Source organism: Aptenodytes patagonicus, chromosome Z, assembly GCF_965638725.1.
Source record: "Aptenodytes patagonicus chromosome Z, bAptPat1.pri.cur, whole genome shotgun sequence".
NCBI classification, from domain to species: Eukaryota; Metazoa; Chordata; class Aves; order Sphenisciformes; family Spheniscidae; genus Aptenodytes; species Aptenodytes patagonicus.
In genome coordinates this window covers 41,525,948-41,584,560 of record NC_134982.1, presented here as the reverse complement: position 1 = coordinate 41,584,560, position 58,613 = coordinate 41,525,948, and the positions used below count along the sequence as shown (strand labels likewise).

The following is a 58,613-nucleotide window of genomic DNA, read 5'->3' as shown; positions in this document are numbered from 1 at the left end:
CACAATCAGATCAGTAAGTTTTTAAGAAGGAACTGCCATTCAGATTAATTGCATGTTCCTATGCTGTGTCAGTTACAAAATAGGAACAATGCAAAAATGATAACCTTTGCAACACACCAGCTCTTTTAAGAAAACAGAACATCACTTCCCTGTTGTCTCCTCAAACACTGTCATTTAATTTTAGATAAACAATGAAGGGGAAAAAAAACAGGAAAAATACCTAATAAAGTCTATAACATGCTTAAGGCAAGATAGTGTTCTCAGTGCAAGCTTGCCATTCTTCATACACTTAAGGCTAGATACCACTAGATGAGTAAAGTTCTTTTCTGCTGACCTCTTAATTTTCCTTCAAGTTCTCTTACTACCAACCTATTGTTTCTTTCTTGCTTTTTGGTTCCACTCCCTTTCCCTATTGCCTATTTTATTGCAGTAGAAGCACATTTACTAAGCAAGCCAGATGTACATGTTGGACTGACACCAACATTTTATAGTTAAGTCCTACCTCCACAAAATTCCATGGAGCAAGCTGCATGGAGCAAAAGGACAAAAAAAAAAAAAAAAGACTACAGCTGGGAACATACTTTATGTTTGTACATAATGCGTCCAAAACTCAGACAGCAAACATTTCTTAGACAACGATTTCTCAGCTGAAACTTCAAGCTGAGCATACAGATAGCGTAATATCTGTCAAAGCGATTTTCTCCATGTCTGAATTAGACAGAGCACAGACTTTATGGAGATTAAAAACTTAGCTGTAATTTAAGCCAAGCCCTGGGAAAAACAATGGAGGTCTACAAAAAACCCCACACAACCAAGCCTTTAGAGAATCAGAGGTAATGACTGCACAGGAACAGACACTGAACAGAAAAGATCCTGGTGGCTTTAGGTATCACACAGCCTGTTTACAAGACTTGTTTGGTCAATGTTTTCCACTAAGCATGGTGCTTCCTACCATAGTTTATATTGTTTACAAGCATAAGGAATCACCAATGGTGCTGAGCTAATACAATGATTAGACCTTTCCATGGGTTCAGACTAAAACTCAGGCGAGGCCTAAGCAATGCAGCAGGTTCTCATTGGCCTCTGCTGCAGGGATGAGCTTCATGCAGGCTTTGGACTAAACCTCCACCTGTAGATGAACCAGATTCATGCTCTAATCCTAAGGAATTAAGAACAAAGGAGTCAAGAGTTGAACTTGGTAAACAAATACCTAAATGCATATGATGACAGCTACTTACATGTTCAGAAAAGGAGGTGTTCTTGAGCAGGACTGGTCAGAACAAGAAGCTGTCTGAGACTGGGAAAATTTGTGTCCTCTCCGTGAAGTGCTCAGCAATTGTAACATAAACCCTTAGACATCCACAGTCCTGCTAACCAAAAAGGCAAAGAGTGGGATACTTTTTTTTCCCAAAGCTACGGATGCTTTTAGGTCAAATCTCTTGCTATGCACAAAGGATTGTTTATTACACAGTGTCCTGGTTTCGGCAGGGATAGAGTTAATTTCCTTTCTAGTAGCTGGTACAGTGTTTTGGATTTAGGATGAGAACAAAGCTGATAACGCACCGATGTCTTAGTTGTTGCTGGGTAATGCTTACACTAGCCAAGGACTTTTTAGTTTTCCATGCTCCACCGACTGAGAAGGCTGGAGGTGCACAAGAAGCTGGGAGGGGGCACAGCCAAACTGGCCAAAGGGACATTCCATACCATGTGACGTCATGCTCAGTACATAAACTGGGGAAAGCTGGCCGGGGGAGCCGCTGCTCGGGGACTGGCTGGGCATCGGTCGGTGGGTGGTGAGCAATTGTACTGTGCATCACTTGCTTCGTGTATTATTATTATTATCATATTATTATTATAATTTTATTTCAATTATTAAACTGTTTTTATCTCAACCCACAAGTTTTTCTCACTTGTGCTCTTCCAATTCTCTTCCCCATCCCACCGGGGGGGGTGGCGAGTGAGCGAGCAGCTGCGTGGTGCTTAGTTGCCGACTGAGGTTAAACCACGACACACAGTTACAGAGATTATCAGGAATTTTTTTATGCTGAGGGTGGTGAAACACTGGCACAGGTTGCCCAGAGAGGTGGTGGATGCCCCATCCCAGGAAACATTCAAGGTCAGGTTGGATGGGGCTCTGAGCAACCTGGTCTACTTGAAGATGTCCCTGCCCACGGCAGGGGGGTTGGACTAGATGACCTTTAGAGGTCCCTTCAACCCAAACCATTCTATGATTCTGTGATCAGGACGTTTGTTATTTTACTTCATTTCAGTTATCTAATGTCTAACACTTTTGACATTACTGTTTCAACTCATACACCTTTCAGGAGATAAAAAATAAATTCTACATTTAAATTATTGTATTGGGTTTGCATGGCAAGGTTTTGGCAGCCCGGGGGCTCCAGGGGTGGCTTCTGTGAGAAGATGCCAGAAGCTTCCCCTGTGTCCGATAGAGCCAGTGCCAGCCAGCTCCAGGATGGACCCACCACTGGCCAAAGCTGAGCCCATCAGTGACAGTGGTAGAGCCTCTGTGATAACGTATTTAAGAAGGGGAAAATAGTGCTGTACAACAGCAGCTGGAGGAGAGGAGTGAGTATACGTGAGAGAAACAGCCCTGCAGACACCCAGGTCAGTGAAGAAGGAGGGGGAGGAGGTGCTTCAGGCGCCGGAGCAGAGATTCCCCTGCAGCCCATGGTGAAGGCCATGGTGAAGCAGGCTGTCCCCCTGCAGCCCATGGAGGTTAATGGTGGAGCAGATATCCACCTGCAGCCCGTGGAGGACCCCACGCCAGAGCAGGTCGATGTGCCCTGAAGGAAGCTGTGACCCCATGGAGAGCCTGCGCTGGAGCAGGCTCCTGGCAGGACCTTGGACCCGATGGAGAGAGCAGCCCACGCTGGAGCAGATTTTCTGGCAGGATTTGTGACCCCATGGGGGACCCATGCTGGAGCAGTCTCTTCCTGAAGGACTGCACCCCGCAGAAAGGACCCACGCTGGAGCAGTTTGTGAAAAACTGCAGCCCATGGGAAGGACCCACACTGGAGAATTTTGTGGAGGACTGTCTCCCATGGGAGGGACCCCACACTGGAGCAGGGGAAGAGTGTGAGGAGGAAGGAGCGGTAGAGACAATGTGTGATGAACGCACCACAACCCCCATTGCCTGTTCCGCTGCGCCGCTCGGGGGAAGGAGGTAGAGAAGCCAGCAGTGAAGCCGGGGAAGAAGGGAGGGGTGAGGGAATGGTTGTTTAAGATTTGGTTTTATTTCTTGTTATCCTACTCTGATTTGATTGGTAATAAATCAAATTAATTTCCCCAAGCTGAGTCTGTTTTGGCCATGACGGTAACTGCTGAGTGATATCCCTGTCCTTACCTCAACCCATGAGCCTTTCACTGTATTTTCTCCCCATCCTGTTAAGGAGGGGGAGTGAGAGAGTGGCTGGGTGGGCCAGCCAAGGTCAACCCACCACAATTATATAGTAGCTTCATCTTTGTGGCATGTCATTTTAATTGAAAGAATTTTAAAAAGGCTTTTCTCTGTTTATTTTGCATTTTTGATAACAGCTTACCTCTAGTCTGCTTCACAATTTGTATTGTCTGTCACAAGTAACCAGGGAAAGAAAACACTTTTTCAGAATCAGAGAAATGTGACAATAAATCATAAATTATCTGAAAGCCAGACAATACAGAAATCACTTTCACTTTTAAAACATCCTCCTCAATGAAAAATGTTGACTTGATGTAGAGATAATGAATTAAAATAAGATAATGGACACAAATGTCTTTGCATATTGTTATTTCAGATCTCTTCTTAGAATATCATTAAATTTGAAGCAGTACTACCTGATCCATCTATCCTGTATAGCAAATACTCAGTGATGTGATGCTAGATACAAGTCTAAAGGATTATTCACTGGTAATGACCTCTTTTTTTAAAAAAATGTATGACTTTATTTGGTCTCCAAAGTTTAAGCTTTGGTTTACCACTCCTCTCTCATCCCCTGAAAAAGTGATGCCATTTTATCTGATGTATTTACAATTCAGTGTCTTTAAGTTTCTTGTGAGATACTATACAAATATATTCAGGCAGTCTTAATATCTGCCTTGGAAAGCCTGCAGATCTACAATTAAATTTCAAAATATGGACTGCATATCAGCTTAATGAGAGATAACTGGTACAACAAAAGGCATGAGATGTGAATGGCTCCTGTATGTCTCATGGGTACTAATCCTGAAGCTCAGTAATCACATTTTAAAGGGAAATATTAGTAATTACTATACTCCTGATTGGAAAAATAAAGTTAGTATGGCTGATACCTCTGCATCACTGTTGGTTAGTGCCATATCCGAATCCAAACCTGGAGTGGAACAGATACTTGCTATCTGGAATTGCTTGCCTGGAGAATGAGGTTTCTTCCTCCCTTTAAAAGAATTTCACTTCTATCGTGGTATACACGATGTCCCTTTCACTAGCCAAATTTTCAAATGTTTCCTCAATGAGGAAGGCAGACAGCTATAAGCTTTCTCTTCTTACTTTGTCAATAAAATGCTGACTTTCTCATATGCAGTTGACAACACCTGAAAATTCACAGGAGGCCTGTTCCTTTCTTTGGCGTACTCTTGAGCTAGAACTTAAGTTAGAGAAGTATTTAAGATCTGAACAGAACTGTCAGGTGAAGGCCATTTTTGTTTCCCTTGGACTAGAACATGGCCAAGGAATAAGAGAGCCCTGGAAAAGATGATGATTCCTAGACTTCGCACAGGAACTTGAAGGAACAGAAGCTTAGGACGAAGTTCCTCATGGCTTAAGGCTCTTCTAAACATTCAGATAGCATGTTACTGCATCTTACTGTGGACCAGGCAAATCTAAAGCATGAGACCGCTACATCTGATGTCTGGCTGACACTTAGGAACATATTTGATCTTCCAGTTGCAGCACTGAAATCTCTGGATTACAAATGGTCTAAACTCAGAGAAGTTGTGGAATTACAGAGGCCAAAGCTGTGATCTCCACTGTCACATATCCCAAGGTACCCATCAGTTACGACCTCAGGCACCTGTCCTTGACTCCTCAAGCCCCAGCATGCAGAATCTCCGAACTGGTCCTGCAAGTAGCAGCACATAAGGAAAAGTGCAAACTCAAGCACATTTAGTGTTGTCAGCTCCCATGCCTCTTTCATTAGCTTGAAGTTTAATTAAATGTTTGCCTTATAGTCTCTAGACTCTCTATTCTCTCTAGAATGCTATGGTTACATCAGAATCTAAGTTTTCTTTTAAAGATGAAGTATTTTTAGCTTCTGTTTTGAATCTGGAGCTTGGCAATATAACTTGTGTGTCCTTTGCAGGTTCAAAACGCAGGAGGTAAATCAAAAGGACCAGGCTTGGGTTAGTTTGTCTTGCGGGAGAGGGATAAACTCAGGACTTTTTGTGGTCCAACATATGTTTTTAATATACCGGATTGGGCTGGGCTTGAGTTCACTAGTTCTTCCTTGTTGAAAAGACTCATAAACATCCCCAGGGAAACAGATCTCTTATAAAACTTTATAGAATGCATTCTATTTGGAACTAAATTCCAGACATACTATCTACACACAACTCTATAGGAAACTTTTTTTTTTTAAAATTATCTCATTGATAATAATCATTTCTATTTCACAATGCAGTATTGTCTTCCTATCATTCTGCCAGTATTGTCTCAAACAGTACAGTCATTAAATACTACTTAAAGGGTAGCAGACAGCTAACAGGATACAGACCCTTTTATCTTTGAGTCAACTTCAACCAGTACTCCAGCAGATGAAAAGAATGATGGATTTGTGTTTATAAAGTGAGTTAAAAACTAAGCGCAGAGGAATTGCCTGGTGCCACTGTGGGGAAGCATACTGAAGACAAGCAATCTTCTCAGTCCAATTCTATGCAAACCAATGTCTGTTTTGTAACAATTACTGTCTTATGTGATACTCTCAGCAGAAAGTTCAAGCCCAGGAAGATTAAAGACATCTTTTGGGATCTACCCATTCTGGTCCTTAAGTCATTAACAAGGACAGTCAATACCATTGATGGACTCTTTCAAGAAAACATGTAAAATGACAGCACGTCAGAAAAAAACACTAAACTGCAAGTACATATTTGAAACATAAGTATAAATTCATCTAAAGAGGGTAATATCATTTGCCAATTTTTGTGCTGGCATAACTTCCTACATTCCTACAGCACTCAAACCCAGAGCCTTTCCATTGAACTGAAGACTGTATCAGCTAATCTGCCTGTAACAAAGATTCTTCAGCCTAGCATGTTAACTGCATTTATGTCTGGTAATTCAGGTATATGTCAGCAGAGGGCATAAAGAAAGTTAGAAAGCTTTCAGTTGTATTCTAATCTAAAAATACCTTTAAATAATCCATTGTTTTAGCATACTTTTGTTTCACTAACAATATCTGCCTTTTGTTACTGCTTGAAATTGCTGCTTCTAGGCATAAGAAAATGGATTTTATAAACATTAAATGTAAATGTTGTTAAACAGAAATGAAGAAATATTCTTTAAATAGAAGCCTATGCTTATCTTCTTAAAGCTGTTACCTTCCCATAACCCTTGCTATATGAATTTCCACAGGAACGTACATGGGAAGATGACAAAACGAAGGCAGGTGTTTGCAGACTTAACCTCCTCAAGAAAGCCCAGTATGATTTATTACTGAGATTTTGAATATCACATTAATGTGTTACGTTAAATACACTGAAAAATTAAGAGTCAACACATGTAAATCAAATCATCCCTGAAGCAGTCAGTCTAATCTTATCTGTGCAACTGAAAGCATGACTGCAGGTCTAGTTCAAAGGACTTGCACAACTCACTTTAATTTACTGATCCTACTTTGCAAAGAATCTTAGAAAAATATAAAAGACTTTAAATAGAATAAAATTCTCGATGTCTTTAGCAAACACTTTTAGGTCTAATTTGGTTGTAGCAGGACTAGAAACTTCTAAAGTCATGGCCACTGCCTTCAGTAAGACATGCATATTTTTTGAAAACTGTAATTTTTGTCCTTGTAGCTGGTAAAAATAAGATGACAAGAACCTAGAAAATTCAAGTGTGGTCAGACTGATCATATATATGATTTTGACTCTCCTAAGTAGCTATATCAGGATCTGTTCCTGCACAGTACTGGAAACACTTAGATACCACTGCCACGAAGAGCTGAGACAGCTCTGCACCTTCTGATATCACCAAGGCCATCAGAAATGTCAGCAATAGCTTTGGAGAGAGCTCATCACGAAGCTTTAGACATTGCATTAGGGTCTAGCCCAGTGGCCTCCAGAGTGTGTGTGTGTTTGGTGGCGGGGGAGTACACCCCAGGATGTGTGCAAGACATTCCACTGGGGTGCAGGAATATGTGGTTTTTACCATTAATAAAAAAAATAAAATATTTTTAAAAGTGTTTGTTTCATCTGTATCTCATCCTTTTTTTTAATTTCTATTTTTGCATGTTTTATAATATACATGAGTACAATAGTACATGTATATAATTTCTAAATAAATAAAGATACATCTATTAGGGGTACATGCTCAAAAATGTTTTACTGATAGAGGTGTGTGATCAAAAACATTTGGAAACCACTGGTCTAGCCCTAGTACAGTAACAGTATCAATGAATAAAAGTAGAGGATGTGCCACTGTTACACTTAAATTCTTTTATCAGAATAAACTGATTCTCCAAGGACATAAGACAAAACACAGGAATTGGAAAAAATAAGTAAATTTGTAGGGTGTTTCCCCCCCTCCTCTCTTTTCTGCTTTCTTTTATTTTTCCATTTTCCTTCTTCCCCTCTGTTTTTCATTATATTTGGCACTTCTCCATCTATTAATTTCTCCACTCCCATTTGGATTAGTTACATTTTTCTTTCAAAAATGATTTATTTTATAAAGCCAAAAGCTCTTAGCTCCTTTTGACTTTTTCTTCTCACTTTTCTTTTTTCTTATTTTGCCTAGTTCTGTCATAATCTCTCCATACTCCCAGCATCTCCCCTTTTTCTGTCTCATTCTACTTTTTTTGCCCTCCCATACCTAACAATAAGCCCCTTTTATCTGATTTGCAGACCCATTTTTGGGCCTTCCCATCACCTATTTCCTCCCACCCCCCACAACCTTAACCTTTTTTCTTTTCCCCAGTGGGACTTTGTATTTTCCACATCCTCTCTTTCCTGTTATTTTCTATTCCCATAACAAGATGGAAGAGAAATGCTTGGGAGTAGAGACATGCCTTTGTAGTGTTCCGTTTCCTCTAGCCTTCCGGCTACCCTTTCCCCTGGCAACAAATCTCCCCTTATGAAAGCAGGAATAGCTGCCCATTCGCTGCAACAAGTCCCTTCCTGCCTGAGGTCCTCCAGCCACTGAAACGCAGAACACGGCATGCAGCCAGTGGAGCCTCATCCACTTCTGGCAGCAGGCTGGAAGACTTCTGGGAGGATGTACTGGCTTGTGAAGCACCGGGACTAGCGTAGGGACAGCTAGACAGAGTGCAAGAGTGAAAAAAGAGAGCAGGTAAGAATCTGCAGGAAGAAACAGGTGTGTGTGCATCTGAGAGCTGTAGCTAAAGAGCAGGACAACCTAAACCCAAGGGAGGACATCCTATATTCGCAGGTGGCAATTACATGCCAGAGCCCATTACTTTAATTCGAGTATTGTTACAGCAGCAATCAATACAATAAACAGTCTGAAAACATGCGACTGAGTGATCAAAAGCCTTTGAAGTCTGAGATTATTTATTTAGTTGTTTCCCTGCTGCTGCAATTTTCAAAAAGTCATCACCCTAGGTGTTTCAACATACACAATGGCATAAAAAGTTGTAAGTTACCGTGAAGTGTAAGCCAAAAATTATTAATGTAGATTCTAAGGCACTTGATATATTTTCTTTTCTTACACAAATTCCTAGAGTTAAAAGAAAGGGCCACTACAGGAATTATCAATGTATATGCACACCTTCAGTCAAAAATATCACATCAAAGTATTATAGTACATATCAGATAACTTTACTAACAAGTTAGATATGAATATTTAAATTAGTCCTCAAAATACATGCTGATACATGGTTTTACTGCTTTAACTGTGTTAAAAAAAAAAAATCTAAATACTTTGGAGACAATGTTTTCCTTTTTTTATATACTTCCTGCTAACAATGTTTTTTCTGAATGATTCCATTGCAGAAACAGTATCAGCATCCACATTCCATAAATGTCATCGTTTCTACGCTAATGATCCCAAAAGTCAATAAAAATGTCTATAGAAGTATTGATCCATGACGTATAACAAGTGCTAAATTCTGTATTTATACACTTCGGGACTTCTCTATCAGATCATTTGAAAGCATGTGCACATTTTCAGTAATGCAGTTTCTTTGTGCACTCTAGTTACTGCTTCTCAAACAGGACATACCAGAGGACAACTAAAATGATTAAGGAGAGGGAGCACTTGCTTTACAAAGAAAAACAGAGTGAAATCTGCCAGTTGTAAGATGGGTAAGATGGTGGCAGAACTATTCACCAAATCCTGCAAACACGAAATGGAGGACACTCATTTAGGAGTGAAATTTTTAGGAGAAGGATTTAGAACAGAGAAAAGAAAGTACTTCTTTTAGAGTGAGTAATGAAATTCTTGGGATTTGTAGCCATGGATCTACAGTATCAAGTTCAAAAAGGGGACAAACAAATTCACATTCAAAAGATAAACAGATATTAAAGGGCATAGGTTTGGATGTACCCTTTAACTTTTCTAGTTCTGTAATTTAGAATGCCAGTGGAGTACGAGAAGATCTAATGACAGAGAGTACCCAGGTCTGCAAGCTCTTCCAAAATAGCATCCCCGATTATAACTGTTGCAGACAGAATACTGGGACAGATGGACAACTTATCTGACACACTAGGGCACTTTTTAAGAGAATTTACTGCAAGGAAATCATTTACTGTGCATTAGTTACTAATCTGTTTGCGTGTTCTGACCCATGTGTAAGTGTGATACAATTAAAGGAAAGAAGCATAAGTAATCCTGCATTTATTGCAGGTAAGGTCACACGGTTATTGCAGAAAAACTGACATATAAGAAATTCATACGTTTGCTTAAGTAAAAACTTTATTGTGCACCCATATCCTGTTGCTCTACATTCAGTCTACATAGTGCAGAAAGCTGCAATAATACAAAATTTATATGTGGAAACAGATGTCTGTGTGTTTCATGGAAGCCTAACAGAGTGGATCAGCTCCCATCTTCAAAAACAAAGTGCTTCTTGAATTAGACCTATGTAACAGGAAGAAAAACCCTATGAACCGTAAAAAGGAAGCACAGAAAAGCACTGCAGCCAGTTAAATCATTCACTATGAGTAAGAACCAAATCCTTGGCTATCATGAATGATCACGCGATTGACTCCAATGAAACTATACAATTATACAACAGCTATGTGTCTAACAGAGTCTTCTGTGCACTGACAGTGATATATGGAAATGTGTACATTTAAAAAATATTAATGAAATACTTAAACAAACACACACCTATACCTTCGTGATTCCTGGTTACTTATAAAATCCCATTGTTTACCGAAGTCATACAGTACTAATAACAATTCAGAACAAGTGATGAAGTTTGAATAGAACAACAACAAAATTACTATGAAACACATACATTCCATGGGTGGCCAAGTCCTCACATACCACACACAGAAAGAGACAACTCTGCCCAGAAGAGCTGTTGAACACTGACGAAGCAATGATCAGAAATGAGTCATAATACTTTGTTCACACATAAACATTCTTGTTCATATGATTGTTTTTTAGAGTGGTTATTCCCCAAACATCCATGTAAACAAACCTGTTCATGCAAATGTCTGTAGAAAGCAAGCACAAATGTCACAGATCAGAGAGTCATGGACAAATACAATGTGATTTTGTTATTCATGAACAATGCCTTACATAAAATGCAGCTCCTTGCATTCTAGCATGACAATAACACATTGTAACAGCATGGTCTGAAATGATCATGGCTTAGATTTAACATTTACCTTATCTGCATTGTTCTGGAGGGCGCTTCCAGGACTGCATATTCAGATTTGCCAGTCCTCATGGTTTTATCACACGTTATGATATCTCATGTCTCCGAAGAGCTCTAGCTACTGAAAAGTGAATCTCAATTTTTCCTTAAAACAGAACCCTCTAGCCTTTATGACTACAGAGAAACACATAAAATACAGCCACGTATCATCCTAACTTTCAGAATGACTCCAATTCTTTTTGTTTAGGAATCATAAGTGACAGAATGACAGGTTATCTATTACACATTTGCTATGATGGACAAACTGAGAGTGAGCTTGGTTCTACGACTACAGCAGAACAAGAACTCATACGCTTTTTCAAGACTGCATTTTTCGTCTATCCCCCTGTTCTGGCTCCAAGCACATGGTCTGTGTTACACCACTTGAGTGGCCACAAAACCTCTGACAGGTAGTAGCTTTTGTTCAAGCTTGTTGCTAACTATAAATAATACTACAACACAAAGAATTCTGTAAGTAAACCATGCAATACTTTGCCCTTCTCTGTACAGCATGCTACAAAAGAGTTGGCCAAATACTAAACAAAGAAGTAAACTGTATATTTAGCACCATCACATGACATTTTGGGTAGCAGAAAGCTGAAAACCACAATGCCTCTTCTCAGCACTTAGGTTTTATTACTCAAATCTTTAGTGAATGTGCTTTTAATGAATTAAAACATTGCCATTGACATAACAAAATAGGACCACCCTGGGAGGCCATTTCAAACCAGTGACCAGCACAGTTCTGCTCCTGTTCTGAATAGTGTGCAGCATCTACCAAATGGAGCTAGCAAACCTATTTTAATCAAGATTTGGGGCAAAATCACAATGCATCACATATGCCTCCAAATCAATAACGCTCTGACAAAGCTGCTGGTGATTTTGAGTCCACACTCTCCTTGCTCTCCTTAGGATGGCTTACAACCCGTTTACATTTAAAGTGTACTCAGACTGTATGATCTTTAAAGACAGATGACTTGCCCAACCAAGGACCTTTGCAATGCGTAAGATGCTTGGTAAAGACTTGCACTGCCATTATATGTCTTCAAGGTACTAGACGAGTTACTGATCAAATGACTTAAAATGCTGTTCTAGCTTAAGACTCAGTCCAATCTTTGGTATAATTCTGTTTTAGAACAACATAGTACATCCACTATTTACCTGACTCCAGAAGAAAACTTCGGGCAAAAACATTTGTGGCTTTATGGTTTTGGAAGAAAAAAAAAAGTCCCAATATGAGAGCCTGATTCCATTCATATGGACATACCCTATGCTCTAGGAGGAGACAGGGCACAACTACCTACTTGACATGCATATAGCTTCTAGCATAATAGGAAGGTAAATTGACTGTCTCATCTTCAATAATCTCTCTTCCATGTCTTCTCTTCAGTGCTGAAGGTTAGAAAACTATTTGCCCTCTGTAAGCAAAAAAAATTTGAAAATGAAATGTTAAAATTACAACCATTTGTATGATGCTTCATTTACCAACCACAAAGCCTCTTCTAGGCAACAAAACCCTTTTGAGGTTTTTCTAATTATTTTGAAATAGATTATTAGACTAAGATACCTTACTAATACCTCTAGGAAAAAGCTGATGCTGAGATACTTTTTTTTTGGTTTGGTTTTTTTTCCCCCCCCCCAAAGGCTGGCCCCTTCCTTGCTGGCAGACTAATCAGTTTTTAAGAACATTTCTTTTACACGATCCTCTTTCTTAAAGCATTTTCCTTGCCATTTTACTAGAAATATGGTAGAATTTCACTTCCTTTCACAGAAAGGAGCAAGAAATCTTACCTGAGAAATCAAAAAAACTTAAAAAAAAAAAAGGGGGAAGAGAAGAAGGTATAGTGTACAATTTATTACTATCATCATACAATGGACTTTCTTCACAGGGAAACATTGTTTCTTTCTATGACTGTTTTACAATTAATATTCTCTCAATGCAAACTGGTTAAGAAGTTCCATATGTTAAGAGTTCTAAGGCTATTTCATGCTGAAATTTCAATCTGGTGCTACTTAAGTTCAACGGGTTTTCACACAAACTTTTAACGATCGGAAAGAGGCTAATGTTATCTGAACTGTTTAAGTGAAGGGGAGCAAGCCGGATGCACAGTTAGTAGCTCATGAAAAACTTCCCCCCCCCCCCCCCGAGAATATAAACTTTTCATTTTTGTTTTACAAACACTATTCAAGTGAAGTAGAAAAAGCTTTATTAACTGATTTTCTTAAAACAACCCTATCTCCATTCAGTTTCCTCTGCTGCTTGCCAAGCACATAGGATAATAGTAGTTGTGAATGCAACATTCCCACCTTTGAGAATGCCTAAGACATCTTTCAAGCACTTTTTCTCTTTTCAGGATAGCATACCTATACTTTACATCTAGCTTTTCAATCCTCCTTTTGTAGTAGGGTAGCAATGTGATCTCTGATGACACTGTCTGTGGTATAAATTTTGGTATTAGAATCAGTCTCAGCAACAGCACATCAAGCAGTGATGGTCTCAGGATTAAGAGATAAACGGCTTTTTCCATAGCAGTCTTTGTTGCTTTCTGTTGCTGAAAAATAAACCATCAAAAGTAGGAAGCACTAAACGAAGATATATCTTGTAACTCAACAGTCTCCACTTCTGAGCTGGTGTACGGTGATGGCACACAAATGTGTAGCGCCAATCATCTAAAGGATTTGCATGCCATTCACAAAACCACAGAATGGCTGAGGTTGAAAGGGACCCCTTGAGATCATCTAGTCCAATTTGTGTGCTCAGAGCAGCGTCAGCTACAGCAGGTTCCCCAGGGCTGTGCTCAGCTGGGTTCTGAATATCTGTAAAGATGGGACCTCCACAGTCAGTTCCAGTGTTTGACTACCCTCACAGAAAAAAGTTGTTTCCTGGTATTCAGGTCGGATTTCCTGTTTTCCAGTGTGTGCTTATTGCCTCTTGTCCTTTCAGTGGGCAGTACTGGGGAAAGTCTAGCTCTCTCCACTCATTCCCTCCATCAGATATTCACACACACGGTTAAGATCCTCCCGAACCTTTTCTTCTCCAGGCTGAACAGCCCCAGCTCTCTCAGCCTCTCTTCCTGTGACAGATGCTCCAGTCCTTCAGTTGTAGCTGTGGCCCTGCACTGGACTTGCTCCAGTACATCCTTGTCTTCCTTACACTGGAGAGCCCAGAACTGGACCCAGCACTCCAGATGTGCCTCCGCTCACAGTGCTGAGTGGAGGGGAAGGACCACCTCCCTTGACCTGCTAGCAAGTCTCTGCCTAATGCAGCCCAGGATGCTGTTGGTCGTCTTCGCTGTAAGGGTGCATTGCTGGCTTATGGTCAGCTTGTTGTCCACCAGGGTCCTCAGCTCCCTTTCTGCAAAACTGCTTTCAAGTGATCAGCCCCCTACTTACATAGGATGCTTTTTCCTCTGGTTCTCAAACACCGTTTTCCTTATTTTTGTCTTTAAGATATTAACAATGCCTACTGCATAGCGAGAAAAATTTGTATCTATAGGACCTGGAATATTCCATAGTGAGAGGTACCAAGTAGCTAGCCCTGCTGCACAATGTCATCCAATTTAAAGAGCCCAAAAGTAAACTTGCATTTTTTTTTCACTAACAAAAAGCTTGAAAAGGAAAGCAAGTTTGAAATCAGTCAGTAAGAGTAGCTATCTGAACATACACTAGAATTCTTTGCTGCCGCAAGCAGACAGTAAAGAGAGGGGAGGTTTTTTATCTTTTTTAATGTGTAGCTGGGAATGTGAGACAGCAAAACATGTCCCAAAAGACCCCACCTCTAGAAGGTAATCTTATATTTTACATAAATGAAGTCATTTTTAAAGTTGATTTGCCAAGGTTTCCAGAACTGAAAAAGACAGTTCACTGTCAAATGTTTGTCTCTCAAAAGAAAAAAAAGGAATGAGACCACGTGGTTCACAAAATGCTCTTCTCTTTTTCCCTAAAATACAGACATTGTCTTGTTAATGAATGCTGAATCAACTCTTATTTATCATGAGACAATTGCATTTATAGCATAAAACAACAGCCCATTGTCAATTTCACCAAAACGATCGTTTAAAGGACAAGACAACCACCATGTCAAATAGCTCAGAATTGCTTTATGTTAGTAACAAGTTTGTTGCCGTAATACGATTCTCAATACAATCTAGGCTGTGCCTAAAACCAATTTTAAGTCCTTCAGTAAACAACTCGTCTGAAAAATCTAGGTGTAAAATACAAGTTAGAACAAACCGGCAATAATTAACCATGCATACATAAATGGTCCCAAAGAGACCAGAACCTTTACTCGCCAGTGTAATCCAGCACAGCTGCATCTACTGAAGACAGAACAGTGTTAGTCAGGCCTTTTGTTCTGCTTCAACAAAACACAGAAACAAAAGCAGCAGAACTGCTATGCCACCTTTTCTGTCTTTTCAATTACAGGGTGCCGCAATATTCCCTAGCACCACCAGATAGTTCTTGTGATGACACTTGATCTTTTGCCTGCAATTTGCAGTACTATCACCCAATCTGCATCACTTATCATTGGAGTTCTACATTGTTTGTGAATTTCTGAAGAGGACTCTCAAAACGTACTTCATTCATCACAAAAAAAAGCATTTAAACACTTAATGGTAACAATTTCCATCTAAATCAGAGACAGTGGCTGGAAGGTACTTAAGAAAATGAAATCAAACTGTGTATACAGTATGATGTAATAAAGCTGAGTTACATATCTACTTAAGCACACTTCCAATTGCAAAAACTTAGACTTAAAGATTTTCATCCTAATCCAATATTATTGTGCCTGAATACTAATCTGAAGTTCAGAACACATTGAAGCATACTTGATCAAAAAGACAAACAAGAACCCAGTTGCTTGAGAACAAATTCAAATTTCTTTCTATTCAATTAACAAACCAAAGAGCACAAGACAAGAAGTCACCGATGATTTCAAAGAAAGATAAATTTGAACTCATTACAGAAGAACGTTTATAAGTAGCTCTGCAGCAGAAAACCTGTATGCTGAACAGCAGAAAGAAGTAAGATGAGGCATGGGGGTAGGAGGGTGATCAGAACAGTAGCTGCTGATAAAGAAATGTGCTGACAATTCATAACAATGGGTTACTGCTTCAGTTCTCAGATTTCCTAGAGTAAATGGGCAGTTGCTTATTATTTTGACATCACAAGCAGCTGTTGCTATTTCTTTTTAAAAAAAAGGAAGAACAGCAAGTGTGTGGAATATTGTTTACTGTTAATCAAGACATCTTAACCAAAGTTTTCACAATACTTGAAGCTACATTTAATTATACAATAGTCTCAATCACAAAAACCAAGCAGAACAATAAAACTACATAAGGCCTTGAGATTAGAAGCACAGTGTGTATTGTTGGAATATTACTTTGTTTACAAATAGGCTACATATAATTAAGTTTATTTTTCATAGTTTTATTCAAGCAAAATGCATTCAAAGAAAAGGCAACTTACAAAGTTTATTTTACTATGAGTTAATAGAAAAATGTCAACATTCTCTTCTTGCCCCTCCCCCCACCCCATCCAGGCACGATTAGTAAAATTTCCATACAATACTCAAAAAACAATAAGCTTTTACACTAAATATTCAAAAGTAAGCCTGATCAGATAACTGCAAACTTGCAAATTGTTTATTACAAAGTTGGATAAACTTCCAGGTTCCTTCTAATGAAATACTGCATCTCTACGCAATCAACGTTTGAAACTACATTGTCCACAAAGCCTTCTAGGTTCTAAAAGTCTTACTGGTTTCAATGAAGTACTTAGTGGCCTCGGTAGCAATCATGTGAATGATATTTACATTACAAGAATGGTAACTTGCAGCATTATTTTGGCAAGATTAGGACTGCTGAGAAGATGAATGGGTAAATTTGTTTAACCTGAAAGGTAAGGGACAACACAAGAACAAAACAACTAAAGTGAAACTAAGCACAAAAGATATGAAAAATATGGGAAAAGATATCTATTTTGACCCTCTCCCCCTATAACAGGGCATGGGTCATTTCCAGTGACTGTCTATTCTTATTACATACATTAGTATTTGCTCAAATTTCATGGCTATTACATTTTTACAGAACAGCTGCTTAGAAGTCTGGTTTTTAATTTACACCTGTGCAACAGAGTAAGTCACAGTACATTTTGAGATGTTTAAAAAATATTTATAAACTTGTTTTTCATATGCTAAAGCATTTGGCAACACTTTTACAGCATTTGATTTTATATAATTAAAATTTCATACAGTACTCCTTGTGATTTTTTTTTTTTTAACATCTAAGAAGAAAAAAACCTCACACAAAGTAATATGAACTGCCAAGCTTGACTGCATGATCATGTAATTCCAGTTTATAATACTGGCATTAAAACCTTCATTAATTATGTTGACAAATCATTACCTGTACATTTAATGAAGGCAACCAAGGTGATTTGAAAACACAACCTTCAGGTTTTATGTTATGTATTATCAAGACGTGCAGTTCTGCAGTGAAATGAAAAAGCATGTAAATATACAAAGAAAATTACAAGTTCACCAGTTCCTGTGACACAAACTGTTTTAATCTTTCAAGGTACTGTCCATAGAGTTCCACATCATTATGGCCCGCTCCTTCTACCCACAGTGGTTCTACAGGTCTCTGGCAACGCTCAAATAACGCTAGACCATGTGAAAAGTCAATTACTTCATCTTCAGTCCCATGGATTATTAACACAGGAGATGTTATTTTAGAAATTTTGTCAATGCTGTAAGAAAAAGATTGTATCTGTGAACACAGTGAGCTTTATTAAATCTTTTTGAAGGACCAGACTGTTAATTTCACTTTTTAATTACACATTGTAGTTTTAACCATTTAATTCTGAAGTTGTTTAAATCATTAGAAAATTACATCTGGAAGCCATTACAGTAGCACATGTAAAGCCACACAGAAAGGAAAAACACTACTGGAAACTATTAGGATCGAACAACAGAATGATCCATCTGGTTTCATTATCATGTTCACTTCAAAAAAAAATCTAAGTCACTGGACTAATGAAAATATTAATTCAGAGTTTTTCAGTAAAAAAGTGCTTGTCAGAAGTGAAAGAATTTTAGCACTTAAAGTATGACCATCTATTGGGGAAAAACATCTTTGAAGTTAGATGCTCAAAATACAAGTAATTCTTTGAGACGAGTGTACCAGTTTGTAATGGCCAACTAGTGGCATAGTTCTGAAATACATGACAGGAATTTTCTTCAGTTAAGGTCTACTTAGTTTTCTAGTCTTTGCTACTTACAGAAACATATGGAAAAGACTTTGTTCACAGTTACCCCCATTAACAACTCACTGGACTAGAACTGCTTGTTAGAATTAGTGGTATTAGGGGTTTCATATAGGAAAACTAATCACTTCTTTAACAGATACCCACTGAAATGATTAGAGATGTGAAAACCTGGAAGATTTATAAAGTTCTGTAAACTCCTTCAAATCAAATGTTCCTCGTTGTTATTCGCTCTGATTTTTCTCCAACTGTTTTTTTAAACCTTTGAAAGAAATTTCAGAGAATTTGCCGTATTACTTGTTTCCCTAGTCTAAAACTCCTGTAACAGAGAAAAATGCATGCAGAATAAAAAATCCTACAACTTACTTTGGGAATGCGTCAAAGCAATAGGTCTTCTTCGTATCAGGAAAAGCTACTCGCATTCCTGAGGTCAGTGGAGAATGAAGAATTACAGCAGCACTTTCATACCTAGCAGCAAGATCCACAGATGGTACTGTTCCTATACTCTGGCCATATATAATCACATTTTCAGGGCGGATTCCATACCTAGAAAATTTAAAATGTTAACAGAAGTGGCATATAAAGTGAAACAGACAAAACCGCAACTACACAGCAAGGCAAAAAAAACATTCCTGAAGACAAATATTTCCTGAAGAGGATAAACGATGAAACAGGAGCTGGTAGAAGAACAAGCAAGTATATTCCATAACATTCCTGACTTAAAGGGACAATTATTTACTCTGTATTTGCAGTAATTGGGGTTTTTTTGCCTTATGCCTGAATGATACTGAAATATGGGTTTATTTTTTTAAATACAGATTTGTGAATGCAGTTGTGACTTCTATACTAGTTGAAAGCCTTTACTGGTAACTCTAGTGGACCTACAACAGAAAACTGGTTAGAGCCTTACACTAGCTCTATGGTTATCATCAAGGGGAGCATAGTCAAATCTGCAAAAATTTAGTTGGCTTTACTCTTCTGATACCTGATAAAAACTGCAAGCCGGTAACATTGCTCAGCAATTTAGTGGGACCTAAAGCATGCCCATACAGACAGTGGTCAGAATATCATGCATCCTATGTAATAGCTGAGATGCTTCTTTCTTATCACAGTTGGTTTCACATGCAAGCTAGCAAGAGGAATACCCAATCTAAGCCACAATTAAGACAGCCCGATAAGCACTAGAAAATTAAAGTCAAAGCCTCCTTCCTAGTAAGATGAAAACACTCATTTTTTCTGTAATTAACTAAGGCAAACAAAAGAAGAGTCATGAAACATCTATTTAACACTTCTACAAGTCAGGTCTAATAGATTTTTCTGCATTGGTGTGGGTACAAAGAGCAGCTGGTTCCCAAGTAACACTGGAAAAACCTCTAAGCAGAATGTTATGCTCGCAAGAACAGTGCCCACAGCAGAAGTGAGCTGCTGATACATTGACCTATGCTAATAAAGTACAGGTTCAGACTGCAAAAGTGTACCTACCTGGGTACCTTTGTTTAATTTATTTGGGAAAGAAAGTACCTTAAACAGTAAGAGATACTGCATTGCATTACAAAAAAAACCCCAAACAAAACCACAAACCAAACATTGTTCTCATGTATTACCAGAAGCTTATTCAGCTTTCTAAGTTAGAGCAGACTAGCCTAACACCACTGTGCAACAGCATGAGGTAAGTTTAATGTTTGCCAACAGACTATAATCCTAAAAGGACTGATAATCAACGGTTTTCAGCTGAAGTGAAGGAAAGTGAGGGAAAGGCTGTGGATGTGGTCTACCTGGACTTCAGTAAGGCCTTTGACACTGTCTCCCACAGCATTCTCCTCGAGAAGCTGGCGGCTCACGGCTTAGACAGGTGTACTCTGTGCTGGGTAAAACACTGGCTGGACGGCCGGGCCCAGAGAGTTGCGGTGAGTGGAGTTACATCCAGTTGGCGGCCGGTCACGAGCGGTGTTCCCCAGGGCTCAGTTTTGGGGCCGGTCTTGTTCAATATCTTTATTGATGATCTGGATGAGGGGATTGAGTGCACCCTCAGTCAGTTTGCAGATGACACCAAGTTGGGCGGAAGTGTTGATCTGCTCGAGGGTAGGAAGGCTCTGCAGAGGGACCTGGACAGGCTGGATCGATGGGCCGAGGCCAACTGCATGAGATTCAACAAGGCCAAGTGCCAGGTCCTGCACTTCAGCCACAACAACCCCATGCAGCGCTACAGGCTTGGGGAAGAGTGGCTGGAAAGCTGCCTGGAGGAAAAGGACCTGGGGGTGCTGGTCGACAGCCGGCTGAACATGAGCCGGCACTGTGCCCAGGCGGCCAAGAAGGCCAATGGCATCCTGGCCTCTATCAGAAACAGCGTGGCCAGCAGGAGTAGGGAAGTGATCGTGCCCCTGTACTCGGCACTGGTGAGGCCGCACCTCGAATACTGTGTTCAGTTTTGGGCCCCTCACTACAAGAAGCATGTTGAGGTGCTGGAGCGTGTCCAGAGAAGGGCAACGAAGCTGGTGAAGGGTCTGGAGAACAAGCCTTATGAGGAGCGGCTGAGGGAACTGGCGTTGTTTAGCCTGGAGAAAAGGAGGGTGAGGGGAGACCTCATCACGCTCTACAACTACCTGACAGGAGGTTGTAGCGAGGTGGGTGTCGGTCTCTTCTCCCAAGTAACTAGTGATAGGACGAGAGGAAATGGCCTCAAGTTGCGCCAGGGGAGGTTTAGATTGGACATGAGGAAAAATTTCTTCACTGAAAGAGTGGTTAAACATTGGAACAGGCTGCCCAGGGAGGTGGTTGAGTCCCCATCCCTGGAAGTATTTAAGACATGTAGATGAGGCACTTAGGGACATGGTTTAATGGGCATGGTGGTGTTGTGTTGATGGTTGGACTCGATGATCTTAGAGGTCTTTTCCAACCTTAATGATTCTATGATTCTAAAGTGCAACCATTACCTCTTCTACAATAAATGCGTGCATCTTCTCTGTCACAGCTAGATAACAACACCCATACCCACAAAGGAGTTCTCAAATTAGTACGTTTCGCATACTTCCAGTAAAGCCAGGGAAACAGAGGTAATGAAAAATTGTCCATTATCTTACAAATATGGCTAAATAACCGTATGGTAAATGTATAGGTCACCAAACACTAAAATTAGTAAAGTCTAAAAGCCTCAAAATCAGGAACATTAGGAAAAAAGATTTTTCACATGTACCAAGACATTCAAATTACCAACCAACAAAAACCAAAAATCCACAAGTACTTTTCAATAAGCCAGAAAACATGTCCTGTGTGTTACATGAGTATGTAATAAATCTAGGAAGATTTCAAGAGAAACAAAATCACATTTAAGTATTACTAAAATGTAAGTATCACTAGCAGAGCTCATTAGGCACCCCAATAAGCTTTCTAAATTGGGGCTAAAATCCATTGTTCACAGCTAACATTGTCTATTTAACTATTCATCTATTTATTTAAATTGGGTTCTGCTAGTGTGAAACATAAAAGCTGTAAAAGTATCAGCACAGATTGATTCTATGAATGTAACTGTATCATGACTATTTAATTACTATCAGCATTTCCTAGAAAGAGTTTCTAAGATCATAATCAAATTAAGATTCTAAAACACTACGACTCAATCATCAGCCTGGAACTACAGGCAAGCCCTCCACCTCACAACAGTTCTCAGAGATTAAAAAGTTCAAACATTCTGACTAACAAAGATTTTCTCAAAATTCCAACACACAAAAATACAATAAATTAAAGCTTCGAAACTGAAACAGATGTAAGGTCTTCACTAGTTCTGTCTCTCTTCTGGAACACCTGAGAACAGCTTAGCACCTATCCTTTTACAATTAATCTCCCAATTCAAAATAATTCAAATCACATTTATCCATTCTGAAAGTACAGTATGGCCTTCTATTCCTTTCATATAATCTAAACAAAACTCACATTAATACCTGACACTTTGCATCATTAGTATGGCATGGAGTTTGCACAGCACGTTATGACATAACATAGTTCTCAAATAAAAAAACTTGCAAATTATCACACATTTCCTCACGTATTGAGTCTTACAAGATGCAGGCCATTGCACAGAAATTTAAAGCAAAACTTAAAAGTGTGTTTTGGAGCATATATTCTCCTTTTTACCATTATTCTTCCCCCTATTTTTGGATCCAAATCCTTCAGCCTAAAGATAGCTAAATATTAGCTACAAAAAGTAATCCAAGAAAAGCATTTACTATATTTGGATTAAAGTAATCCTTTCTCCATCACAGCCAAACAGATTGTCTTCACAGCACCCACCAGAAACTATTTGTTTCACAGTCTGGAAACTAAAATAGTGAGGCCAATCACCAGAAGTGGTGGTTCAAAGTAGTCAGTCTTTTGAATATTCTGGCTTGGGGAAAACAAACAAACAGAACAAGAAGCTTGGAAACCAGAGAAGAACATCTGCTGTGTCTGTCTCCAGTCTTCCCTCTTCTCTTGAACAGGCTTCTGAAAAGTTTGGGGGGAAAAGGAAGAGCCCAACTGCCCCTCAGTTGCTCTCTCCCAAAAGTATCACTTTCCAATCTAAAATGGAAGAATTCTTGAAAAGATAACTGTTGTTAAGTTCCCTAGCCATAAAATTCACCTACTCCTCCTTCTGACAGTCCTGTAAACCCCAGGTAAACTCCAAGGAGTTTGATAGAAAATTATTAGTTGACTACACACCTGGTCTCCCAAATGAGGAAGTGTCAGATCAAGAGAAAAAGTGGTGGTAACATTGTTCTCTTAATCAGTGCCTTAGAATTACAGGCCACCCTGAGGAAGAGGAACATGACAGTTACAGAGCCATATGCTCTAAGTAGCTGTTCTGGTGACAAGAGTTCAAAGACATGCTCTAAAAACTGTCGATATCTTTAAAAGCTCATTATGTTGATCATAGGAGTAATGCAAACACTATTGTCTACTCAAGTAATCTTAGATAACTTCTGTCAGAATAGACAGGCCTTCAGTTGGTTGTTGGTGGTAATGGTGGGGTTTTATGTTTGGTTTTTTAAGCCATAATCACCAGAAAGGACCTTGGAACAAAATCTTTTAAGTAGCTGCGCACAGATGTACCTTCTCAGAGAAAGCACTCTTCCTCAGGGACAAGTTATTCTGGACTGAATCTGGCATAGAATTTAGATAGATATTTTCCACAGTTTAAAGGCTGCCCACAACATTTTTCTCTTTCCCACAGCAACTGAGATTTCAATTCTTTTCAACACCTGGTTCATCCTTTATGTTCATGCACCTAAGGGCTACCTGCCCGGAAAGCACATGGAACTTGAAGAGCAGTTTCTACATAGAACGAAATGTACCTCTGTTGATATAAGCTTGCTAGCATCCACACAGTGTCTGAGCACTCACAAACTTCTGCCCTATGATGACACTAAAGGTACAGGTTAATGTCACTATGAAGCTAAGCTATTGCCAAACAGAAGAGAACCACTTTCCTATTTGCATCTTCAGCCACAAGCTCATTGGGCTTCACCAACTAGTTTAGGAAACTAATCTCTTCTGGGAGTAGGGGAGAAACTACTTTTTGGCCTCTTTGTGCTGGCTGTCTTCAGGGCCAGGCAAGAAATGGCATGCCACTGGTGGGTTAAAGGAAGGAGAATGCCAATAAATCATTGTAACTGTACCATCAGACCACTCCCTAGAATCAGGGCCCAAGCTAACACAGGGCAACTAATAAAGCCAGTATCCTCTTCTGTGAGCCTACATATGTGATCAGATATAGACGGTGTCTTGTAAAAGAGGCAACCCTGAACGCTCTTGCCTGACCTTTTCAGCTTCTGTCAGGAAAAGAACTGCTAAACAGCAAGGAAATACTCTTTTTTTCCCTTTGTGATAAACTTCACAGTGTGCTGTAGCAGAAACTCTTTCACCGTTTCCTTTATATTTCTGTCTCTGTAACAAGACCTTTTCTGCACTTTACTAAACACTTATCTTAGTGGCAAGTTCACCTCTTTTCCACCCCTCCCTCCTCCTTTTTTTCTTTTCATAGAATCATAGAACAGTTTGGTTTGGAAGATGATCTAGTCCAGCCCCCTGCCATAGGCAGGGACAGCTTTCACTAAATCTGGTTGCTCAAAGCCCCATCCCACCTTACCTTGGATACTTTAACTGGATATACATCACTTACAATGAATATTCATCATATTCTATACTTTCATTGGATATACATCACGTTACCATGATATGCAATATGCAAACTACAAAAAGCATGTCTGGCTGTAATGAGTGGGTTTTCTTTTTGGTTTTGGTTTTTTTTTTTTTTTTTTAAACTTTAGTTACCTTTAACACAAAATACCAGCTGAAATTACCATACTATACTTGCAGGCTCTTAGAGTGCCTGCCATTTTGCCCTTGATATACCTAAGGGAGGCAGAAAGCAATTTATCTTTTTACTTCTGAACTACTGGTGTTAATCTAGAAGACTTGCTCACTTTACAACAATAAAATAAAATATCAGTAAAATCAACCTGAGAAGGGTACATTTTCAATAGTACCTCTCAGGCTCACACTAATGAAGAAGTGCAATGGATGCTACTGTTTGTGAAGCTATTGCAACATACACATTTAACCAACTGACAGCAGTGCTTGGGGCACAAGGAACAAGGGGGAACATCCTGAGGGAATTTTCAATGCACATTTCAGAACCTTTTGTCATCATGCACATAACACGAAATTACAGCTGCAAATTGCAGAACATGATGGGCATGAACGTCCTCCACACCTTTATCTATCAACATTCCAGGCCATAAATAAAATTCATGAGCGTACAGCTCTTCCTCAACGCAGATGCACATTCCCCTTGTGTATACAATACGTAACATTGCTAGAAGAAAAAGGGAACTATGTTTTATGAGAGGCAAGCCCATTGATCACGCATGTAGTAATCAACAAACTGCACCTCTCTCATGATGGTTTGGCCTTTTCTAAACCTTACAGTGCTACTCATACATTTGTTTTATTGGCAAGATTTCTCTTCACAGTAAATTGAGCTACTTTTTTTTTTTTTAATCAATTTAAAGAAGAACTCAATTTCCCTCCAAATATTCAAAATTAAGGCACCTCGTCTTCTAGCAAAAAAACCCTCCTACTTTTGAATGAAAAAAATTACGTAATTTGTAAATTCTCAAAAGAACACTTTCAGCCAACATCCAAATAGATTTGATATTATTCCTGTGTTTGGCTGTTCAAATTATGGACATTCTGTCCACTTTGACACATCAGTCTGATGGTGAGATTTACCCTTCAATTTTTCAATTATTATACAGTCCGTGATAAGCAACAATGAAAAGACTGTTGAGCTTCTTAAAGGTAAATCTGGTCATGAGGCAACTCCGGCAGTCTTCTCATTCTGCACGAGCACCACTTGCCCTGCATTTGCCTGGGGCTGGTTAAACCTTTCCACCTTTGCTAGGGTGTCATCACAGGCCTTCAAGGACCAGGACAGCAGAAAATAGGCGTATCCCAAAATGACTGCTGGCATTTCAACACTCTGTAGCTATGACAGTCAGAAAAAGAATGTCCTCACTTGCAGCTTTTATATAGTCCCATGCACATGAATATGCAGTAATGTGCAACTTTCCCAAACATGATGGCAGTGAATCACCTTGCTTTCTTCCACAGTCAACATCCATATGGATAGCTAATGCTTCCTATTAAAATACTCCAAGCAGGTAAAGAATAGGGACACAATTCAGAATCCGCATCTGCTCTTTACCTCTTCTGATCTGCTGCCAAATCAGCTTTCTGTATTCATTTACATGAGTGACAATATTCACATACCCTTACAGCAACCACTTCTAAGAAAGCAGTGTTGGACCAACCTCACCATCACCCTCAACACTAGTTCCAGACTATTTCACCCTAGGCGTCCAGTCCCCACTGGACAATTGTGCCAATTTACAGATGACCATCTGGATTGTCCTTCCAAGACACAAAACTTAACACACTAACATGTCTCCACCACAAGCAGCTGTGTTGACTGTAGAATGAAGTCCACAACAGCATTTCAGTTACTCCAGAAACACCTTTTAATGCTGGGTTCTACAATCCCATTTCTCACAACAGGGAATGCAGGGAGCTGTGGGTAGCTGTGATCAACCTCCAACAAAGGTAGTTTATAGAATCATAGAATAGTTTGGGTTGGAAGGGACCTCTAAAGGTCATCTCGTCCAACACCCCTGCAATGAGCAGGGACATCTTCAACTAGATCAGGTTGCTCAGAGCCCCGTCCAACCTGACCTTGAACGTTTCCAGGGATGGGGCATCCACCACCTCTCTGGGCAACCTCTGCCAGTGCTTCGCCACCCTCAGCCTAAAAAATTTCTTCTTTACATCTGGTCTAAATCTACCCCCCTTTAGTTTAAAGCCATTCCCCCTTGTCCTGTTGCAACAGGCCCTGCTAAAAAGTTTGTCCCCATCTTTCTTATAAGTCCCCTTCAAGTACTGATAGGCTGCAATAAGGTCTCCCCGAAGCCTTCTCCTCTCCAGGCTGAATAACCCCAACTCTCTCAGCTTTCTCCATTCTTTTTCTTCATCCCATCACAATCTGTGAGGCACAGTTTAAAAGTGTAGGATCCTTTTCTTCTCTCATCCCATCAACGTGAATTTTGAGGGAGTTACAGCTATACTTACATCTATCCTGCAAACAATCCACTGAATTAATTTGTTTTTTCAGAACACTTACATTATAAAATATTAAAGATGGTGTCAGTGTAACACTGACAGAACAGGCTATGCTAGAACAGTGAATCAATGCTGCAGCAAATGCTCAAAGGCTCCATTCTGGTCCCGATATTCATCAAGTATTTAAACACAGCTGAGCACTGTCTCAGGGCTCAAGGGAATACCATGGACTGGTAACCAAACTGTGTGAGCCGGTGTATCCAGGGTCATGTGCTGAACTTCTTTCTGCTACGTTCAGCTACAAGGACAAGACCAAGTCTGCCAATTGGAAAGTTGTTGAAAGTACCACAGCAGAAACTAGTAACACCAACCACTTTTTAAGCAACAGAAAAAATTCAGTTCACTTTTGTGAAATCCACAAGTTGGGCAAACCAATCCAAGCTTTATACACTCTACAGAGTTACATATTTCTAAAGGAGGTTTTGACATAAAAAATAAATGCAGGCAGCAAATGGTATTGAGGTGAGGTCATTCCTGAATGGAACAGGGAAAAGCAGATAGAGTATGTATTTAGAGTTGCCCCCCGACAATGTCTGTTCAGCAAAGGGCATGATCAGATGGGATATTATAATGCACAATCTTATTTGATTAGGGAAGGTACACTATGCATTATTCAAGAATGGAGGCAAGAACTCAAGTTGCAATCGTATTTCCTTTTCATTCTGGTTTTCAATCAGAAATTAGGGGGAGGAAGAGACAATAGTTACAAATTAGTTCATAAAACAGAGCTTGTAAACTAACATAAACGAATGATAAAGTTTCACCATGTAGTTCTCTTCCGTTTTATGGTACATTTAAACAATTCAGCCTGTCTTCCACATTGATTACAAACCATGTTATGTTTTTGGTCAATGTTACTGGGTATTTCACCAGGTGGCTATCTTCCAGATCACTTATCAACTACAAACCACGGTCACCAGTGCACCTGTTGCAGCTCTTGGCTTACAGAACAGATGTCTAGTTATATCTCAACTTTCCACTGTAATCAAAAGAAATGCCAAAACCTAATCTAACAACACAGTATGCATGTTTTTGAATATATGAGGCTGAATACCTGTCCTCTGTGGTTGTATGAGTAATAAGCGTTCCTCCTACTTTAATACATGAATAAAATATGCTTCTTTAAAAAGAAGTATCACACCTTTCTTATAATGTAAAAGAAATGCAAGACAATATGTGTATCTAAAACACTGAAAAGGGATAATCCGCTCCAAAGTAATATGAAAATAGTTAAAATTACATTAATCAAGTTCTAAGTTCACTGTGACAACTACCAGGCTCCAGGGATTAAAGAGTCTTTACACATGCCCTTACACTAAGTCACATCCCTGATATTATATTATTAAACAGTATGCTCAAGTTGCAACGATCAAACCATAACATGCTGCTCTACATTGAATTCAGGTTTTCATAGCTTTTTGGTGCAAAATACACAATATGATGGGAGTTTTTTTGGTGAACATCTATTCTCATTATTTTTTAAAATACTATGTGATCATCTTTTTGTAGTTTGGGTACTTGTAACACAAGAAGAATATTGCTCTAAATGGAACAAACCATGGTGAAAAATGCTCTCAAATTTAAGAAGTGGGTATTCAGTGCTGCATTTATTGGTGCCTGGGATTCTTATCTGTATCAGAGAATGCCTCCAGAGTCTTTCATCTTACTCTTTTATCTCCCTAAAACCACAGACTTAGAACACAGCAACTGCTGAAACAACATCCATCCAATTTGCAATCTTTTCCCTTGTCCAGTTTTAATATATTTGAGATAACACCACTGATTCAAATTCCTGTTTTTTGTTCCCACCATAATGAATTTACACAGATCAATTACAACCTATCCCACACATCATATTTTGCAAAGATAAAAACATATTTTTGTTTTATATAGAAAGCTATCTTTGGAAATGCTGTAGCTGCTAGTCTGAATTCTGAAACGAAGGTGGTCTGAACACCACACAGAAATCCAAACAGGTCCTCTTGTAACAGCTTTTCCACTGCCCCTCCCTATAAAAAAAGTAGGTGATGGAATTATCTGAAAAACCAACCTGCATTTTCTCTCACCCACATCAGACCAATGGCTCAGTTACTGGGGAATCAATTATTATAAGTTTTTCTTATCTTCTGAGATTTCCAACTGAGAATATCCCAAACTGTGACAATAAGGATTATGTTCTAATCATTCAAGACTGAAACATACCTTACTAAATTTCATCCCATTTCAATTTTTCTAGTATATCAGTACTATATACTGATCCTGCTCAATACTGACAATGCCTTCAGCATAAGGCACCACCAATCAGCTTGGATATGAATCCATTAATCCTAGAATACAGCATTTCTGTTTAAACTACCAATGCAGATTAAGTACAGCCATTTGAAAAGCACGCTGTAAAAGAAAAATGGCAACTAATGTCTTACCTTGTCCTAAGAGCCACCCAAGCAGCATCAATGTCAGCATACAGATTCTTCTCTGTTGGCTTCCCAGAACTTGCACCGTATCCAGAATAATCATATGAGAATATGTTGCAATTAATCCGTGAACCCAGTCCTATGTAAAAGCTGCTCATCTGACCTAGGTCAACAGCATTTCCATGTGAGAAGAGCAAAGTATACTTGGCGTTAGGTGAGCAACGCACAAACATACAGGCAATCCTGTTACCTTTACTTGTTCTAGTCATGAAGCACTCAATGGCATCTTTTTCTCTAGAAGAATATTGCCAGTCTGCTCGCTCCGAGAGATGTAAAGTCCAGCGACTTCCACTCTCATCACACATCAGTGTATACGTGGGATCAGGAGGTAAGAATGCCAGTTTGGAGGCAATTTTCCCTGGGCATGGCGGACAACAGAACAGGCAACACAGTTCACTAAAGGAAAGATTATTCATCTTCTAGTCTGAAACAGGAAGAGAGAATGATATCAGTTTCTAGTTACAATCCTATATAAAAAAAGAAAAAAAGAAAACCTCATGGAAAATGTAAACTTAACCTCTCCAGAAAATAATACATAATTTTAGTGGAAACATTTAACAAAACGTATTTAAATATATATGTAGATTTCTATATAATAGCTTATTTCATATTATTAGCTACTTTATAATGAGCATATTATTAAAGAAGAGTGATAACTCTAAAGCCCTGCCAGATATTAAAACTAAAATATGATTACCCAGGGAAAGAACAAGCATGAATTTTGGATTCTCTTGAGGAAATGAAGTCCCTCATCTTAAGGCATTAAAAGAAGTGTTCATCCCGTTGACAAATACATATGTTACAAAGAACAATTAAAATATGTTGCAGTGATTGCAGGATACTAAGGCTATGCAGATCTCTGCAGCCAAAAATTACTATAGCGTTTCCTAAATACAGAGAATATGTATTGCAATCATGAGTTATGGGCTCCTGCAAGCAGTATTGGCAGTATGAAAGGTGCACGAAGGTCAAAACTTCAAAGGCAAAACAAGGTGCTTCTGCTGGCTTAGCAAACACTGTAGACCTTCAGTACACTAAAATCCAGCCATAAACTCTTCCTTGCTCCACATATTGGCTGACATAAATGTTTCCAAACCCTTCAAAGAAATTATTAGCTAAGGTTTCCTGTATTGCACATAGGAATTTGGACTATATCAATGATATGACTATTTTTATTCCGTGCTTTAACAAAAAACATCCCAAACCAAATGCTCTATCACACATATTTGGCATGTCAATATAAACTATACTACCAATTCAAAGCACTGGTTAACAGAGTGGGGGGCAGAAAAAAAAAAGAAAACACACATACACCTAAAGCACGCTCGGTAAAGATACAGTTGCCCTGAAAAGCAGGCATTGTGTCCTCTTAATTTACAGCAGGGAGAAGGGAGGGTGAAAAAAAAAAATCCTTTGTTGTGACAATACTTTTTCTCAAAGGTAGGAAGAGCTACGAAATCTGCCAAGAGCTATGCTGGAAACCAGCACACCTAAGATAAGCATTTACACTACTTTCCTTGTGTTAAGGCATCTGACATTTCATCTCAACTTGAACAACTTTTCCATCCCAAATGTATCTACAGGTGTCAAGCTCAGCTCCTGCCAGGTCACTGCAAACAAAAACACTCTTACAGTTTCATGTACCAGCTTTGACTGCTAGGTCCAAGTTTACAAATGGGAACAAAACAAGCTGATTTCTGATGTCCACAATCCCATGTCATTTCAGAAATACTTGGGTAATCTAACAATAAAATCTTACTGCTAACTATAATACTTGGCGATACTTAGATTGTATTTCGAAGTTTGTCCTCTAACTTGTATACACAGATAGTTTTCATGCCTGTATAAATTTTTCTTTAGAAAAATTTTCTTTAGAAAAGCTTCAAGGACACTGCTGCAAGAACTGTTGAATAGAGATCACAGAACAACTCTCCGTATTTTGGATGTGTGAATGGTCTCTTCCCTGTGGTACAGTATGAATGCATGCTGCATACAATGTTACAGAGTATACTTGTAGAGTAGTAAACAGGCACAGCAAGACAATCTGATAAACAGCATGAGCATTCTTGGAATACTACTCCTCTTTGTAGGGCACAAAACCCCATTTTTTTGCCAAGGCTGCTACAGCCAAGTGCTTTTACCCAGAGTCTCTAGTTTTCTTCAAAATAGAGGGAAATCACAGATTCTTAGATATGGGTGACCAACTTTACCAATTTAGAGGAGATGGCAGGAAGGGTGTACTGATCACCTCACATAAAGAGGTAGATTGTCTCTTAGACAAAGAAGATCCTGAATAAATGACCATATTTCTGCCAGCTAAAGAAACAACAACCTCATGTATTTATGTAATCAGCATAAGTAGTCACTCAAATTTGGACAGCTCATCTGTTCCCTGTCAGGTGAGATTAACTGGACATTAATTTTAACTTGCAAGTCAGGACAAGAAGTGGAAGAGGTCTATGGATTGGCAAAAGGCTTGGGCTGTCTTATGCACAGGGAAAACTCAATACTTTTTTTCCTTTTTTATTTCTCTTACATCTGTGAGCACCAAAGGAGCCACTTCTTTCACCTCTACTTAGAATGTTCACATTCATAGCCCAGAGAAACTGCTGTGATGCCTCAACAGGCTTTTGTTGCAAGAAGCACTTATGACCTAGTATTCAACCACACTTCTATTTCTATCAAAACCTGTTAAACCAATCTGTTCTGAGCAAGTTTTCCCACCTTTGCAGAATAGATACAGCAACTTATTAGGGGGGCGGGGGGGGATAAATATTATTTTATGTGAAAAATTTAGAAGAATACATACCTCCAAAAGTGAGGTATAAATAGCCTGTTCTGCCCAGGAATGGCAGGTTGTGCTCTATTCCAGCACAGAACAATAGCTACAGAATTTCTTACTTGCTACCCAATCCACTTGTCAGAAAGAATTAAAACAGGAGTTTACAATGTTTATAACTATAAACAGCCCAGTAACACTACAAATATGATCTCACTCAGAAATTATTTGCTATTTGTCAAAGCCATTTCAGAAGACTGGAAGTTGGCCTGTGGAATTTACACACAGGGCAGTTCTGCAGTAACCAGTTAGTCAGCTGAGGTGGTACTGTGCCCCAAGATAGCGTAAATGTGCTAAAAATGGGCTGTTGCCACATATGGCAAATGACTTCTGCTGAAGACCATGGCTAAAGTATTATTTCTCCCCTACACTAGACTATAATGTAGACTTTATATAATGTCCATTTAATCCAATGGAAACTGTCTACTGAAACTAAAAATTCTGATTCCAGAGTTGTTCACCTAAATCATGGCTAGCAACAACTCTTTTCTTTAAAACAAATACTTGCTACTTTCTTCACTCAGAAGACCCAAGAAAAACAGCAGATCCCTAGCACCATTAACTGAACAAATCTGATGCAAAACACCTACTGAACTTCCTCAGGAGGATACCTTCAACTAGACGCAAACAATGTTTCCATTATACTGGAACCGGTTTGTCATTCATTGTATTCACATGAGTGTGTTCTTAACCTCCGGATCTGGAATGGAACCAGGATGTGACAGCATCCCCAGGGTGTATAGAGTAATTCTGATATCACTCTTTAAAAGTTCAGCTGAATCAGCATTTCAGCCTAGTAGTTATCCACCAGATGTCATAATTTAACTTCAACTAGACAGGCATTATCTTTCCTCAAACTGAATACTGCTCAGATACTTCAATGAGGGATTAAACTTAATGTTACCCCCCCCCCAATAGTGCTTTTTAATGTTCTTAATGTTAGAAAATGTGTAACATGATTTCCTAATGATTCATCCAGCCAGAAATTATTACGGTAAAAATGAAAAGTCACAAAACTCCCTTCCTTCATTTAGCATCACCCAGCCTTGGTAAAAGCTTTGGACATTAACAGTCTTAAGAGACCAAAGTGAACAAGGTATCACAAGTGAAGTTGCATTAAAAATTACTCTAATAACAAATGGGTTTGACATATGTTTTACCTGGACTCTTACTGAAACCGGGGCAAAAACAACACTAACCATAAATTACCTTAAGCATACAGTTCCACAAGTACAGTTGAATAACTTAATGGGACTCGTTTGCCTAAGATATGTTGTGAATACCTAAATTATAGTCTAACACCTTCTGAGCATGTATGATATAAATCTCTGTGCTCATTACAGTAGCGTCGTCAGACGCAGAGATCAACACATCCCGACAGCATAACTATTGTCACCTTCTATTTGTCATTTCAGTACTAATAAAGAAGCCAGTGCTGTTCTGCAAACACAGTTCCTAATGCTGGTAAAATTACTAACAACAATGTAATAAGAGAAATATGTACCTCCTTTAGAGTTATACTGCATTTTTCATAGAGATTAAGTAGGAAAATTCTGCGGAAGAAACCGTGGACAACTGATAAACTTCTCCTATTGCACCAAGAAGGGCTAAGAAATAAAGCAGACCCAAGTGGCATCACCCACCCCTTCTGGGATAGCTTTTAAAAAGGAAGGCGAGATCATTTTATCAAATGTATCTCTTTAACTCTCTTATGAATAAAACAGTAACATAGAAAATGACAAATGTAAAACTGCCCACAGGCAGTAATTCCAATCCATTCTTCGGCAATTAACCTTTTCATTAAGGCTGACAGAGGAGGGGGGGAAAGCCTATCTAATCTGAAAGAACACCTCAAATATTTATCTTGTGATTCCTAGGATAACACAAATGTAGTTCTTTCATATAAGCAATTATTCCTGTCCTCCTCCCTCTGCAAATCATAACAAGACAGTGGCTCCTATTATTCACATCTTTGAGTACTTCACTACATATTAGCCTCAAGAGCCCAACCCTTGCAAACACTTATCTAGAAATCTTGTATTTACATTAAATATAAATTATTCTAATTGTATATTTAAATTAAATTACCTATTTCACAGGAACTATTCACAAGAACAAGTCAAACTTGTAAATACAGCCGCTGGTTTGTAAATTTTAGTGGTGTTCTAACTGTAACAGGCAAGATATTCAAATTGTTGGGGTTTTTTGTTTCTTTGTTGTTTGGGTGGGGTTTTTTGGGGGGGTTAAAATCATCATTTTTCATTATATACTGCTGAGATAAGAAACTCTAAAGTAGTTTCCCTCACCCTTTCATTGAAAACAATGCAATGAAAGCTTGAGTTCAAGCCACTACTGAAGCACTCATATTTATTTTAACATCTGCATTATATTAAAAATGGAACAGAAGGGTATGAACATCCTCCAACTACTTCACCAGCTAAAGCAACAAAATATCTAGTGAAAAAAAAGAACCAGTGTCCAATTAAGTATTATATAAAAAGATTAAACTAATAGAATTATTAAGAAAGAATACACAGTAGGTCCGGAAAAGAACACAGAGGAAGTCTATTCAATAATGAAAAAGCCATACCAAGAAATACCGTGAAGTAACTCTTCAAGGTAGTTTTCAAAGAGCAAAACAACCTACATAAAAACAGAGAAGCCTGACAGGACCAAAACTTTTTGGTTAGTTTGATTTCAAGCAATTAAACAGCTTCACCAGTCTCACAAATTCTAGCAATATTATAAAGCTTAATTTGTATATAGAGACATTATTCTTCTTCTGCTGGTTACCCTGTATATCTCAAAACCTAGTGGCAGAGTTGAAAAAAGAAAGGGAACACAGGAAACACTAAGTGAAAGATCTAGCCACTCCTTCTCACCTAAAGAACAAACCAACCTTCTGAAGGTCCCAGACAGACAACTGTGGCATGAAGTCAGATTACATAGTGTTTTGCATGCCCCAAGCAAGGCTCCCCACCACGGAACGGCTCTGCTAAAACCACCTGCAGGCTGACAGGCGCTGCAGCCCCCTGTTGTGTTTCAGCTACATCAATCTGGTGCTTCGCTGCACCAGCCAGCCGGTCAATCACTAACAAGAAGCTACGCTTTTAAAACTGGTCTGAGTTCAGATGGTACTATTTTGGTTTCCGAGTCACGTATTTTTCTAGCTACTTTCTGGCCAAATACTTTAAACCTTTAAATTAACAATACCGGAGCGCAATTTTAAGGCCAGCGTCACTCCCACCACCAACAGCAGAAGCTGAAGAAATATATTAGAACAGGCCCGCAAGAATTGAATGAACTCTTCGGGTGTCTGTATCTAAAAAGGGCTTCGCAGAAGGCAACAACGCTGACACGGAGGCACTATTCCGGCCCGCTAAAAGCCAGAATTTAACAAGCGTTTAAAAAGTCAGCGCGCCCCTTTCCCGAACGAAGGCGTCCACGGCAAGACCACGGAGACGGGAGCCCCGGGACAGACCGCCCGCAGCACCCCGGGCCCTCGGAGGCAGGCGACACCCCTTCCGCGGCGCTGGGGGCACCGAGGGCGGCAGGGCAGAGGCCCCCCCCGAGCCCACAGCCGGGACGCGGGCGTCGCCGGGGCTGCCACCCCCTTGCCCGGTTCGGATGGGGGAGCCGAACCGCCGCCTCCCTCACCGAGGAAAAGCCGGTGCCTGCGGCAGCCCTTCCTCCTGCCCTACGCCACAGCCCCGGGAGAGGGGCCGCCACACGCCTGCCCCAGACGGAGGAGAAGAGGCGCGGAGAGGTGAGGAGGGAAGAGAAACGGCCGGACCTGCCGAGGGATCAACTCGCCGGCACACCTCGGAAGCGGATCCTCGAACCGCAACCCCGCCGCCAGCGCCGAGCCGGGGCCGCACTGGCTGCTCCCCACCGTCCCCTCACCGCAACTCGCCCGGCCCCGCCGCTGCCCGGGGCAGGAGAGCCCGTACCTGCGCCTGGCTCTCCGCTCGGCGGCGGCGGCGGTGCGCGCGCCCGCGCGCGGCCCCGCACTTCCCCAGGCGCCACCGCTCGAACGCCGGGCCGGCGGGGGGAGGGGTGCCTGTTGTGCTGAGTAACGGCGCGGCGGCGGGCGGCTGTCAGCGCCCCGGCCGGCGCCCGCAGCTCCGCAGCCGCGCTCCGCGGCGGAGAACGCCCGGCCCCCGGAGAGCTGCCCTCCGCGCGGCCTAGGGGAGCGGCGCCGTCCTCGCCTCGCCGAGCGACTGCATCGGGTCGAGCGGCTGCCTCAGCGGCCAAGGGGGCGGCGGGGCGGGACCGGCCGCCGCTTGCAGCGCACCAATGGGGGCGCAGCCCGCAGCTCCGCTCCGGCCACTGAGGCTCCTCCTGAACGCGGGTGGGCGGGAAGCAGCGAAGAGGCAGCGAACCGTTGTGGGCGGAGGGGTTATACAGACGGCGGCTCCGGGCCAATGGTGAGGCGGTGAGGCCGGCGGGGGGGTGGGAGGGCGCGGAGCGGTTCCGGGGCAGGTGTCGCCGGCATTGGCGGTTGCCCGGGGGATGAGCTCGGAGAAGGGGAACGTGTCCCGCACGCGGCCCCAGCGCCACCAGAACGCGCGCGCCTTCAAGAACGACAAGTACGACACCAGCGCCCGGCGCAAGGTAGGCGGCGGGGCGGCCCCCGGGGCCGGCCCGCTCCCTCCTCTCCCCTCCCGGCAGAGCGCTGGGCCGGGCCGGGCCGGGCCGGGCCGCGCAGCGCAGCTCGCTGCCCGGTGGGTGCGTCGCGGGCGGGCGGGGAGATGGGACGGCGGCGGGGGCGACCCCTCTTGAGGCGGCGGAGCGGTTGGGGGGCAGACCGGCGGAAGGGGTTCGGTGCCGACAGCGTTAATAGGAGCCTCTGCGGCCTGCTGGGTGCACCTTTGAAGCGATGGCCTGTCCCTCTGCGGTCTTCTGCCGGAAGGTCTTGAAGAGCTTCGGCACGGCAAACGAAGCCATACAGCAGTGGAAGGCGAGAAGCCATTTTAGCGGTGGAGAAACCTTTGGCCCAGGTCTGTCCGAAAGGTTCACTGCGGTGTTAAGGGAGTAATCCCTAACAAGCCATTTCGGTCAGCTGGCACCTGGCCCCGTGTCTTAGGCTGTTGCACAAGCAAACGCGTTGTGTGATACTTGAATCATATTCATGACATGAAAGGCCCTCGTTAAGCCAAAGAATTACTAAGAGGAAGACTGAAATAAAGCATTTACTTCTGTGCAGTGAGTGCAGTAAGCAAACGTTCTCTGCAATGAATGTTATCATTCATTGAATGATAACAATGAATAACAAGTGACTTCTTGAAAGGTGTTTGGTCTGCTCAGTTTGTGGCTACGTGGTCTTACTTCAGACATCTTAACATTTTGAGAATTTATTTTGAACAACTCCCCCCATCACCCATATAAATATCAAGTTTCTCTTTGCATACTTTGGAGACAGCTTAAAAAAGACTCATGTTTGCTTTAAGGCTTAAAAAAAATCTTAAGGGGCTTTTCCAAGTAGTGACATAGAAAGGTGCCTTTAGCTGTTTTATCAGTGCTTTTGCTACACACGTTATCGTGGTTTGGTTTTTTCACACTATTGTTACAAAAGACCATTGTTGTCTTTTTTGTTTCTAAGCAAGGAAAAGGTAATGGTTTACCATATATTGTTGGAACATGCTCTGTGTTTGTAGTTGTGGTAACATAATAGCAGTGCCGGAGAGGATGAAGACCAAGCAGTGTGCCTGAGCAGTCACAACACGGAAGTGGTATGTTTTGTCTTGCAAGCTAAACTGAAAGAGATGACTAAAACAAAACACAAGATGAGCATTCTAGAAGAGGCTTATCTGGTGCTATTGCTGTTGTGTCAATATCCCTTTAACTGAACCTGACTGAGTTGTCGAAAAGAACTGAGAGGAGGGGAAGGAAGTAGTAAGTTAAAGCAATGGCACCAAAGAGGGAGGTTTGTTTTTTTTGTGGGTTTGGGGGTTGTTTTTTTCCCCCAGTTGTTGTAGGACTGGTTCTGCAAGTTGAACAGGCTGCTTTCCTGGGGCTCTAAGCAGCGCCAGTGTTATTTATTGTGTGAGTCACTGCATGATCCCTGATAGAAGAGTCATTTTCCTGTCTGTCCTCTACACACATACACAAAAATATCCTAGAGAGCTGGTCTATCAAAAAAGTCTTCAAAAGGAAACTGAGTTCTGACATCGGTTTTGTAACTGAAGTAATCACTTTAATACCCACATGGCTGTTTTTCTTCCCTTTTTTAATATTTTATATCATATAGAACTGGCTACACAGTACCATGCACTCAAATAAATAAATTTTTTTTAAAAGCTTTTGAATGTAGCCAAGATTTACTGTGGGCATTAACTGTGATATGGAACTGTGTCTTTTTCCTTTCTGTTTCAAGTGAATGATTTCTTTTCTCTCCATGCCTGCCAGTTCATGGAGATGGCTGAACACAGGGAAGAAGCTTCTTGAAGAAGGTTCTTCCTATTATGGGGTTGGATAATGTGTGGTAAAGGCAAAGGATGCATTTTTCTTTTGGCATACCGTCATGTACAAATTCTAGTGCTAAGGGGTATACAGGGGTCTTTATAATGATGACTAGGCCTGATTCTACTATTTGAGAAATGTGAAAAGAAGTTTAGAATAACAAAGATTAAGTGATTATTAATGTCATAGTTTAGATACAGACTATGCTGAATGATGACAGTTTTGCATCTCTGTCTTGTATAGCCCTGAATGATCAGATGCGCCACAGATGGTGTGATGAGGGAAAGGAAGAAATAGTAGCAATTTGATCACAGGGACTGATACAGGACTGGGGCATTCTTCCTTTCCACCTCTCACTAGCTCGGTAGATCAGAAGAATGCTCAGAGCTGCTGAAAGAGGGTGGATCTTCTGTAAATCACTGCTAATTTTTTTTTTTTTTTAGATATTTGGCCTATCTTTGACTACTGTTATACACTGTCCAATGCAATACTATCTTGAAAGGCTGCAGAATGCTTTTTAGCTTAAAATTTTGTTCCTGCTGCATTTGTGCATTGCATTAGCAATGTTGAATATTAACTACAGTAGCTTCAGGTTGTACTGTGGGTGGAGTTGAGGTAGTTATTTGCAGTGTTATTGCTGCTTCTCAGTGAAGCAGTATCTGCAGAGAAAATCGATCTAATAGTCTTTTGACTTTTCCCTGCTGGCAGTCATTATCCAGTTGTTTTGTGGTTTTTTGAAATGTTTTGTGCTCTCTGTCTGACACTGACCTTGGCATCCATTTTTTAAAGACCATCGATCTGATTACTTGCAGAACATGCTGAAAGATCCATCTGTCTTTCTCTAATGATCAGTCTTTACTACAGCATTACTCTGGGATAAGCTAGTTGAGGTGAAATGCCCTTGCAGCAAAGTACACTGCCTCTCTACTGTATTTGGGTAACTGCCTACAACAGTGCTGGGAAAGCTTGCATCCTAGGATGAACTGAAGAAGGAGGAGCCAGGACAGGGTAAGACACACTGTGTTGTTAGTCACTGAATCTTGGAATTTGTTTATGGGTGCTTGGTTTACATAGTATATTCCAGAACAGCTGTTTGTGGCACTGAGCTGAGGAATATACATTATGTTATATGAATAATACATTTTATGTAAAGTATATTACACATAAGTCAACATGGAAGCTGGAGTAGCTCTAGAGATGAAAGCAAATAGCATTCAATGAGAACATTTAGAACTCCATTGTAATAAGATGGTAAACCACAAAGTGATTGACATTTACACCCAAATGACTGATCTGTTTCTCCATTTCTTTCCTCTCAATAAGTATGCCCCGAATGATAATCCTCATTTCCCTAAATTTCAGAGGTTATTAACTCTGGACCTCAGCTTTACCATAGTGTTGATGTCAGCTACTTCTTCAGCTGGCTGTATGGATAAATAACTTGTTTCGGTGGAGACTGTGGGAAGGCAGTAGGAACAGAACAGGTGAATACAGAACTTAAATGCTGAGTCAGTGATTGTGACCTGGAGCTCAGAGGGAGATATAAATAAACCAGTAGCCAATTGGGATTCTCAAATAACAGTATTGGAGTTTCTGTTCTTGCTGCAACATAGAGTACCTTGGTAGGCTAAAGTCTACTTTCCAGCCACTCCTCCTCTTCTGGGTTCAGAAGTGCATTCAGGCCTGGGTTATAGCCTTTCATGTAGGGAGAAGAGGAGCAAGCATAACATCTCTTCTGGACTCTAACTGAACTCGGGGGGCAGGGGGAGAGGAGGCGGGGGAGGGAGAGCGCGTGAGTGTGTTTTCAGTTCTTTGTGGGGAAGAGGATGGGAGTTGACTGTTGGTCCTTCCAAGTGTGTACATTCTCTCGCCGGTTACTTGCATGTTTTCAGATCCATGGTCACTGATCTGAAAAAAGCTAAACATCTTGATCTCCAAGATGGCCATTTGGAATTTGGCTTAGAGAAAGCTTTTGATTTCATGTGTTTTAAAGTCCATAGCAATAAATCACAGAAGGGCCTTAAATGCTAGCTATATAGCCATCCATACGTAACCAGTATGGATTTAAGGAAGACTTTAAGGCTTTGGTTAAAATGTTAAATACACTTTTCTTTAGAAAGAGATGAGAAAATATCTTTGTAGAAAATGGAATTTAAAGTAATACTGATACAATATGTGAGCAAGTGAAGCTCTTTCAGGAACTTGATTTCAGCCTGTGAAATGTATATTAGAACTCTGAAAAGCTGGTGTCTCGTATCACAGTTTCACATTTGTCAGTCTGCACTGATCTGCTCTTAACTGCTTTGTAGTCATGCGCTGGAGATCCTGTGGAGTTTTGTTTTTCTGAGAAGTGTAGTCATTCAGAAATGCTGCATTCAGCCTTGTTGATTGAAGCAGTATCACTTGTGCTTCTGACAAGGAAGTTTATGGATGACATTGACATTGCATTCATTTACAGCAGAATAGACCACTGATGTGTGCTCAGTAGTAGGAGTCTGCTTTCAATAGAGTAAATCAAAATACCCATAGGTTCACACATAATTAGAAACTTCCAAACAGACAGTGAGGCTTCTTTGAAACCCCATCATTACATCTTGCTTTTGAGTGCTTTAATGCTAGCTTAAGCTGGGGATTATTTTGTGTGCCAAGTTAGTAGGTGTAGGTGCATGTGTTTACTTTAATACATTCTGAATTGCTTTTGGCGGGTTGTTAAATGATTTAACATTGGGTTACGTGAGCATACAGAGGATGCTGTTTCATTAATGTAGTTGACCTGACAGTGTGTATATAATATGCACATGGAATATTTTGTGACTGTATACTTTAAGACTGTTCATGTATGTCTGTACTGCATAACTGTAGTTTCTTTGGAGAATATACAGACGTACTGTAAGCACTGGATGAGTTGCACTTGTCCTTGGAGGGAAGTATGGCAAAAGAAAAGAGGAAGGAGGTATTGACTAAAACAGGGAAATGGGCGTAAAAAAAAATAGAAAAACTGCTGTAACAGAAACAGAATCTAACCTGTCAGAGTAGTTCTCACACCAAGAAATCCATTTCAGACCATAAGCATTACCACCTCTTTGTGTATGAGAGCTAACTACCTGTATAAAAGCTGGGTAGAAAAGTTGGAAGGGAATAATGAAGTTGACAAACTTTGTTCAGGTCTTTGTGTGGGTGGTTGGTTTTTTGTACCCTTAAAGGAAAGCAAGCTATTAAATGGGCAAAAGGAAGAAAATAAGAATATATGAACGTTTCAACAATGTACAAAATATATTAAAAAGTTAATAGGAAAAGTAAGCAGCAGAGGGATTTCTTTAACTAATAACTTCCCCATTCTGACTGGGAACTGAGATACCAGGAAAGTTTCTCTTCTAGTTTGTTAGGAGAACTTACTCTCACATGTTCTTTGGTGATTTAAAAAATCTGAAGCTTATCCAAATCTTTAATTAGGGACAGCTAACTTTGCTTCTTCAAGTCTGTGCTGCTTTTGAAAGTGATACGATACTTTTTTTCCTTTTCAAAGGAAATGTTGAATTGAGTGTAGAAAACCACAGTAAATTATCAACTTGTTTTAGTAATAGTAACATTTAAATATCAGGCATTTTTTTCCGAGCAAAATAAACTTAGAAGGCAAACACAAGTCAAGGTTAAACTCTGTAGATCTCCCTGCTTGCTTGCTTTACATCAATCCATCATTCTCTGTTGACTTTCTAAATCAACAGCCTGGTAGAAGGATTGTAGAGTCATAGTCTCTCTCATATTCAGATGTTCTGAGCCAATGATTAACTACACCACCGCATACTTGAAGTGCCACCATGGAGTAAAAAATCCAGGAAATTGCTGAAGGAGAGGAAGAGACTGTGCTGTATGCGTGCCTGTTAGAAGGAGGAAATTAGAACTTCAAAGCTGTCGTCTTTCTTCCAGTTGTTACCTTCTGAGCAGATACCATGTAGTTCCTTTGAGTTGCTGTGTAAGATTTGTGGTCGTACAGGTGACGAGGTTGAAGAGTCTACATGTAAACGTGATCTTCATAGCTACAATTTAATTTGGTGTCAAAAGACTCTTAGGCAGTGTTTTGGTCTATGTTCTTTATCTTTGCGCTAGATATTTGAAATGTTGCTGATCATACCATGAAAACGGAAGAGTTCAAATGTGACTGTGTAAAAGTAATCTAAATACCCAGACCAGCTCTGATAGGCATTCATTGCCTTTATGTGGGTAATATGATTGTTGCTGTGCAATTGAATTACATTAATTTTATTTTACTTTAGAGCTTCTTGGGTGTTACTTATCTTTCTAAAGACCTTTTACAGTGGTGAAACAGTGTGTTAATATAGAAGGAGGACTAACCTTTGGGATGAGGGCATCAGATAAGAAGCAGGGCTTTGTCGTTCGAAGCAAAGGTGAAGAAGTCCAAATAATATAGTCTTTATGCCACGTGACTAGTCTCTTGGCCTTGCTATGAGGTGGTATTTTCATGCAAAGATCTATACTATGAGTAACATGAAAAGGCATCTTTGGAATTTGGGATGGCTTGCGTTTTAGCTTGTCTGATAAAAAGCAAAAATAAAAAAGAAATTCATCACCGTATGGTTGTTGTGTATTCTGGAGCCCGATGATAAGCATATTGGGAGGGGGAGGAGCTTTATAAAGCTCCATTACTAATAATTATGCATATTTCCTTGTTCCATAGCAGATGTTTAGCAGAATTTGTAATAGGCTGCCTATCTGACAAACTTTGGATTTCCTTCAGATGAGAGGTGAAAGTAGTTCCTATTCTGTTCTTCTACACTGTTTATGCCACATGCAGTCCTGAGCGTGGCCTCTTGCATTCCAAGTGCGTTACGCATTGCTGAGCCTGTCCCTGCATCACTTAGTAACAGGGCTCCCATCCCCAGCTGTGATGTCAGGATGTGTTACTGGAAACGAGGTAGTTTTCAGCAAGGAAGCTAACTCCCTTTGGAAAGACACCCAGCTGTCTTCAGCTTAAACTATTGAAATCTTTCGACATTTATTGGGTTCTGCCTTAGCAGTAGTAAAAATAGTTGGTCACAATAAAGAACACCTGGGAATACAAATTACAGTGTTTGTGTCTTTCTCCCCTCCTGCGTTACTAATTAATGCAAATCAGGAGAGTGAGAGGGAGAACTGGGAAGTTTAGGCTAATTTGCAGGTTATTAGAAGCTTTTTCAGGCTATACTACTTGGAGCCTTACTTTGTGCTAGTCAAACACTGAAAAGAAGGCTTATCTTCAAATTGCATGAATTTTGAAAGAATAAACACAGTCAGTGCTGACAGCAGTTTGAATTGCCAGCCCTTTAACAGATACCTGCTGAGGACTTACCAATGATTTTCTTCTCTCAGAAAGTTTCCACATTAGCCAAATGCTTGTTTTTCTTGGAAAATTTAATTCATAATGCATGGCTGACATCAGAACCACAGCTTTCTGTATTCAATATTCAAGCATTCTGCAAAACCTTGTTTGTTTGTTTCTTTCTTTCTTTTTTTTTTTTTTAAACATGCCAAGTCTGTATTTGATCATTTGGAAAAAAGTTTACTGTCTTTTAACTGAACCAGGCAAAAAGCACCACACCTTCAGTTAACCGCACCATGGGAAAACTCATACTGAATCGCTGAAGTTTAGTAAAAATGGAAACAATGGAAAACAAGTCCCATAGTATAGTCTCACTCGTAAGTGGCATTTCCTCTGCCACATACATTTTTCGGAATAGAATAAGATACTGTATTTTTAAAGCTAGGTTTGTTCTTTTGTCTAGTGTATTGAAGTAGAACTTTGTGGAGTAGTGAGAAGCTCTGTGGGTCATAAAAACAGGAAATTACTTCAGAAGCTACTGTATGCATAGAATAACTTTTCAGTTTATTTGTAAAAGAATAACATAAACTCTAATCCCAATTAATGCAGAATCTGTTCCAATGAACTTTTAGGTATTCTAAGAAATAGATGTGTTTTAGACCATGTTAATAATGTAATTTTGGTATGGTAGCCATTTTTAAGCTGTCTTAAAAAAGGCACAGTAGAATTTTTTTGGCTCTATGCATTTTTTTTAATTGTGAAATTTCTATTTTTAAAGTTCTGAATGAATACACACAACCATATGATAGATAAAGTTACCGTTGGCATTTTTAGATAGAGAAGAAATAAAAGTAAGTTGAATGTACAAGTATATGTTGGTTGTTATTTAAGGTAACTGTGGTTTGTTACTACTTCCCATCTCGGAATAACTTCTTTTGTGCAAATCATACTGGCCAGTTGACATTTTGTATTCCTGAGCAAACTAAACACAAAATGTTGTAGAAGATCTTAAGGTAAACTTTGCATTCTCTTGAAAATATACCATAGTTTAAATGACCATTTTGAGGATTTTTATCTTAGATACTTGAGAGCAAAAATGTACTACTTTTTCATAAAGGAAGTTTATGATGAAAAAGACATTCACTGATTTGACTGCAAATAATGTGTGGATTCTACTTTATTGTGATCTGAGAAACAAACCCTGAGACTACTTACTTAAAGTATGTAGTATAATGGTAGCTTGAGCAATAACAAGTTAAATGTTAAGTATTGCGAGTTGTCTTCTTTGGACAAAAACTGTGTATTTCAGGCCTCATTTCTACTTAAATCTGTTTTGTAAAATCTCCAGAGATGAAAAAACAATCTATAATAATCTGTTATCAACAATATAATAACATAAATAAGTACTACTATTAACAATATTAAAATTATGATAATAATAATGAAGACTACCTCGAGGTAAAAGACTACCTCAGCACTCTTTCCACTAAAGAAAATTACTAGCAGTAAATGTATATGAAATGCTTATGTTAATATCAAACAAACATCTTTCTAAATACTGTATTAATCACATGATGGGTGGAAATGCTTTCTAAGCAAGATTATACTCATAAAAGTTGTAAATCTTCAATGTATTTTTACTTTCATTTTTATTTATTTATTCAGAAAATAAATGCTAAGCTTCATGATGGAGTGTGTCAGCATTGCAAAGGTATCTTGGAGTGGCGGGTAAAATTCAGCAAGTACAAACTACTATCAAAACCTAAAAAATGGTGAGTTAAGATACTTTGTGTTAATCACCGATAGTGTAGTTTTTGAACTTTTTGGAAAACATTCTAGTTTTGGAAACTCACGAGCAGTAACCGCTACTATATGACATTCTTCAAATTTGGAGTCTGCGATGACAATATATATGCAATGTTAATTTTCTAATTCATTAGTCTTTTATCTTAAACTTTTGAAAAGAAAACACAGTGGAAGAGCAACTGCATCCCTCTTCACTGTTAAAATGCTTGAACTGTGGACCTGTAAGTTTCCAAAACCGTCAGTGTGTCCTGAACAAAAAGTCGAACCTGAACCAGTTGTAACACGATTTTCCAAGGCCTCGTTGCAAGTCAATACGAGAGAAATCTGCACATCTCTAAACTTTTGTAGTTCACAAAGACTATCTAGTAGAGAAACGAGGAGAGGAAGGCTTTAATTTTGTCATATCAAAACTCAGCAGCAGCACTGTTCTCAGCATTACTGAGGCCTCAATTTCTACAAATTGTTTGCAATACATGCATTTCATTACCTCTTAGCATGTTCTCTCTTTTTGTATATGAAAGTATAATCCTAAATATTAAATGTTTAGCATTCTGTATTAGGTGTTTTTGGATAAGTACATAACAAAGGCGATAAATATCTTAAAATAATGTATAGATTTGTGATAGGTTAATTTTCTGAAGTGGATACTCTGCTTCCTTCTTACTTGCTCAGCTGCAGAGGTCCTTACCTCTGTGGCTGCAGACACAGCCAGTGTTTCAACAATGAAACGCTGAACTCAAAGAAACTACAGCTGGGCTGTGGTGTATGATATAGCCACCTTTGTCACAGTAGTTCACTCTGCATTTGTGTGTTATTCTCATTTACATACTTCTGAAATACTTATGAACTGCTTGAAGAGGTTCTGTAAATGTATGCATGCAGTTCCCTGAATGACAGTGTATTTTATTTTGATTTTCAGTAGGTTAAAAGGGAAGGAATGTTTGTTCATACTATATCCCTCACATGTGAGAAGTTTTAATTTTTTAATATGAAACCATATGCAACAAATATTTTGGTTTTAGTAAACAATTTCACCCTTTCCTGTAGGAAAAAAAAGATTTGATTAGGTAGAAGTCTCACTGGTTCTCAAAGTAAACATTCTGGGTTCTATTCACCACAGATAAAGTTGGGATTTGTCTTTTTTTAACTCTTTCTCAAATGACTGTGTGCATCCTGTTTAAAAGTAATGAGCTGTAACAAATCATGTGGTGGTGGATCTGGTTCTTTTGCCTCTTCTCTGCCTACCCCCAAAGGAAAAAAAGCAGGCAAAAAAGCATGTAAATCAGAGAAGCATTGGAAATAGAAAAAGTGGCGTTGTGGGACAGCTGCTTATGACAGAAAATGTGATGTTTTCCTTCATATTTTTGAACAAGTAAATTGGGCTGCAGACTGTTCTAGCTCTACCGGTGGTGGTTTCTAGCCCAGCCTACAGCAGTACAATGGCTGAGTGGGCCGCTGTTCTGAAAGGACAAGACTATGAAGATTTTCAATGGCTGAAGTTTCTGGGTGAAGTAAACACATTATAGACATTAAAAATGTGACTATATGGAAAAAAATGAGTTCTTTATGTCACAGACGATGGGAATGGAGTTCTCCGTACCTCAACTTATTTTTAGTTTTTTAACATCTTCAAAATTATGATTGTTAGTACAAGCACAAGTTATCCCTACTTTACTTTTATTACGAGCGTTTAAGTATTACAGATTGAACTATTTAAAAAAAAAAAAAATCTATCATTGCTAGTGCCCCTGTTTGGTGTGACATGGCTGGGAAGAGCTGTAGACATTTTTTTAATACTAATGCAACTGACCATAGAAGAAAGAAAAAAAACCAAAACAAACTAAGTAGGTATTTCCAGTGACATCTAACTGTACGTTTTTTCTGGGGGAAGAGGAGACCAGAAACACTAGGCAGTTCAGACTTTGCTTTTGTCAAATGTGTCCTATTAGCAATTCTTGTGATCTTACAGCTTCTTACGGGATTGGATATGCACATCTTAATAACGGAAGCTCAGCAGAGCCTAGATGGGCATAGTAGGGAGAAGGCGATAATGCTTAAGAATGGGATTTGAGAAAGCAGGTAAAAATTCTGTTTTACGAGATGCTAGTTAGTGCATCTCTCCTTATAAGGAATGCAAAAACACTTGATATTTTTCTTCAGCCTGTTTTAGCCGAGTCTGCAAATCCACTGTTCAGAACTGTATGCTAAATCTGTCCTGACAGACTTTTGAGTGCCTGAGGAACCAAGAGTGAGTGACATTTAGGACAGCTGCATTACATGGGATATATAGTTCTGGGTTCTGTTCTCAAAAAATATGATGCTTTAGAAATGTCAGCTGAATGTTAAGCCATAGCCTTTTAGAAATTACTTAATCTACAGAGTTTTTATCATATCTTGAAAAAGAATAGCCAAAAACCTCTACATAATTAGGTTGGGTTTGTTCAGAATACTGTTCCGTGAAGGCTTGTGTTCATAGAAAGCAAAGTCCAGCACTGGCTTTGTTTATACTCTGAGAAGTTCAAGAGGAAGACATTGTAGTGTTTGAATTGAAAGCTTTTTATTTGTAAAATGCATGCACCTTTTTATATATACCATATTCTTATTTTCTTTTATCGTTAAACCGGAAGAAGTTACGTAGCTTTTGAAGTAAAACTACCTACTGAAATGAATGGAAAGGTTTCTTTTGTCACTTTAAATATAAAAATTCTTGATTTTTTTTGTTTCTTCTTCAGTTCTTTTAATAATTCTTACTGAAAAAGTTAAAGGAGAGGGAAGACAGGCAATGATTTTGATAGCGCTGCTTGTTAACACACCGATTGTTTCATATGAAAGTGGCCTATAACATGTTGTTCCTCCTTTGAAGAGTTTGTCTATATTGTCTTTGAACACAGAATGTTTAATAAGTGTCCACAAATATTTTTTTAATCATGTTTTCTTTCTCTTCACAGTGTGAAGTGCCTCCAGAAGACTGTAAAAGATCCTTACCATATTATTTGTCGACCATGTGCTGGTAAACTAGAAGTTTGTGCCAAATGTGGAAAAGAAGAAGAAATAGTAATTCCGTAAGTAGCTCATAGGTTACATATTTTCAGTACTGCACTGTTTCTTCCCCTTTTAATAAAGCTTGTTTGGAAATTGCCAAGAAGCTGTTGTACTTTATGCCGTATTCTGAATAATCCTGACAGGAATCAGTAGGAGCCATTACCCTCACTTTCTTCTGCTGAAACTAGGGCTGAAATGCCTATTGATGTTAGTGGGGCTGGGCCAAAAAAAGCCTTACTTGGGTAAGACACTTTATTTTAATACCAAAGGGTAAATTGCATATCTTCCTTGGGAACAAAGCACATCAAAATGTATTTCGGTATAGAGCACCATAAAATATGCATAAGCCAATTTACTGTTTGCATTTTGTCTGTCATTTGATGATTCAGTTACTTATGAACAGAAAAACTAAACAAAGGCTGATACTGAGCACAGTTACCACAATATATTTAGCAGGCTTTTGGTTTTCTTATTCTTTTACTAGAGTTCTCTCTTTATTGAGAATCCTGTATTAATTTACTAGTTTGTGACAACTGGCCAGCAGTTGCTTAGTTGGTCAAACTATTCATATATATATATTTTTTTTTTTTCCTTCACAGACTCTTTTTCCTTTACTGTCTTTTATATCTTTCCTATTCAACGTGAAAGTAACTTTAGGTTATGGTCCCTCTCCTCTTCCTCCCCACCTCCTGCCCCCTTCCATCCCTGGTAGAATATTCTACCCTTCATCCCATTCTTGTTTAAAAGAAAAATATATTCCAAAAGTGGGTGGTGATAACATCTTCTTGCTTTCTGCAGGATTGATAAAGGACAAGACAGAACTGAGAGTGTGACTACTAAAAATGGCCAAGAGAGCAGTGGGTTGAAGGATGAGCTGGATTTTGATACAAACTTCAGCAGTACAGACAGTGATGAAGATTTTGATGTGCTTGAGGAACGATTTAAAAGTATGAATTTTGAAAGGACAGAGATCTAAAAGGTTGAGGTTTAGATGGGAGACTATATGCAATCAGAAGTGGTAAACCAATGTTTGCCTTAAACTGCTCTGAAAACCTGATTTGACATCTAAGGTCCTTGCATATAAATGTTGGCACTGTGTATTATGACACTTGTTGGGGGTTTTGTATAAATAAGTATTTTTTTGTATTAAGAGCAGAATTTCTTGTGAAAAGATTCAGAAATTGAATCTTTAAGCATAGTTATTTCTTGCATACATGTAACAACTTCCTGTTTATCTGGAATAAAGCCTCTTTGTGTAATTGTTGTAAATTCAATATTATGTAACTGCTGTATTGCCACTTGGAAAGCTACGTGAAAGTCTAGAATAAATACAGAGTCTTGTCATAAAAAGGAAGAGCTAAACCAGCTGTAATAGTTTGCTGAAGGAAGAACTTGCGTCTTCTGTCAATGAGTTTCCAAACAGGGTCAAAATACCAAGTGGTCATTACCCTTATGCCTATTGTTTCTTTTCTGTGCAAAAAAAGAGGCCTAAATGCCATCACAAGCACAGTTCATGAGCAGTTAATGCTTATTTACCACGTATAAGTATGCATTACAAATTTGTGACCTTGTTACTCTCAATGTTTTGAAAAGAAAAAAACTGAGGACTTTTTAGAATTTCTCATAACAGATCTCACACTTTCTTTTCCTTTGACTGCAGATCGAATGTAGTTTGCTCTGATATGAAAACACTTGCGTACTGTAGTGATGCTTATATAGTTACTCTCTTCCTGACTTTCAGTTCTTTCTAGGGGTTATTGCCACGTAGATTAAGTTCTTGGAAGAACTTAACTGAATTTGCAGTAGCTACCTTTTACGGGATTCAGGATGGTTTGATTTCTTCTGTATTGTCTGCTACCTCTATAAGTAAAGCTGAAGAAGTACTTCCTAGTAATTAAATGGTTTAACCTATGACAATATACTATGCCGTTTTTACTAACTACATAACAGCTACCGATCTGCTTTGGTGTTCTGCCTGATTTGCGGTAGTGGGCATGGAACAATTTGACTCCCAAACTGCCTTCTGCAAATGAATTGTGAGGGACTTCAGCTCTGGGATTTTTCTCGCCCCCCTTCTCCCAGTGGGGGAAATACTGAAACTTTATCCTTTGGGTAGAGATAGCCACCCTGTGGCTTCTGTAGTGGACCTTAACTTTAAAGAAAATCTAGTTACCAAGATGTGGAGTACTAAGACATTCAGCAGTCGATAGCCTAGAAACTGTTCTGATTTAAAGGACAACTTTATTATTTAGTATTGACAGTAATGGGCAACAGCAAAATTCTTGTAATCACTCATGGAACAGTGAGCTCTTACTGTTTTTTCTTAACTGTGTAGGTGTTTGTCACTACACATAAGGCCTTAAGAATGAGCTTTTTCTTTTATCTTTATTTATTTGGATTTGTCTTTCACTTTTGTATTGTACATTGAAACACCCTTTTACCTTTTCTAAACTATTTGTAAGTTTATATCTTAATATCTAAAACATGCTTTTGTAATGGTCTCTAAGGACTAGTAATCTGCTTGGTTTCTTCTTTGTTGTTGTTGTTCCTTTTCCATGCTGCCCTTCTGCTGTTGAAGAATTAGATTCCGTAAGATTATTTTCATTTTTCTGTCCCATGTAGATCTTTTGCATAGGTAGATTTTTGCTAAGTGTTTGTGATGAACACTAGCAGTAAACTATTGAAAAACATTCTACTGGTCTTCTCTGTTCCCATGATGCATTGTGACTTTTGTGGCTTTTCACTGAGACAAAGTCTAAAGTTTACTAAATGTTCGGGTGGTATTCTGTTTCCTTCTGGGGTTGCTTATTACACAGTAGTTTGCAGTCATAAATGACTAAGACTGATGACCCAAACAACCCATCTCCTTTCTCCAGCCACTCTGTAAACATGTTGTTTATAAGCTAAACCACTATTTTTGTGATTAAACGTACTGGTTCTTTCACCCAACTGCAACTAATAAAAACCAAGAAATTCGGAAGTTTATGTGGAAGGGCAATGGTTTGTCTTAGAAGAGTCAGTGAAGCTGCAAAGCACAAAGAGGTGCTTAGCGGCAGAAAAGGAGGTTGTCTGGTGTTTAGAAGTGACTGGAAATTGGTCTGAAGGTCATGTTGCATTGACAGATGAGCCCTCCCAATAGGACAGCAGTGACGTCTGACTTAGTGTGACATCACCTGTTGTCCTGCCAGTTGATGTCGATAAAGGCAGAGTGAACAAGGAATATCCCCCACACAGTGCAGTTGACCGGGCGGGGGGTTAGAGGGAAGTTAATAAGTAATCTGGAATTTGCTTCAGAAAGGGTCTCTCTGAAGGGGAAACACAAGTGTCATCAAAGTGAACTTGGCTTTTGAAAGTGACATACGTATGGGAAATGTTCTTCTATTTGGAAAAATTAGGTAATGGCCTAGCCCTTTGCCCAAAGGTGAGAGGAAATCCTGACACGATAGGAAAACATGTCAATGAACTGGCAGGAGCTGTATAATGAGAAAATAAGGGGAAGGGCTCTCTTCTCAAAGTGGTGACACAACCTGTCAGTACCCTGGAAGAGCAGTGCCACACAGATGAGCAACATGTAGCAACAAAACACAAACATTAGGGAAAGTCCTCTGAAGTTAGCATCTTCGTGTCACACGACTAATGCTCTGTTCGGAGTGTAGGTGGGCAGTTGATACTACAGTTGATGAAACTGCTGTGAGTGAGCATAGCTGCAGTCGTGGCTGGCTGGTGTTAGTCCAACCTCTCTGAGGACAGCTTTTGGTTCTGGCAAGTGTTCTGTCTTTGGTCGTAACTGTGGTTAAAAGATACACGGCTGGAAATGATTGCTGCAACTAAAACCATGTACGACGGTGGTTGTGAGTCAGCTTGCAAAATTGCTAACTTGGAGTTTGGGTACATTTGCTATTACAGGAAAAGGGAGTTTGTGTTTTGCTGAAGACACCTCTAACAGGAATAAAAGGAACAATTTTATTTTTCTTGTTTAATTTTGACTGAAGTTAGAACTTATTTGGAATTACAGTAAGATACTATTTTTCTAAGGCTTTTAAGTAATAGTTCTGAATTTCAAGGGCGGTTTTTTGTGAAGAACTTGTTGAACAGACAGTTATGCAGGGGCAGAACCCCTTTAAACCCTGCTCTTCAATAAAATCATGTATAGATGAGAAAATAAAAAGGAAGGAGATCAAAAGTCATCAAAGAGATTTCTGAGACAATCTTTAGGGTAGTTGCATATTGAGTTTTTAATTGAGATTTTGAAAGGTTTCTACCTCTTCTTTCACAAGGAATAATGAATTTGTGTTTGTAAACTTCAAAAGGGGGGAAATAATAATACCACCATACCTGCAGGATATTGAGATGCAGTTTAAACAATCTACCTAGGATGACTGAATCCTAGGTATTTAACTGAATCTTGTGGGTCCTTACAGAATACGTTACTGAAGAAGAGAATGATAGATGTTAATAATTAGTCATCTGAAGAATAAAGGAGATGCAGTGATGCTGCTGACACAGTTGAATTCCTGTTAGCTGATTGTCCTTAGGAGTGTTACCAATTCTCGTTTAGTGCGACTCAACACTGACAGTAATTAATTAGATGATGGACTGTCGGCAGGCATGCAAGATGATTCTCGCTTCACAAGAGGAAATGCTTATCATAGGCTTGAGCTGTCAGAACTTGTCATTGTTGACTTGTACAGGTTTCCAGAAAACCAAATTCCCATTTATAAGGATTTCTTAGGACAATCTGGATTCATTGCAGTATGAGGAGAGTCCGGTATGGACACAGTGCTGCCTCCTAGCGTAATTCCTTAACAATCTTCTCTGTCAAAGTTTGTGGGCATTTTTGAGACATCCTATCATCAAATGTTTTGAAGCATCAGGCAATACAAAAAGCATTGCCCAATTATTTACTTCTAGTTTTGCATGGGCTGGGCTCTTCTATTCTTGTCTGGGCTACTGATTAATCTGTATGCCTCTAAAGTACTAAATTAATACCAGCCTCCGAAGGTTTATAGGACTACTGGTTAATTAGGAAAAGAGTAGCTTGTTTTCTCCCTATAATGGGCATGTACTTGGATGCTGAGATGCAAATCATAGCATTAGCAAGGAAAATAGAGGAAAATATAGCAGGTAATCAAATGTGAGCCACCTTGTAACCCTCTAGCCTTACAATTATATGTGTTTTCTTTGTTCAGGAGTTCTCACAAGTAAACGGATGCTGGTAGAAAATGCAAAACTACCTCTGCTTATAGGAAGCATCAGGCTGACTTACAGAGTTAATGAGGAAAGGTTTGTAAGGAGCATGGAGAGACATTCTTAATAATCAGATGTTTAGGGAGCTGGTCATGCACACTGTCAGCATCTGGTTCACTTCATTCTTCTGCCTACCTTTTATCTGAAAGCTGTTAAAAGACAAAACTGTGTATGAAAAAGAAAGTATGTGCTCTGCATACATGCTGTTATCACATACAGTGTGTGTGTAAAGTAGGGTTCCTAAGCCTCAAAACAGTTGAAAATACACTAGTATTTGAAGTGAGGTAGATCTGTCTAGGGATTGATAACATGTTCTCAGACAAATCACCTGTAACAGACTAGAAATGAAATATTTGGCATATTTCAGGTAGCAGATTTTCCTGCTGGAGTCTCTAAAATAGTGAGATGAAATCATATCTAAGTTGTCTTTTTTCCTACTGAAGTCAATGAGAAAACAACTATTTGTAATAATAGGGATAGGACTCATAATTAAGTCATCAATAAAAAGCTTGAATTTGAGGATCTGAAAAGAGGGGCTGAAGACCACATCCAACACATTAAGATTTGACCTGAATTTCAGCTATGTGTAGCATCTGTACTTTCATTTGCCTTTGATACAGCTTTAGAAACCCAAGTTAAAAGGGTTTGGTGTAGTCTCATAACTAAAAGTGCTTTGAAAGCAGTACCAAATATTTTAATATTTTTCTTAAAACTACAACATAAACCACCATGTTTTTGTACAAAAAATACATGGATTGTGCATGTTCCTGATTATGCATGTTTCTCTACTGCCGTAAAAGACAAAAAATGTTTCTATAAATACATCAGCAACAAAAGGAGGGCTAAGTAGAATCTCCATCCTTTATTGGATGTGGGGGCAACCATAGTGACAAAGGATGAGGGAAAGGCTGAGGTACTTAATGCCCTCTTTGTCTCAGTTGTTAATAGTAAGACCAGTTGCTGTCCGGGTACCCAGCCCCCTGAGCTGGGAGACAGGGACGGGGAGCAGCATGAAGCCCCCATAATCGAAGGGGAAATGGTTAGCGACCTGCTACACCACTGAGACACACACAAGTCTATGGGGCTGGATGGGATCCACCCAAGGGTACTGAAGGAGCTGGCGGAAGTGCTCACCAAGGCACTTTCAACCATTTATCAGCAGTCCTGGCTAACAGGGGAGGTCCCAGTTGACTGGAGGTTAGCAAATGTGATGCCCATTTACAAGAAGGGCCAGAAGGAGGATCCAGGGAACTACAGGCCTGTCAGCCTGACCTTGGTGCTGGCGAAGATTATGGAGCGGTTCATCTTGAGTGCCATCACGTGGCACATACAGGACAACCAGGTGATCAGGCCCAGCCAGCACGGATTCATGAGAGGCTTAACTAGCCTGTTCTTCTATGACAAGGTGACCCGCTGAGTCAATGAGGGAAAGGCTGTGGATGTGTCTACCTGGACTTCAGTAAGGCCTTTGACACTGTCTCCCACAGCATTCTCCTAGAGAAGATGGCAGCTCACGGCCTAGACAGGTGTACTCTGCGCTGGGTAAAACACTGGCTGGACGGCCGGGCCCAGAGAGTTGTGGTGAGTGGAGTTCAATCCAGTTGGCGGCCGGTCACGAGCGGTGTTCCCCAGGGCTCAGTTTTGGGGCCGGTCTTGTTCAATATCTTTATCGATGATCTGGATGAGGGGATCGAGTGCTCCCTCAGTCAGTTTGCAGATGACACCAAGTTGGGCAGGAGTGTTGATCTGCTCGAGGGTAGGAAGGCTCTGCAGAGGGACCTGGACAGGCTGGATCGATGGGCTGAGGCCAACTGTATGAGGTTCAACAAGGCCAAGTGCCAGGTCCTGCACTTTGGCTACAACTACCCCATGCAGCGCTACAGGCTTGGGGAAGAGTGGCTGGAAAGCTGCCTGTCGGAAAAGGACCTGGGGGTGCTGGTCGACAGCCGGCTGAACATGAGCCGGCAGTGTGCCCAGGCGGCCAAGAAGGCCAATGGCATCCTGGCCTGTATCAGAAATAGTGTGGCCAGCAGGAGTAGGGAAGTGATTGTGCCCCTGTACTCGGCACTGGTGAGGCCACACCTCGAATACTGTGTTCAGTTTTGGGCCCCTCACTACAAGAAGGACGTTGAGGTGCTGGAGCGTGTCCAGAGAAGGGCAACGAGGCTGGTGAGGGGTCTGGAGCACAAGTCTTATGAGGAGCGGCTGAGGGAACTGGGGTTGTTTAGTCTGGAGAAGAGGAGGCTGAGGGGAGACCTCATCGCTCTCTACAACTCCCTGAAAGGAGGTTGTAGCGAGGTGGGTGTTGGTCTCTTTTCCCAAGTAACTAGCGATAGGACGAGAGGAAATGGCCTCAAGTTGCACCAGGGGAGGTTTAGATTGGACATGAGGAAAAATTTCTTCACCGAAAGGGTTGTCAAGCATTGGAACAGGCTGCCCTGGGCAGTGGTTGAGTCACCATCCCTGGAGGTGTAGATGTGGTACTTACAGACATGGTGGTGGACTTGGCAGCGCTAGGTTAACGGTAGGACTTGATGATCTTAGAGGTCTTTTCCAACCTAAACAATTGTATGATTCTATGATTCTATGAATGGCAGCACTCACTTGAAATCTCTCTTTTTAGGACAGCTTGCATTTCTGAATCTCAAGTTTGTCACAGCTATGCTCCTTGCAGTTGGCTTGCTGTTTCCTAAATCCTACCTGAGCAAGTGTGACATAATGTGTAAAAAGAATCTTTAAAGAGTATTTATCCATAGTTTACATATTAATATATGTAGCAGCAGTGAAACTTGTAGCATTACTAAATCAGTAATTGCAAGGTACATGTGTAACAGTTTAATTTTTTTTTTTTTTTTTTTTTTTTTTCTCATAGACCTTAACTCTGTCTCCTATTTTGTTCCTTTTAGGGTTGTTTTCTATCTTTGTCCCACAGTGTGGTTCTGCACTGTAGAACTGTAGAAGTTGCTAGCTTGAATGAGAGGTGATACAGCCTCTGACTGACAATAACAATAGATTACTCTGGGTTATTCACAGTAGCAGCAACAGAGTTGATGCCAGAACCATAAAACAAACTGCTTGCTTTGAAGTAGTGATGTTTGTGAGATATATGTGAAATGAAATGAAGCCACAGGTCTTGGGGAAAAGGATAAAAGGGCCCTACAATATTTTTTGTTAGAGAAATGCAGAATAACCCCAAACCTTCCATTTCCAAAGAAAAATAAACCCCATAAAATCAGACTACATCTATTCTTTTAGCAACAGCAGATTTACTATTGCTTACATGACAAAGATTTAAAAAGTCTTTCCCTGGGAATGGCTAATATCTCATGCTCAAAGGATAATAACTCTTCAGTGGTGGCTCAGTCTTTCTTATAAGTTAGTGATGGAACCTCCCAGAATGGAACAAGCTTGTATCTGCATTATTTGGGCAAAAGACATAATCTATTCTTTATGTTATAATACTGTAATCCTATGCTCTGAAAAGACCATAAGGAATTTGGCATAAATGTCTAGCGAGACTGATGCTGTTATACCGAAATCTTCCTATTTTAGGAAAGTGTTACATGAAGGATTAAGCCATCTCAAAACTATGCAGTGACTGGAACTTCAGAGCTATTGTTTTTAATGTGTTTCAGCAGAAAGTTTTCTACTCTTTCCAGTTTTTGTATTAGCTTGGGTTGCATTTGGGTATAAGTAGTACTGACATTATGATCTCTCCACATCAAGAAAGAATTACATTTTGGATCACCACATTCAACTAGCTGCTCCTTTCACATCCTCATGGCTGAACTTCTCGCTAAGCTCTGTGAAGACCAGACAAAGATGATGACTGTCTACATTACTTCAAAAAATCACATTAGCAGCTGACTGGCTGTGACAAAAAAAGGACTGTAGCACTCACCCAGGCACTTCAGAAATGCGTCCCTTTGGGCATTCTTGTCCCCTGCCACTCCAAGCATGTGGCAGTCCAGACCTCTCCCTACTATAGAGGCTGGAATTAAAAGTGTGCATTGGTCCCCCAATGAGCAGAGATGTTTTGCTTGCCATTAATGAGAACACAGCGTGTGGCTCAAAAGGAAGGGTCATGTATATGCCTCTAGTCTTTAAACGGAGAGAAGGGTCTCTGCCAAATATCTGAGGGTGTCAGGCAGGGTGCCCAAGCCAGGTCTGTCCAAAATGCCATTTAGAGGGGAAAAAAGAAAAAAAAGAAGAAGAAAAAGAAGTTTCTAACTGAAATAAACACAGCACTGAGCTTGTGAGTATGGAAATACAGAGGTTCACACAGCCTGCAACACCCTCTCTTCATCTTCAGTCTCCAGCTGTCACTGTAATGTGTATGGAAGTTAATCCAAATAATAAACCCACAGCTTTACCATAGTTAG

General features: G+C 39.9%; 2 protein-coding genes across 3 annotated transcripts; one reads left to right on the top strand and one right to left on the bottom strand.

Annotated features, from left to right (window-relative positions):
- Positions 1–16,284: 16,284 nt before the first annotated feature.
- Positions 16,285–36,582, bottom strand: ABHD17B (abhydrolase domain containing 17B, depalmitoylase). 2 transcript variants are annotated; one of them, XM_076362517.1, is made up of 5 exons: positions 36,308–36,582; positions 29,709–29,942; positions 29,468–29,621; positions 18,702–18,881; positions 16,285–17,819 (listed from the first exon to the last, which is right to left on the bottom strand). In XM_076362517.1, exons 2-5 carry the CDS (start codon positions 29,932–29,934, stop codon positions 17,600–17,602), a joined length of 780 nt encoding a protein of 259 aa, XP_076218632.1. In that variant the 5' UTR covers positions 29,935–29,942; positions 36,308–36,582; the 3' UTR covers positions 16,285–17,599. The 2 variants fall into 2 exon arrangements, with proteins under 2 accessions (XP_076218632.1, XP_076218630.1); XM_076362515.1 differs by having other exon boundaries at positions 29,468–29,942.
- Positions 36,583–36,838: 256 nt separating this feature from the next.
- Positions 36,839–50,895, top strand: CZH9orf85 (chromosome Z C9orf85 homolog). The gene is made up of 4 exons (XM_076362389.1): positions 36,839–36,971; positions 45,802–45,908; positions 48,891–49,004; positions 49,783–50,895. The coding sequence occupies exons 1-4, from the start codon at positions 36,870–36,872 to the stop codon at positions 49,958–49,960; spliced, it is 501 nt and encodes a 166-aa protein (XP_076218504.1). The 5' UTR covers positions 36,839–36,869; the 3' UTR covers positions 49,961–50,895.
- The last annotated feature ends 7,718 nt before the right edge of the window (positions 50,896–58,613 follow it).

Bases quoted from the DNA above. Each gene is read 5' to 3' on its own strand.
- ABHD17B (XM_076362515.1), bottom strand. From the start codon at position 29,934: ATGAATAATCTTTCCTTTAGTGAACTGTGTTGCCTGTTCTGTTGTCCG. The intron at 18,882-29,467 runs GTAAGACATTAG...TAAATTTTCTAG, and splicing joins TGGGTGGCTCTTAGGACAAG to GTATGGAATCCGCCCTGAAA. The intron at 17,820-18,701 runs GTAAGTTGTAGG...TTTTTCTTACAG, and splicing joins TGCTTTGACGCATTCCCAAA to CATTGACAAAATTTCTAAAA.
- CZH9orf85 (XM_076362389.1), top strand. From the start codon at position 36,870: ATGAGCTCGGAGAAGGGGAACGTGTCCCGCACGCGGCCCCAGCGCCAC. The intron at 36,972-45,801 runs GTAGGCGGCGGG...TTATTTATTCAG, and splicing joins ACACCAGCGCCCGGCGCAAG to AAAATAAATGCTAAGCTTCA. The intron at 45,909-48,890 runs GTGAGTTAAGAT...TTCTCTTCACAG, and splicing joins CTATCAAAACCTAAAAAATG to TGTGAAGTGCCTCCAGAAGA.